We start from the raw sequence: 72,089 nt of genomic DNA on the forward strand, positions 1-72,089 counted from the left end.
TAATGTCTTTCTGATTCTTAGATTTCCCTTCTCTCCTTGAGTTTGATCTGCCATGTTCATGATTTTGTCCTCTTTGGCTGCTTCTCCCCCTACTTTCAGTATTCAAAGCAAATTATAAGGAATCACTTGATTCTTTTTGGCGAATATCTTCGCTTAGAATCATGTCTCTGATATCGTCCAATTTGACTTTGGTATCTCCTTAGGAACTACTAATTGCAGTTACTGTTGCAGACCAAGTCTCCAGTAGAGATGATAGTTGAATCAGCGCCTTGAATTTGTCATCAAATGATATGTTTACAAAACTAACTGAGTTAATATTGCATTAAACTCATTGATATGTTCCATAACAGATCCACCTTCTATCATCTTAGGTTGAACAATCAGCGCATTAAATAGACTATATTTGAAGCGGATGACTTCTCTTACATATTTGATAACGTTTTCGTCAGACATGCAATGCTCTTCTCGTTAATAATGTTGAACGCCACATTTTGTGTCAGCGTCAAACGAATCACATCAAGATCTTGGCGATCTAATAGATCCCAATCCGCTTTGGCCGTATTCTCCGGTTTTACCCTGTCAGAGGTAACTGTAGTTGTTTCTGGTACAGATAATTTTCTATTTACATTTTTCAAAATCCAGAATCTTTACCATTGAACTTGTCAATCTTAATCTTCTCTTCTTTCGGGTTATTTCTTTACAATTTTTTTATGTGAATAGTGCCTGTGAATAGTAACTGTGAAAACTACTCTGAGTAGGAAAAATATCTCAACCGTACAAGGTAGACAACGCTCACTATTGGTGAATAATACTATCACTATTAATGAATAGTACTTCACTATTGTGAATAGTATTAGTATTGATGAGCAATAGTGTTGCGCTATTCTTATAAACAGTAATACTACACTAATATTGTACCTTTTTACCATAATTACACTATTTATGCTCTAATACCAGTTGTTGAGAAGCATATCAGTCTATTAGAAGAGAAAAAATAATTAATAGAGAAAAATAATAAATTGCACAAAACAAGACAACACAAGATTTACGTGGTTGGACAATTTTTGCCGACTTAATGGCTACAACAAGAACAACTTTTTATTAAAGAAAATAAGAGAAGAAGTTGTGATGGGTGATCTGCAAATGAAAAGGCGGAGACCCTTTAATAGACATTTGAATGCCATGCTGAGGTAATCACTTATGTCATAGGAAAGGAATTCGAAGATAAATTCTTCCGCCTGACAGCTAATCTACTTCTTACTATCTTTTCTCCTATGCAGACAAACAGATAACTTTGTTTTTTCTTGTCGTCTGTTTTTTTACTTCTTTTGTCTTCCTTTTTTGACTTTGTCTTTCTTTCTTTTACATGCAGGGTTTTCTTTGTTGGGATCGAAATAAAATGGTATCATGAGAAAGCTAACAAAGAGAACTTTAATGATAGTAAATATGGCACAAGACAAACATATCAAAAGAGACTATCATTTAAAGTGGTTTGATCAAGTGACCTATATCAATCTATTAATATATTTAAAAAAAATTATTGAGAGAATAAATTCTCCCACTAAATATAGTTTTCTGAAAAACTACATTGTGGATATGTAAGTGAGCAGATACATAACTCTAGAACCAAAGATCCCAATGGCTATTTCTTCCCAGTTCACTGAGGAACACGTGCCACCGCATGGAGGCCCCTGACGGAGGCCAAGCGGCGCGTCTGGCCTACCTCTGTTTTTGTGGGTGCTGTAGATGAGAACATGCCTCTTAATGGCTATGTTCAAAAAATTGAGTGGGAGAATGTCCCCAAATACTTTAAGCACTGCAGAAAGATAGGATACTCTCTGGTTGACTGCTGGATTGTCGAGAAAATGAGACGAGATGAGAATGAAAAAAAGAAGGAAGAAGTAGGGGAGGCAGGTAAGGAGAAACAAAGGGATGTAGGCAATGTTAGACAAGAACAAAATACTGGTGCTGGCATTATAGAGGGGAATTGGCAGGTTCCTAATACAAAAAGAAACAGTCCAAAGCTATTAAGGAGAGACAAATTGGGAATGGAAACGACAACGACCAAATGAAGGTAATAGCAATTAATGGTGAGCAAGTCAGCAATGTACCCAAATCCGATATTGAAGCTCCAATGGAACAACCTAACAATGCCTATGATCATAAAAGGAAAGAAGACAAAAAAAAGAAGAAGAAGGTGATGCCCAAAAAGAAAAGCTCGGTTACATTCAAACCTGTGGTGAAAAAGAAGAAGAAAGACACGATTAAAAATGCTTTGGGAGGTAATCTGATTGACACAAATTCTGCCATAGAAGAAAGCCTAAAGGAGTTGGGGGTTGCGGAAAAGAACAGCCTAAAAACATAACAAATAATCAAAGAGAGACCCACAATGCCGGCCCGGACAGTACAGAGAATGTTGATGAAAGCTGCCCGATACAGGATAAGGATGCCAATAACAACAGGGAGGATGATGGACAAAAACTCGATCCTGATAAGAGTGCAAACAACCCAATGACACAATGCCAGGACTCGGGGAGTGTAAACATGAGGGAAACAAGCAGAAATCAAGAAAAATCTACTACAAAATCAGAGTCCTTACCCTCAGAAATCAAGAAACATCCTGGAATACAAGTAGTGGTAGACTTTGGTGGATACAACATCGAATAAAAGAGACTACAAGACCAGTGCAACATGATCGAGGAAGAAACTGAGAATGCCAATATGTCTAGCTCAGACAACAGTTACGAAACTCTCAATAAACAACCTGAAGACCCGGCTGAAACTCACCTCAAAGAACTGACCAACAGGCAGGGTATCTCCCATGTTAAAAGAGGCAGAAGCAGGAACAGAAAATCTGGAAAGAACAAAGACAAGATACATCGTTCCTCCAGGGGAAGGAGTCAAAGCTGATTCACCCCCACTTATTTCCATGATCAGTGCAATAATATGGAATATAAGGGGGGTGAGGACTAAAAAGGCCTTACCAAGATTGAAAAAGCTCTGTCACATCAATAACATTGACTTCGTCGCCATCATGGAACCTTTCATTGACAAGAAGAAGATTGAAGGTTACATGAGACATTTGGGATTTCAACATTGCCAAGCTAACATAAATGGACAGATTTGGTGTTTCTGGAAACAGGACTATAATACTGTTATCATTGCTAATGAAGAACAACAACTCACTATGAAGCTCTCTCATAGTGGTCAAGACAAGGAACTCAACATCACAAGTGTATGCCAAATGTACTGCTAGGGAAAGAAAGGATCTTTGGACCATTCTTGAAGACACTCACTCAAGCATCAATGGCCCATGGTGCGTGGGGGGCGATTTCAATGTTATCATGGATCCGGAGGAGAAATTGGGGGGTACCCCCTATAGAATGTCTAAAAGCTTTGATTTCACTAATTGTATGGATCACTGTGAGGTTGTAGACATTGGTTTCATTGGGCCTAAATACACTTGGTGCAATAACTGGAGACCAAGTAAAAGAGTTTGGAAGAGGCTTGATAGGATCTTCATCAACGACACCTAGGCTCACCTATTCCAGAACTACACAGTCAAACATCTCAACAGGCCGGGTTCAGACCATAGACCCCTTTTATTCAAAAGCAAACTCAACCAATCAACGGCAATAAGCTATTTCAGATTCCTTAACTTGTGGACTAAGCAGCCAGATTTCCAAGACTTGGTTAAAAAAGTTTGGGACACTCCTATCCAAGGTAATCCTATGTGGACTCTACACCAGAAGATGAAAATTCATAGCAACAAACTTTCAAAATGGTCCAGAGAAAGCATTGGTAATGTCTATGATATGGTGAACAAATGGGAAAAAGAAGTGAAAACCTTAGAAGAGCTGGATCAATTGCGTAACACAGAGTCGAGCAGAGAAAACCTCAATAAAGGCCAAGCAGAGTACATCAAATGGCAAGCTATGCAAGAGTCCTTACTCAAACAGAAAGCCCAGATTCAATGGTTTGAAGAAGGCGATTGCAATACTAGATACTTTCACAGTGTTATTAGAGAAAGAAGATGAAAGACTCAGATCCACAGAATCAAGAATCAAAGAGGGAAGTGGGTTAGAAGTGAACAAAGAATTACGAAAGCTGCTATTAACCACTATGAAAAGCTCTTCAATCTCCCTAAAAAGGACCGCAACATGGATATCATAGATTGTATTCCCAAAATTGTTACTGAAGAAGACAATGACTACTTGACCATGATGCCCACAGAAGAGGAAATAAAGGAGGCTATATTAAACATATCCAGTGATAGTGCTGCTGGTCCGGATGGTTTCAACGGAGCCTTCTATCAGAGTTGTTGGCATATTATTAAAGAGGACATTACTCGATTTGTTCAGGATTTCTTCAAAGGAGCCCAGCTCACGAAGTATTTCTCTCATACCTGTCTGGTCCTTATCCCCAATATCGATGCTCCGGAGACATTCTCAAACCTAAGACCTATTAGTCTTAGCAACGTCTCTAGCAAAATCATATCCAAAATCCTTTCCAGAAGATTGAACCCGCTCCTGCCTAAGTTGATCTCTAACAATCAAAGCGGTTTTGTCAAGGATAGATTGATCATGAAAAATGTCCTCCTGGCTCAGGAAATCATCCAGGGCATCAACAACTCCAATAAAGGTGGGAATATTGTTATGAAACTGGACATGGAAAAAGCTTACGATAGGATGTCCTGGGAGTTCATTAATGCAGTGATGAGGAAGTTTGGTTTCTCAGAGAAATGGATCAACATGACTCAAAGGATACTATCCAACGTTTGGTATTCCATCCTTTTAAATGGCACCAGGAATGGTTTCTTTACTTCTTCCCAAGGGTTGAAATAGGGGGACCCTCTATCTCCGTCATTATTCATATTGGGATCGGAAGTGCTGACTAGAATGCTCAACAAGCTCCATGAGAATGAAAATTTCACTCCATTCACTATGCCAACTAAAGGGCCTAAAATTAATCACCTTGCTTATGCAGACGACATTATCATCTTCTCAACTAGAAACAACAAGACAATCAGAGTGATTATGAAACAGATTCACAAATATGAAAGGGCATCGGGCCAGAAGCTCAATGCAAACAAAAGCTTCTTCATAGCTGTTCCAAATATCAAAGCCAGGAGAATCAACAGAATCAGAGAAGTCACTACGTTCATGGATAAACCGTTTCCTATCAACTATCTAGGGTGCCCTATCTACATTGGAAGGAAGAAGATTTGTTACGTTGAAGAGATGGTCTCTAAAATTGTTAAAAGAATCAGTGGTTGGCAAGGAAGATTGCTATCATACGGAGGTAAAGTGGTCATTATCAAGAATGTGTTACAATCCCTCCCCTTATACAACCTCTCAGCCATGAACCCTCCAAAAGCTACGCTCAAGCTGATTGAAAAGCACTTTGCAAGATTCCTTTGGGGTTCCATTGGTGACAAAAATAAATTTCATTGGAGCTCTTGGAAAAACCTTTGTGTACCTAAGGAGGAGGATGGAATCGGAATTAGAAGAATGGAAGACATCAATGAAATGTGCAATATTAAGAGATGGTGGAGGTTCAAAACCTGCCCCTCATTATGGGCAGACTACTTAAGAGCTAAATATTGTAGTAGGTCCCATCCTGTTAAAAAGGCTATCAGTCCTGGCAACTCCCACTCCTGGAAAGCTCTTCTTCATGGGAGAGACATTGCTAAAAAGAATATCATTTGAAAGATTAACACAGGCAACTGCAGTTTCTGGTGGGACAATTGAACAGGTAAAGGACCACTTGCTAAAGTGGTCAATGATACTAACATTTCTGGTAAGCTTTCTGTTTCTCATTTTTCAGGAACGAGAAGTGGAACACGAACAAATTGGAGCAACTCATGCCCATCCATATAGTTCAACATATCAACACCATCCCTAGAGGGAAGCTGAACAATAATGACCAGGACATTTGGAACCTCACTGAGAATGGGCACTACTCTAATGCACCAACCTGGCACATTGTTAGAATTATCAACCAGAGAAATCTTCTTCTGAGCAAAGTATGGCATGATTGTATACCCTTCAAAATGTCCTTCCTAGTTTGGAGAATGATACAAAAAAAAGCTCACCTTTGATGACACCATTAGGAAATTTGGCAATCAACAGGCGTCGAGATGCAATTGTTGTAGAGACCCACAATCAGAAAGTTTGTTTCATGTTTTCATTGATAGTGAGGCTGCGAGAAATTTATGGGCATTCTTTGGAAATCCTCTGGGAGTTCGGCATCAAAATACTTCCATTAGTAGTGTCCTTACTCAATGGTGGCAGAGGAAACCAAAGAATATGGTCCATAAAATGATCCTTCGCATTATCCCTATCACTATCTCCTGGGAGCTATGGAGAAACTATACATCTTGCAAGTTTGGAGAAAGTAAGGAATTTGTGCTGTACAAAATGAAGTCTCAAATCATTTGGAATATTAATGCTGCAATCAACAAGAAATACCCCACTATCAAGACCCATTATCAATGGCACAAAAATTGTGAGATGATTGAACATCTTAAACCTGTCCCTATTTGGAAGAGGTTGATATGGGAGATGCCTCCCCGGGGGTACCTAAAGCTGAATACTGATGGAAGTCTTAACAAACAAAATGGGAAAGCAGGGATTGGAGGGATTCTCAGAGATGAAGAGGGAGGCTTTGTCATGGCCTTTTCGATGCCTATCATCTGTAATAGCATCAGTGAAGCAGAATTGAAAGCCATCAAGTATGGGTGTGAATGGTGCAAAAACAAAGGAATATTGAACTTCATTGTGGAAACTGACTCGAGGATGATCTATGACATACTACAGGCCAAAAATCTAAGCAACAACAAGCTGAAACAAGAGGCCGAGAAATTAATGGAGATTCTGGACACCTGCAGGGCACCTGTTACCCATTGCCTTCGCAAAGCAAATCAAGTGGCAGATTGGTTCGCTAAAGAGGCCACCAGAGCTAACGAAGGTATCACTCATACGGATTTTAGACAGGTACCAAAAGCGGCCAAGGGCCCTTTCTTCATGGATATGTGGCAGGTTCCTTCTTTTGGAATTAGATATGAAAAATCCAATTTTTTTGTAAGTTAACTCTGTGTATAGTGAGAGAAAATGGTCTAATATGTATTTTTTCCCATAGACTCTTCCTCTCCTTAGGTAGAAAGGTAGCTCCGAGGTAAGGTTTATGTCCCCCTCAGTGTAACCTTTTTTGTCTATATAATAGACATGGTAGGGGTCCAGCCAAACCCCCCCCCCCCCCAACACCACGGGGGATGAAAACCTGGGTGATTGGTTTATTTAAAAAAAAAACATTGTGGATATGTTGTTGTAGTGAGAAGCATAGATCCTCAATTTATAGATGTCAAAGACTTCTCCAAGAAAAGGATAGCGCATATGAAGGAGATTTATTCCTTTTAGGATTCTTTTTTCCTTTCTTCAAGACATCTTCAAGAAAGAGAGTACTAATAGAATAAAATTCAGGGCAAAACTCTGACATTCTTTCCCGTCAAGAAAATCGGTTCTTTCTTTACTGCAGCTTTACTCCGATCAGCAAACTTAAATTACATTTTCCTTCTCGTTATCCGTTAGATCAGTCTGAAATTTGACCTGAGTGTTTCTAAGGTTATGATATTTGATTTGAAACGGTTGTAGCTTCAAATTCCAAGCAGTAAATAGTAGCTGCATTTTGGGTGATTTCTCTATTTTTTTAGTTGATTTATTGTTGTTCTTGTTCGTATTGTTTCTTCTTGTTTGACATTGATATTGTTGTTATTTTGGATAATTATTGTATCTCTTTTGTTGGTTTAGTGAATCTTTCGTCCTATAGCTTTAATCTTCACATTTAAAAAGTATTATCGCATAAATTTTGGCTTGACTTGCCATACTTTTATTGCTGGTTGTTATAGTTGCTGTCCGAACATATTTTGTGCTTGTGTTTAGGTCTCCTCTTGGTTCGAATAGATTGATAAAGATTTAGACGGAATATCGTTCTGTGCGCTGCTACCTTTATCGTGCATTAATGTTTAATGCTTATTTTCACGAACACATGTGTCATTATTCATTAAGATATCAATATATTCGTGTAATTTACTTGTAATATGATTGATTCAGGACAAAAGTAAAATAATAGAAGATGAAATGGAGGAGCAAAATAAAGCAGCCAGAATTAAGCAACCAAGAGTTACTATTGTTCAGGAGAAACACATATAACTGTTTTTACATGCAAAACATTTAGTTATTGATAGGACTGCATGCAATGCAGCACGTATATGAAGAAATTGACATAATGAAACTAACATAAAGAATACAATAGCTCCAAAATTTTCTATTGGAGAAGAAATTGTTTGAACCAAAGAGCAGAACGTTTGGGGTATCTCTTTAAATTATTCTCAAAATCGATATAGTTGAGCCCAAATCTTTGAGTATATCCTGAAGCCCACTCAAAATTATCCAAAAGCGACCAAGCTAAATAACCCTTCACCTTCACTCCATCCCTAACATTAGGAAGAAAAAATAAGTATGAGGAGAAAAACCGAAACAGCAAAGTATGTATACTGTACCGTTGAAAATAAGAAGAACAAACAACAACCACAAACAAAGAATTATTTGCAAGCTTTGTCGTAAGTACGAGTATTTGGAGGTCCTATGTTCAATTATCTTTTATACTATATATGACATTTTTTTATATTTTTTCTTATTTTTCAAGTTATGCAGTAACTCCGTACAAATATCTCCTAATTAATTAATTTCTCAGTTACAATGTTTGTTGATAAGTTACTTTTGACATTCCCCTTGTATGTTATTTAGATACGTTGTTCTAATTAATTCCAAATGTCTATACTTTTCTTAATAGAGGAAATTTAATAAGAAGTGAAGATACTCACTTGAGGGCATCGTTGAGCATCAAGAGATGACGACGGTGGAAATTAACCCTTTGGATGTCATTGACTCCTGGTTCAACTGCTCTGGTATTGATATCACTCATACCTAATTACCATATAAGAGGCCAAAACATTAGAAGCTGAATAAACAAGGTAAAATTATTTGTATTATAATAAAAGACTGCTGATTAGGTACCATTTTCCGTAATATAAATTATTGGATTATCGTATTTTTCCTTCGCATAGACGAGAAGATTGCGTAAACCTCTCGGGACAACCAAAATATTACTTGAGCCCGTCTAGGAAAAAATGAAAAAAAACAAATAAATGCATTAGTAGAAATCAGGTGCCCTAACAAAACAAAAAAGGAAAAAGATTATTTCCTAAATAAACTTATCGAAAAAAACAAAAGACATACCGGTTCACCAATAAATTTGCCATTTCTTAATGCTGCAAAAGAGAAATAAAAATAAATACTTAATAAATATGCATGGGACACTAAGAGCAGAAAATTATGATTTGCTCTTGAAAAGCTTATATTAAATTACACTTACGTGTTTGAGTGACTTGAGAATCAGTTGAATAACGAGGATTCAAATTATTATCAACGGGAGTAATTTTATTGCGTGCATAAGTCGAAGTATAGTAGTTTAGACCCAAGAAATCAAAGGAACCTTTCACCATTTCAGCTTCCTCCGCAGTGAAATTTGGTAAACGACTTCCCACAAGTTTACGCATATTTTCTGGATAGTCACCATAAGTTAACGGACTCATAAACCTGCAACAAAAATGGATGGATTATTATTCGCTAACTAATAATGTGGGGGTTGTTACGCGAAAATTAATTATTTTAACATTTTTTTTGTTTTTAGTTACTCTTATTATTGAGATGTGTATATACATTTCATATGTTTCTATACATTGTACGCTTACCCGTTAGTATTATACAGTTAGTTAAGGCTAGCATAACTGTCAGTTAGAATTAGTTATTTTTTTGTTTTATACTCGTGTGTATATATGTACTGATATGCAGCAATACAAAGATGAGAAGTTCATTTCTTTTATCTCTGAAATCAATCCTCTTCTCCTTTCTCAATCGAAGCTTCTCGAGCTCTCTAATGGAGTTTATCCAAGTAACAACTTGTCCGCTTATGGCGTAAATTAACATGGTATCAGAGCACGGAGACCTTCGATCCACTCGTAGCATTCGTCCCTCAGTCCAAAGGACTTCTCGATTCTGTTCTAAATTCCTTTCAATTCATACTGTGTAAGTACCTAATTTTTCCCTCGATCTAGTTTTCTTCGATTTTCGACTGTGTATTTCTTCAAAAATAAACATGGTTGTTACTGATTAAAGCAATGGAACTGGTACTACTCCAAATGTCGAAGTTGTCCCTAATTTTGTAATTGATCCTAGTAATCCATCCTGGAGCTATGTTAGTCACCGTAGCCTTTAGTGGAATTGGATATAGGTCATGGCGCCGTGCTGTTTTGTGTGGTTTATCTATCAAAAATAAGACTGGATTTATCAGTGGAGAGTGCAAACGACCTGATTCTCAGTCACCTAAATTTCGACAATGGGAACGTTGTGATGATATGGTGACCTCTTGGATTCTTAACACTAGCAAACGAGATAGCATATAGTGTAGAATATGCTAATGATGCAGTTGAACAGTGGATCCAAATTCAGAAGGAGATCAGTGATTTATCCCAGGGTACTTTGGATATCACTACCTACTATACTAAGCTGAAGAAGCTTTAGGAAGAACTGAGCACCTTGAGTGCAAAGATACAATGTTGCTGTCAATGCACTTGTGGTGCCAAGGAGAATATGCACAAAGCAGAACAGGACATGAGAATTATTCAATTCCTTATTGGATTGAATGAGGTTTATACAACAGTAAGGGGTAGTATTCTCATGATGAATTCACTGCCCTCAATGGCACAAGCCTTTTCATTGCTCATTCAAGATGAAAAGCAACGAGAGATGAAACCTACAAATCATTTGTCTCCAGAATTTATTTCCCTTCATGTCAATACTTCAGGAAATGCCAACAATTTTGGGAACAATAACTTCAGAACCAATTATGCCCCCAATGCTAACTTTCCAAACACCAGCAGAACTAGACCATTATGTGATTACTGCAAATGCCTAGGTCATACTAAGGAAAATGCTTCAAGCTTCATGGTTATCCTCAGGGCCACAATCAGAACTTCAAGTATAACAAAAATAAGAGGGTAATAGCCAATGCACATGTCACTTCTCTAGATGAAACATGTGCTAAAACAGATGAGTTTAGACCCAAAGATGAAAGTCAGAATCTAAACTTGTCTAAGGAACAATACGGTCAATTACTCAGTATCTTGCAACACTTTCATGGGAATAGTGGAGGAGAAAGCTCAAAGAGTACAAATCATGGGACTGGTGCTGTGAACCTTGTTGCAGGAGCCATACCTTTTGCAGGTATGATCACTTTCACTTCCTCAATTGATTTTGAGAAACTATCTTGTAAATGTTTCAGAACTTGGATTGACATATGGATTCTAGATTCTGGGGCATCCCATCATATGACTTTCAATAGATCTTCTTTGCCAGACATTAGAATACGACCCTATCCTTTGTTGGTTACTCTCCCAAATGATTACAAAGTTAGAGTGACAAAAATTGGTAATGTGTCACTTGCTCCTCAAATCACCTTGCATAGAGTCATGTTTGTCCCATCATTAAAATTTATTCTAATATCTATCTCTTCTTTGACTGCTCAACTCAAGTCTTTAGTGGCCTTCATTGATGCTTGTTGTCTTCTGTAGGCCCCTTCAATAAAGAGGCCTCTGGAGATTGGTACGATCAGGGATGGGTTGTATCTCCTTTTCTCTCTCTATCTGAAGAATGCCAGTAATATTTTAGCATCTATTTTTTCTGTTTCTTGTATTCCATCTCACACTTGTGATGTAAATAAATCCATCTGCAAGAAATCATCTACTGCTTGTGATAAGGACTCCTCACAATGTGATCGCCTGTCAAGTGTACATAAGTCCATTCTTAATTAAATTTCTGTTTGTGCTCCTTTCTCTTGTTTGTCTCATGGCAATGATGTGAATGTATTGTGGCATAATAGGTTAGGACATGTTCCTTTTGTTAAAACGAAGAGCATTTCCACCATTCCTATTGCTTTTTCTAACAAACAGCCTTTCATGTGCTCCATCTGTGCAATGGTCGTACAAACCAGGTTGCCATTTCCCCAAAGAACCAGCAATACCAAATAGATATTTGACTTGTTACACATTTATCTATGGGGACCATATCATATACCTACCTATAACAATTACAATTATTTCCTTACCATGGTAGATGACAATAGCATGACCACTTGGACTCACCTCTTGTCCAGTAAGAGTAATACCCTGCAGGTTGTCAAAGCATGTGTTTCCCTAGTTAAGAACCAATTTCACACAACCATAAAGTCGGTCAGATCATACAATGGTTTAGAAATCACTAGTGTGGAACCTACTTCTTTCTTCTAAGATCAAGGCATTGTCCACCAGAGAACTTGTCCATATACACCACAACAGAAAGGTGTAGTTGAAAGGAAGCACAAGTATCTTTTAGAGATAGCTAGGACACTCCTATTTCAGCCAAAGTTGCTTGTGAGGTATTGGGGAGAGTGTATTCTAACAGCTACATATCTGATAAATAGACTACCCACTTCTTATCTCAAAAACAAATGTCCGTTTGAACTTCTGTACAAGACATAGCCAAACTACTCTCACCTTAGGAGTTTTGGTTGTCTGTGTTTTCCTACCATACCAAAAACACATAGAGACAAGTTTGAGCCCAGAAGTGTGCCACATATTTTTATTGGGTATCCTTTTGACACCAAAGGCTGTAAAGTGTTGGATCTGGAATCCAAAAGGATCCATATATCTAGAGATGTAACCTTTCATGAAAATATTTTTCCTTTTTCCATTTCTCCTACTACTGGTTCCTTCCCTTCAGCCATTCATTCAATTCCTTTCATCATTGAACTACACACTGATGCTCTTCAACCCACAATAGGCATTCCATCTAATTCAGACGATGTTGAGACTACATCTGATGAGTCTACCCTCAATCACTCTGTAGATTCTTTTCTTGAACCACAACTTTCTAGCATTCCTATTGTCACCTCACAAGACTTACCTGATAACACCTTACAGGATCCTCCACCAACTCTAGAACCTAGGAGATCTGGGAGATAACACAAGGTCCCTACTCACTTACAAGATTATGTTTGCAATGTACCTCAATTGAAATCCACTCCTCCTTCTGTAACTAATGACCAATCAACATCCTCCACTTCTCTTAGTGCCCTATTTTCCTTAAACAGTGATATCTCGCCTGCATCTTTAATCCATGATAGCCAATTACTTGTGATGAATGTTTGCAATGACTGTGAACCATCTTCATATGAGGAAGCTGCACTCAATCTAGCATGGCAAGCAGCTACGACTTAGGAGTATGAGGCATTGCATGCTAATCATACATGGAATGTTGTACCCTTGCCAAGTGGGAAGCAAGCCATCGAGATGGGTTTATAAGATAAAGCACAAAGTTGACGGGACAGTGGAGAGAGTCAAAGCTAGATTGGTAGTGAAGGGTTATAGTCAACAAGCAGGCATAGACTACGCTGAGACCTTCACCCATGTTGTAAAGATGACAACAATAAAAGCCCTCATAGCCACATCAGTAAAGAAACAATGGCAAATTTTTCAGTTAGATGTGAATAATGCTTTCCTACATGGGGATCTCCATGAGGAGGTGCATATGCAAATGCCACCGGGACTAGCAACTGGTTCTCCAGGCTTGGTCTGCAAGTTGAACAAGTCATTGTATGTCCTTAAACATGCAAGTAGACAGTGGTACTCTAAGCTAACTGAAGCTTTATGTTCAAGGGGATACGTATACTCCTAGAATGATTATTCCCTTTTCTACAAAAAGACAGAACACTCCAAAATTTATATAACTGTCTATGTAGATGATATCATTGTTACTGGAACAGATCTTTTAGAGATTATTCAACTCAAACTTTTCCTACATGATCAATTTAAGATCAAAGATCTAGGAAGACTACATTATTTCCTTGGTCTAGAGGTTCTATATACAACTAATGGTGTGATCATTTCACAAAGGAAGTTTGTTATGGACATGCTTAAGGAAAATTACTGTTTCTCCTATAGTAGTCTTTCTACTCCTCTTGATCCTAATGAAAAGCTGAGTGCCAAAGAGGGAAAACCATTACCAGATCCTACATATTACAGAAAATTTGTGGAAAACTCACAAACACCATATTAGACATAGCCTTCAGTGTTCAAAAGCAGAATATAGGTCCTTGAGGAAAGTTGTAGGAGAATTGACTTGGTTGTGCAGACTATTTGATGAACTTACTATCTCTTATCCAAGCCAGTCTTAGGCTTCCGTGACAACCAATCTGCTCTACACATAGCTAGAAATCTTGTCTTCCATGAAAGAACTAAACATATTGAAGTCGACCGTCACTTTGTGAGAGACAAACTTCATGAAGGCCTCATCTCTTTACATCACATTGCAACTAGTGCTCAACTAGCAGGTCTTCTTACAAAAGCTCTCACTGGTATCAAGCATTCTGCTCTCTTAAACAAGTTGGGTGTGAAGATTTCACTTCCAAGTTGAGAGGAGGGGGGGTATTGAGATGTGCATATACATTTCATATGCTTCTATACGTTGTACTCTTAGTTGTTAGTATTGTACAGTTAGTGGTAGTTAGTGTTAGTTAAGGCCAACTTAGCTATCAGTTAGAGTTGCTTAGCTGTCAGTTAGAATTAGTTATTATTTTTCTTATACTCGTGTGTATATATGTACTAATATGCAGCAATATAAAGATGAGAAGTTCATTTCTTTTATCTCTAAAATCAATCCTCTTCTCCTTTCTCAATCGAAGCTTCTAGAGCTCTCTAATGGAGTTTAGCCAAGCAACAACTCATCTGCTTATGGCGTAAATTGACACTTATCTATGTGTTACTAATAGAAGTATTCTCATTCGACGTCTTTCCCTACACTATGTAACTTGGGATAATATTACAAAATACAAAATTTCTAAAGCCAACCATTCATTGTATTGAGTTACGCAACAATTGCTTTTTTTGTAAAATCATTAAAGACTTTCTCTCTTTCTAAAATATGTGTCATGTCAATATTGTGATAAGTTATATGCCTTTTTGTTTTGATGATTTAACAAATATCATATGAGAACCAGATAGGGAACCTGATACAAAGCCTCTCCGTGCTCAAAACAACAAGTCAAATATCTGGCACAAGTTCCAAGGAAATCAGTTAAGGGAACGGCAGAGGGAACTGATAGGTATCAATTCTTCGGTCACACTACAAGTCAACTTAATACAACTGTTAAAGATATTGCATTTCAAATGCAATAGTGCAGCAGTCACTATTGAAGCATGTTGTGTATCAGACACTTGCTTGCATCATCATTGGTAACCTCACTTACATATAATCAACATCAGGCAAGGAATTACACACACTTGCAAACCTTAAAACATATTTTACTCTCAAGTGTGCAGCCGCCTTCATTTATCCAAGGCATTGAAGAACAAAGCAGCAACATAATGAAGGACCATATCCCAACATTGAATACATCATGTGTCCTTAGTATTGTTGTGTATTTGTTTATGTTATTCATTTGTAACTCCCACTCAGCTTATTTAGAAGCATCTCGTAGGATAACTTTGTAAACCATCGTGTTTATGTTTGAGTAGAGTTAGTCAAAGTGGTTATCTTTGTAATAGAGTTATTACAAAGAGGCTTGCAATATAGTTAATGTAAGTACATGAGGGATTGAGAGTTTAATTCCTAGGTTATAATAGGTAGTAATAAAAAGTTGCTCGGTTAAGTTGAAATACTATGAGTGTAGGTCGTGATTTTTAATCTCGCACTACTAAGAAAACTAGTTTTAGCGACGGACAAATTCTGTAGCTAAATAGAGAAATCCGTCGCTAATCTCATATAGCAACGGATTAGCGACATATTTTCAAGAAATTCTGCTAGCTACGGGCGATTTAGCGACAGATTAGCGACGAGGTTCGTAGCTAATTCCAATTTTTTTAGTAGTGTCGGGAGCTGGGAGTTTTCCACGTAAACATTGTTTTGTGTTATTTACTTACTGTTGTGTGTGCGTTATGTGGGAACTGATAGAGAACCAGGTTCTATATATAGTTTGGTGGTCTCTTAGTTTACATCAATTGGTATTAGAGCAGGTTCGTTCTATAATGCTAACACCTAAAAAGGAACTACATGGTTGCTCCATCAAATTTTGAAGAAGGTCAATCAACCTACAGACCACCGAGATTGAATGGATAATACTATAACAAGTGGAAGACAAGAATGCATGATTTTATCATGGCTGAAGATTCGGTGCTTTAGGATGTCATTTATGATTGACCCTTCATCCCTATGAAGACCATTGAAGAGACAACAGTCACAGTTCCATAGACAAGGAAAGAATATAACGATGCTGATCGTAAAACCATCGAGAAAAACTTTCGAGCAAAGAAGATCATCATTTGTTGTATTGGACCAAACGAGTACAACCAAATCTCAGTTTGTCAATCTGCCAAGGAGATCTGGGAGGCTCTCCAAACTACACATGGAGGTACCACTCAAGTCAAGCAGTCAAAAATCGACATGCTCACTACTGAGTATGAACTATTCAAGATGAAGGAGGATGAGTCCATTCAGGACATGCATACTCATTTCACTTGTATCATCAATGAGCTTCATTTTCTAGGAGAGTTTATCCCAAGTGACAAACTGGTCATAAAAATACTCAGTGTGTTACCTGGTTCCTAGGAGAGCAAAGTCAATGCTATCATTGAGGCAAAAGATCTGTAAAAGCTGACAATTGACGAACTCATTGGAAATCTGAAGACCTATGAAATGAAGAAGAAGAAGGATCACGAAAGAAGAGAATCCAAAAAAGGAGAAGAACCTGATTCTCAAATATGACAACAATGACTCAAGTGGTGATGATGCTGACATGGCCAATCTCACACGGAGGTTTCAGAAAATGGTTCGTAGAAATGGACGTATCCCTAAAAAGGGTAGCTCTAGAAAAACAAAAGGCTATGATTGATGTCATAAATGTGGGAAGCCAGGACATTTCATCAAAGATTGCCCTCTCCACAAGCAGGACCATTACAAGCACAACACAGACAAGATGTCTAAGAGCAACTTGGTCCCCAACAAGAAATTCAAGAGAAGAGATGCCGCTGATAATATTGTGAAACAAACTCTTGCTGCATGGGGAGATTCCTCTAGTGAATCTGAGGGTGATGATGAATAAGGTGACACCTCCTTGATGTCTGTTGAAAGCGAAGCACTCCATATTTTTCCTAATGGCAAAATCTCATGAGGATGAAGATGATGATGATGACGAGGTAAATTTTCTAGACATTCACAGAAATTTGAAGTCTTATTCTCAAAGGAAGTTGGTATCTTTAGCTAATGTCTTAATTGATGCTTATCACAATCTTATTAATGATAAAAATGCTTTACTTGAGGAAATAGGAGAGGTAGAGCATGAGAGAGATTATTTACTGGTCGTAGTTGTTGATTTGAAGGAAACAATAGAGGATTTAAAGAAAGAAAAAGATATTTCTAACTGAGAAAATTGAAGAGATAGAACATGAGAGACATGACTTGCTGGTAGTAGTTGTGGATCTAAAGAAAACAGTAGAGGAGTTAAAAAGGGACAATATTTCTATAAAAACTTCAATAGAAAATTGCATGAACTCTTCAAAAGGAAAGGAAGTAGTTAGTGAGGCATATCTTAAGCTTGAAAATGAACTTAAAAAGGCAAAATTGAGTCTTTGTGCTGAACTTGAAAGAAATAGACAACTTCAGGAAGATCTAAGCAAGGTTAAAAATGACCTAAATAAATCTCTGAAGTGGACCTGGTCCTCCGACACAATTGCTTCCATGTATAAAAATAATGGGGGGGGGGGGGGGGAGGGGGGAATAGGCAGGGAATCGATTGAAAAGGCTCCCCACCACCTACATAGCAAGTATATTACTGGGCCTGATAACTGGTTTTGCACTCACTGTGGTAACACTGGCCGTTTCAATGATTTATGTAAAGAAAGATTTCAGTCCCAACAGAAAAATAAAGTTTTTGCTGAAAAGGTATCTACTGCTAAGGAACCTAATTCTCTATAAAAAAATGTGTGATGAATGCTTTTGGATAAAAAGAAGTTTAATTCGCCCCTTTAAAAGAGACCCAAAATTAGTTTGGGTTCCTGAGTCTAATCTTTGATTTTCTTGTGCAGGCAGCAGTGAAAGGAACTGGCCAAAAATGGTACATGGATAGTGGTTGCTCTAAACACATGACTGGAAGTACTGATGATTTCCTTTCACTTAAATCCCTGTAAGGTGGTAGTGTGTCCTTTGGTAATGGAGAAAAGGGATACATTCTGGAAGTTGAAAATTTTTGGGAAGACACTCACTCATTCAATTGAAAATATGTATTATGTGAATGGCTTAAAACACAGCCTGTTGAGTGTCTCTCAAATCTGCGTCAAAGAAAACGAAGTGGAGTTCTTATCAAAGTCTTGCACAGTCACCAATATTGTATCTCGTGAAGTGCTTCTTGTGGCAAAATGATTCATAAACATCTATGTTGTAGACTTTGAGTCTCTGAACAGTGGCGGTATTACATGTTTGAGTGTTGTTGATGATGATGCTCAACTGTGGCACAGAAGATTAGGACATGCAAGCTTCTCTCTTTGGAACAAGCTAATCAAGAAGGACCTGATTCGTGGGATGCCGAAGTCAGAGTTCAAAGATCACAAGGTGTGTGATGCACGTGTGAAAGGGAAGCAAGTCAGGTCCACATTCAAGCCAAAGAAGGAAGTAAGCATCTTAAGGCCACTGGATCTTCTCCATATAGATCTGTGTGGACCTATGAAGATGCCCAACAAAGGAGGAAAAAAGTACATCTTTATTACTGTTGATGATTATTCCAGATTCGTATGGACCTTGTTCCTCAGAATCAAAGATGAAACCTTGCTAGTTTTTGCCACCTTTGTGAAGCAAATTCAAGTGAAGATGAGCCATAATATTTTGAGCATAAGATCATCATGGTATCGAGTTTGACAATGAAAAATTTGATGAATATGTGCTGAAAATGGTATAAGTCATAATTTTTCGGCTCCCAGAACACCCCCCAACAAAAAGGTGTTGTGGAGAGGAAAAATAGGACCCTTAAAGATATGGCAAGGACGATGCTAATTGACAGCGACGTACCAAAGAGCTTTTGAGCTGAGGCATTGAACACTACCTGCTATCTGATTAATAGGTGCATGATCAGGTCCCTCCTAAACAAGACCCCGTATAAATTGCTAAATGGAAGAAAACCAAAGTTGACTTACCTGAGAGCATTTGATTGAAAATATTTTGTTCTCAATAATGGTAAGTAAGCGTTGGGAAAATTTGATTTTAAAAGTGATGAAGGAATTTTTCTTGGCTATTCTTCACAAAGCAAAGCATAGAAGGACTATAACAAAAGCACTCAATGTGTAGAGGAAAGCGTACTTATAGTCTTTGATGAACTATACCACTCAAGTGGGAAGGATTCACATGATAAGAATGATCAAGATGGAGAGTATTCAAAGGTCTCTAGAGAGGGCATTAATATTGCAAACGGGAAAGCAAATCTGATGAGTCAAGTCGAGGAGTCCAGTGAAGAAGATGCAACAGAACCTCCAGCAGATTCGGAGGAACCTGGTCCTTCCATCACAACAACTGAAGCCGAAAATAGAGTTGTTGATGTTGTGCTAGGCACCCCTGGTGGTGATTCGAGAAGTGGTTCTCACACTTTCATGGATGCTAATAATGGGTCTCACATGACGGAACCTGGTCCCTAATACCCTAAGACTTAGGTGACTAACTGGAAGTACAAAATCTCACATCCTCTCTAAAATGTAATCACCGCTCTGGATTCAGGAATTCATACCAGATCAAAGACAAGAAAGATGTTTTCTTTCTCGGCTTTCCTGTCTTATATTGAGCCAAAAAATATGAAGGAAGCATTGAAAGATGCTGACTGGATTGCTGCCATGCAAGAAGAGCTCCATCAATTTGAGAGGAACAATGTGTGGCACCTAGTTTCCCGACCTTTAGATAGAACAGTTATTGGAACCAGGTGGGTGTTCAGAAACAAGCTTGATGAGTTTGGAAATACAATAAGGAATAAGGCCAGGCTGGTGGTTCAAGGCTATAATCAAGAGGAAGGAAATGATTATGATGAAACTTTTGCTCCAATTGCAAGAATGGGAGCCATCAGAATTTTCATTGCTTTTGCATCTCATATAGAATTTAAATTGTTCCAAATGGATGTTAAGAGTGCATTTTTGAATGGATATTTGAAGGAAGAAGTCTTTGTGGAACAACCACATGGCTTTGAATTCCATGAGCATTCTAAACATGTATTCAAGCTTGACAAGGCCTTATATGGTTTAAACCAGGCCTCTCGTGCATGGTATAAAAGGTTGTCTAGGTTCCTTCTGGAAAAAAGATTTATTAGAGGGAAAATTAACAACACTCTTTTTCTAAAGAAAAGAGGGATGAACCTGCTAATTGTGCATGTCTATGTTGACGGCATCATCTTTGGTGAAACAAATTATTCCTTGTGTGAGGAGTTTGCCAAGCTTATGGGAAACGAGTTTGAGATGAGTATGACGAGAGAACTAAACTTCTTCCTAGGATATCATGTTAATCAAACCTCTAAGGGAATGATGATAAGTTAGCAGAAATACATTAACGAGCTTCTGAAGAAGTTTGAGATGGAATGTTCAAAGACCACTGATACTCCCATTGCTACTCCCACTCATCTAGACATGGACGAACCAGGTTCCCCTGTAAATGAAACCATGTATCGGTGTATCATTGGTTTCTCTCTTGTACCTAACAGCCAGCAGACCTGACACCATGTCTAGTGTGGGTTTGTCTGGTATATTCCAATCAAGCCCTAAAGAATCTCATTTGAAAGCTGCTAAGAGAATTTTGAGATATCTCAAAGGAACGCAAGACCTGGTCCTCTATTTTTTTTTTTTTTTGATAAAGACCTGGTCCTCTATTATCCCTCAGGAGATAATTTTGACATAATTGGGTATGTTGATGCTGATTATGTTGGTTATCTGGTGGATAGGAAAAGAACATCTGGTATGGCACTTCTTCTGGGATCATGCTTAATTTTATGGGGTACACATAAATAAAATTCTGCAGCCCTCTCCACTACAAAAGTTGAATACGTGCCAGTTGCCTCATGTTGTGCTCAACTCTTGTGGATCAGGCAATAATTAGAAGATTTTGGTGTACTATCTAACTGTGTGACAACACAAGTACCCTCAATATGGCAAATGATAGTGTTCAGCATAAGAGGACAAAGCACATTGATGTGTGACACCATTTCCTGAGGGACATTGTTGAAAAGGGTCTCATCTGTATGATGTTTTGCAAAACAGAGGACCAGGTAGCTGATATCTTCACCAAAGTACTAAGTAGAGAGCATTTTGAGAAGAATCTACTGGAGCTAGGATTGATCAAATTGAGCTGAGAACATTGTCCCTCAATGACTGGCTATGAAAGAATAGTAAGGTGAATTGCTAAAAAGTGTTTTCTGGCAACTTCTAACTCTATTTTATACCATTGCAGGTAAACACGCATGGCAATTACAGGACAAACAAGCAGCTAATGACATTGCAATCTGTTAGAAGAATGATGCTCATATTTGCAAAATTAGTGAGGGAGCCTGGTTCCCGTGACTCGGGTTAGTAGTTCCTCTTACACTCATATGCATTTTGAACTGCCACTGTGCCACGTCATTAAGTGTGTCCGCCCTTTTTCCCATATCTTTTAAACCCAAATGTCAAACCTATTACAAACTGACCCGACTACCCATTCAATCGCGTCCATTTGTAACTGGTCCCTCATTTCCCTCTAAATAATCCCAAAAGACATGTCTCTCTCATAATTGTCTACATCAAAGCCATCAAACTCTCTCTTTCTCCCTGAAAACCCTCTCTTTCATGTCTTCACTCTAAAAATCAACCATGTCTTCACCGCAATCAGAGTCCCCTAATGCCACCATTGAAATCCCTATAGTGTCTTCGTCTCTTGAAGCACAGACATCAGGACCGGAGCCTCTTCCTCACCTACTGAAACCCTTATCTCCAACCAACCACCACCTACTGTTTCCTCCCCTACTCCGTTCTGGTTCAAATCATAGCCGAAAAACCCAAATTCCTAAGAAGTTTGTCGCTTCGACATCTCCCTCTGCTACAACAGAAAACATGAAAGTAGAAGGACTGGTGGAAGGGGAAGAAGGTACAGAGGTCTCGAGTCAGCGGGTTGAGGAAGAAAGTGACGACCATATGGTTATCATTAGTCTTGGTGAAGAATATGGTGCATCTGACACCTCCTTTTTTCCAACTTTTGATCTAAACGTCCTATCTCCATCAGGTAATGCTCATCTAGCTATTACTGGTTCTGCATTCTCAGAAGATATGCGTGAGAATGAAGCTATAGAAAATATGTTATTTATTGCTGCTAAAGGGAGTTTGTGTCTGATGTTGTGAGTGCTAGGGTTCAGGGGGAAGAAAGAGGGAATGGGGATGGAAATAGGGACCTGGTCCTCAAGGTGACTTGGTACCAATTACTACTACAGGGGAGCCAACAGCGGGACCTACTCCCTCTGTCCAAGAGGCGCACTCTGCTCCGATTTGAGATGAAACTCCATGCTCCACCAAATAGCCCCTGGACCGTACTGACCCTCCTCCTTCCCCTCACCTCGATGCAACCCCTTTAGACTTTGTGTTTCTTAAGATGAAGTCTGTGTCAGAAAAAGAAAAAGAAGAAGAAGAAGAAGAAGAAGAAGAAGATGATGATGGAAGTGAGGAGGATTATGACAATGTGCATGTATCCAAGTTCATCACCGCTAGGAGTGGTGAGATAGCTTTTAAGGAGTATGTTCTTAAAAGACCCACCACTAGGCAGCAGAAGAAAGTTTCCCTTGAAAATGTTTTAAAGGAGAATAAGGAGAAAATGAAGAGAAAAAGATTGGTGAAGGCGAGTAGATTAGTTGATGAGGAAGATCTGCCTCCGGCCAATGTTGCGAAAGTTGAGGATGAAGAGGTGAATAAGGAACCTGTTTCCCTTCTTCGCAAATCCTTTAAGAAGACTGTGCTTGTGAACCTCAAGAAGGTATTATCTGTGAAGGGTGTTGAAATGGTGGTGAAGAGAGTGCTGAGAGGAAGGAGTCTGGTGAGAAGGAAAGGCCTACTAGGAAGGAAAAAGGTGTTGGGAAAAAGAAGTCTCACAAGAGAAAGCCAAGTAACAGTGAGGAACATGGTTTCTCAAAAAGGGCGAGAGTGGAAGTGTCTGAGAGGGAAAGCAAAACAAAGCTGAAGAAGCAAAAAGTGATGTGGGGCAGTGTTTGATACTAACATTCTTGACACGTTGGCATGAGGCAGTTAGTTGAATCAGTGAATCTCATACGTGGACTCATCTTTTTACTGTTCAAAGTCCAAAAGTCTATGAGGAGGTATTCCACAGTTTCTATGCTGATCTGTTCACTGTGAAGGATGACAACATTTGCCCGAGTCAATGGTGTGGATTTTGTGATTGATGAGGCCGTACTGAGAAGTATTCTTGATGTGTCTGCTGAGGGGCTCTCAACTGTTGAGGGGACCTATTCCCCAAGTTTTAGGAAGATCATTCTAAAGTCGCAGGCTATTCAACAAGGGGAACGAGTACAAGAAGGCACTGCTTCCATAATATCAACTTATGTTTGAGATGGTGAACAAGGCCTTGCTACCTCAAGCTGAAAGACGATCCATTACATCGATAGCGGACCTGTTTTTTTTGGAGGCATTGGACGGATACACTACTATCAATTTGCCCGGAATCCTGATTGAACACATGAAGAAGGTGCCAAACTTCAAGGATGGGAACCATGGGTTTCCATATGGGTTCCTGCTCACTAGAGTTTTTGAACATTTCAAAGTCCCCTTAGGGAGAGCAGCTGTGGGAACTCGTAAGCAAATGTTCTCAATAAATACCTTGGAGGAATGTGCGTGTATTGATAAGAAGGGGGAGTTGGCATTAGTTCTACAATTTTGCAGTAGATTGATGCTCAGAGTGCTGCTAAGGAGGAGATAAGGAGGCTGAAGGCTCAGAATACCATTCTTGAGGGAAAGCTCAGTTCAGCCAGAGAGGAACCTGGATCTAGCAGTACTCAGGGTGCAAAAGTTGCCCGCTTGACAACTGAGAATGCAAAGATGGGGAAAGAGGTTGAGAACCTGAAAGAGCAGCTAATCAATGAGTAGAGGTCTGCAAATGCTCGAGTGGATGTTCTCCTCAAAGCTCTTGCCCCTTCGTCCTTCTCTTCCTCTTCCAGTGCCCCCTAAATTGTCTCCTTGTTAGTGTCCAGTTTATCAGTCCCTGTTCTACTCTCTAGTGTCCTGTTTTGATATTTTATCCCTATGACTGTGGTAATTTGGCAATGTTTATTTTGTGGATTTTATAGATGGTACTACTACTTGTTTTTCTTATCCTTAAATTTAATAAGCATCTTAGTTTTTTTTCTATGCATGTTATACTCTTGTGTTCTATCTTTAGCTATGCTGTGTGCACACAAGTGGCATGAGTTAACTTTGCTGGACATCTTTTTGTGTTTACTTATAAAATTCTTGTTATGATGCCAAAAGGGGGGAAAATATGAAGGGGTGAAATAGGTTCTCAGGGGGGATATGACTAATCTGCAGGGGGAACAATATGATGATCTGGTTCTCAGGGGGAATATCAATTCAAGTTTGTCATCATCAAAAAGGGGAGAATTGATAAGGTGTGTGGCTTTTTGTTTTGATGATTTAACAAACTTCATATGAGAACCAGATAGGGAACCTGATATAAAGCCTCTCCGTGCTCAGAACAACAAGTCAAATATCTGGCACAAGTTCCAAGAAAATTAGTTAAGGGCACGGCAGAGGGAACAAATAGATATCAGTTCCTCTTGTGTCAACTCTTTACAGATGTTAACGTTGCTGCACTACAGACGCAACAGTGCATCAGTCAAAATTGAAGCATGTTGTGTACCGGCCACTTGCTGGAATCATCCTTGGTGACCTCACTTATATATTACCAATATGAGTCAAGGGATTACACACACTTGCAAACCCTAAAACATATTTTACTCTCAACTATGCGGTCGTCTTCATTTACTCCAAGGCATTGGAGAACAAAGCAGCAACATAACGAAGGACCATATCCCAACATTGAGTAAATTGTGTGTCCTTAGTATTGTTGTGTATTTGTTCATATTATTCACTTGTAACTCCTACTCAGCGTTATTTAGAAGCATCTCGTGGGATACCTTTGTAAACCATAAACCTTGGTTTGTGTTTGACTAGAGTTAGTCAAAGTGATTAGCTTTGTAATAGAATTATTACAAAGAGACTTGCAATATAGTTATTATAAGTAGGTGAATGATTAAGAGTCTACGTAAACGTTGTTGGATTGTTTATTTACTGTTGTGTTTGTGTTCTGTGGGAACCGATAGAGAACCAAGTTCTCTATACACTTTGATGGACTCTTAATTTACATCATATTGTCACATAAAATCGAACAAAGAAGTATAATTTATACAGAATCTTATGCTCAGATTATATTTGTTTTTACGTTAAATAAACGACCCCTAAGAGTATTTTAATTAATGTTTTGTAACGGGAAACTAATTAAAATCAATAAGTTTGGCGGGATTGATAGTAATCAATTTGACATGTGATTGCCCTTTACATAAGACAAATAAGCATAGATATTTGAATTTTAGCTTATATGTATTAACAGTTATAGAATTTACATGTTATGTTTCACATGTTGTATACCAGGTTATCATCTCTATTTTTCATGTTACGAATTTTACTTATTACTTAGTTATCTTCTTATGTAAACTTTGATTTATACTTATAATGTATAATAAAAGTTAAATTCCACTGTAAACGTTTTAGTTACCATCCAAACATGAAGTCGAGGGCTCTTTGAGCTGCTTCGGCATCTTCTTCACTCTTCGAGTAGGGTTCAAACCAATTAGACACCAGTACTATTCCTATCTCGCCCTTCTGTGATTTCTGTATAATTTCATGCATAAAGAACAAAAATGAAGAATTAGAAGCGGAACCAGAATATGAAATTTATGGGTTCAAGATTCTAGTGCTTTTAAGTTATTAAGTTTTAAATTAATTAGTGGTGCATGTTTAATGAATTTCTTAAGACAAATACAGTATCTGGATGAAAGCTGCTAAGTTCGGTGTAACCTGTAAAGTACGACACGACACGACACGATAGCAAAATAACATGTTTTACACATAGAAAAAGAAAAGAAATAGCAATTAGGAATTTAAAGGAAGAACTCTTATTTATGTGTACTTTGTATTGATGTATGTATAGTTTAGTGGCTGCTGCATGGGCAAGGAGCAAGTTGTGGGCAACAACGTAAGGCTCAGTTGCGGAGTTCCCAGAAACACAGGTATTAGTCAAAACTGAACATCGCCCAGGTGCAAATAAACCTAAGTCATATCCAGCAAATGCAAAACTCCATGGCTCGTTGATAGTGCTCCAAAGTTTAACCCTATCACCAAATTCTTTGAAGCAAACTTCTGCATAATCTCGAAAATCCTCTCTGCCAATATATAGAGATGAAATTATTAATATAAAAGAATTGTTACTTTGTGGTAAACTGAAAGTTTCACACTTACACAATTTTGTAATTTAGAAAGCCAAGATACTCATCCTCAAGGGCTTGAGGAGTATCCCAATGGAAGAGTGTGACAACAGGCTCTATACCTATCGCACGTACGGGACAAGATTAGTGCCAAAGAAAAATAAATTTGGGCCTAATTAATTCAACGAGTCAATTACTCAAATGGTCACTCAACTATCCCAAATTATCTCCTAAAGTCACTTTTCTTTCGTTTGTGACAACAAAGTCACTGAACTATGCTTATTGCACTCAGAAGGTCACTCAACTAGATTTATCAAATTTTGAATTGTCAAATACCTATTTTACCCTCTAAATTATAAATATTTATCTTTTTTTATTTTTTTAAAAACCTTTTAATATTATGAATTTTCCTTTTTTAATTTATATTATGGACTTACCTATAGAATAAATAAATATTATTTATAAATAAAAAATAGAAAGTATTTAAGCATATATAATGCTGGAATAACAAAATAATGAGCATGGTAAAAAAAATTAATTAGAATAATTTCTTAGTAATAATAGTTTTAGTATTAACAACAAAAATTTAAAAATTATTTACACAATNGGTGGGGGTAGAGGAGGGGGAATAGCGGGGGCTAGGTTAAGAGAGGATGAGGGATCTATGTGGGTTAGAAAGAAAGAAGTGAGAGGCGGTGAGAGAGAAGGGAATGAAGAAAGAAGAAAATAATAAAAACCCTAAAAGTATGTCTTTAATAGTGGGCTAAAGGCTGAAAAGTTTCTTTCAAGTTATGTACAACATAGGCTAAATAGGGCAAGAGCTTCAAATGTGGGCCATTTTCGGTTGGGTTGTTAGGCCAAGTGACATGTGCTGTAATTCTTTCTTATTTAAACAATTATTTTATATTACGTGCATGGAATATATATTTTACAGCCTTTATTTTTATTATTCTGAATTGTATAAATAATTTTTTGAATTTTTGTTGTTAATACTAAAATTATTATTACTAACAAATTATTCTAATTAATATTTTTTTTACTATGCTCGTTATTTTTTTTTCCAGCGTTATACATGCTTATATACTTTTATTTTTTTAATTTATAAATAATATTTATTTATTCTATAGGTATGTCCATAATATAAATTAAAAAGTTTAAAAAAAAAGTAGATAAATATTTATAATTTAGAGGCAAAATAGGTATTTGGCAATTCAAAATTTGAAAAATCTAGTTGGGTGACCTTCTGAGTGCAATAGGCATAGTTCAGTGACTTTGTTGTTACAAATGAAAGTAAAGTGACTTTAGGAGATAATTTGAGATAGTTGAGTGACCATTTGAGTAATTGACTCTTATCTCAATCCTAAAAATTAGACAGAGAAATTTTCAAAATCATATGAGGAGACAAACTAAATTGCCATCCCACCTACTAATTCTTACAATAACCCTAAAAACTTACCGTTTGCTAAGAGCTCATTGATGAGATCATTATAGAAGGCGATACCCTCTTTGTTTACTCCCATGCTTAGCTTCCCATCTATTTTTGATTAAATCGGAAACACCTCAATTAATTCAATCGAAATCAAAGCTAATACTACATGATAATTTACGAGTAAATCTAATACGATGATGGAACCCTATAAAAGGCAAAAACGACTGCAGGTTTTATAATGAGGTGGAATTGAGATAGTGTTGAATTTTCGGTAGGGTGAAATTAAAAAAAAAAATAGCTCGTTAATTAATTGAAACTTATAATGAACACTTAGGAGCTGTGCACCAATGAGCTTGTGCGAAATGGCCTTAATTTCCAATTAATGCAATTTTGGCCTCAAAAAAAAAAAAAATTAAGTCAATTAAAAATATGCGAGTGAAATTCTTATAATAAAGATCCAAGGAACCTTACATGGTAAAACTCTCGACCACGAGATAGAAAATCTAAAAGCATCAAACCCTTCATATTTCATTAGTTTTATATCTTCCTGCAAAATAGAAGGAATGGGATGAACAGCTATAGTAATTCAAAACATTTTTCATTAAGAGAAGATATCATTTTTAGAATTTTTCTCATTTGCAACTATTTAAATATATTTATTGATTATTCTCATACCTTGTAGCGATGGTAGAAATCAACTGCTACGTCACCATTGCTGAGATCTCTTATCCTTTCTGCATAACATTTTATTTTGTTTTTACTACACACATTAATTACATTCTTCAAATATGTCACTTTTCGTTTGCTTCTATAAATCTTGTAAAAAATGATGAAAAGATAGAGGTTCTTAGGATTCAGGAGTTTTTGGTTTAGCACACAACAAATATTGTTCAGTCATCTAAGCAATGTGTGATTTCCGATTTCCAACACTTTCAACTTGCAATGGAGTTCACTTTCTCAATTACCTCTGATTACTTGACTTAATATTAATGATTTCGTTCCACAAAATATCTTACATAGTAAACTCCAATTAATTGTAAGAATAATATATTTGTGTGCGCGTACACACACAGAGTACCAGGATGTTGATGAGTATATGTATCCCATATACTAGGTCCTCTTCCTCCTTCATTTGCTGCTCCTTCATACTGCACAATATATAATTACAGGCCTCACAATGAGCACAACAATATAGAATGGGAAAGTTTTTATACCAAGCCTAATAGAGATGTATCTTTCCAACCTTCTCTGGACCCAAAAACAATATTAAAGTTTCTTGGCGTCCCAATTTGTGTGATGCAGTACGAATTTCGAGAGTCAAACTTCTCAACTTTGATCGCGAATTGAGACATAAACTCTTTAAGTTTTTTAATAAAATTAATAATTTTGGAAACTACATAAAAGAACTATTTATTACAATAATTGACAATCCAAAGTATTTAAACGACATATGAAAAATTCATGGTCAAAGAAAAACTCATTTGACTCTCAAAATTCAACTGCATCAAACAAATTGAGATGGAGAGAGTACTAGTATTATTTTTCTCCAAAAGAAATTAAGGAAAGAATAATTTGAAAAATACCTGATAAGCAGATGAGGCAGTCCCAAAAATGAAATCTGGGGGGAAACAGCTCCGATTAAATTGAAATGTTATATCTTGTCTTGGCACATTTGGCTTTGCATATACCTCTTTCCAAGCTAAGAAACAATTGAATAATACGAAGCTAATTAGCAAAAAATATGTGTAAGTCGCCATGATTATTAACAAATGATTTCAGGCCTTCGACTGCTACCTCTTATGTAGGCCGCATAAAATGTTATATTTATGTTTGTGGATAAGTATTTTATTTTTTTATTCGATCTAAAAACAGGAAAAAAGAAAAAGTCATGATATGATTGTACTGGCTTCAGCTGGGTGGACAAATGTTTTTAATAACATTTAACACACAGTTATCTAATCCTTGTGTTTGATTATAATTTTCTTCTCTGTTTGGCTGTGGCCAGGGACCAAATCTGAGCATTATTATATGTTAGTTCTACCTTATCATCAAAACAATCCACAAAAGGAATTAAGAAAACGGTACGTGGGTTTGAACTTTCCTTTGTTTTTCGTTTTTGAAATTTTGTTTAACAGTACGTGGGTTCCTCTTTCTCAATGAAAAAATTAGTCGTTGAAAATGTGTTAATGGCATGGTTGTAATCTGGATATGGAAAAGATTAATGGAGTGCATTTCAAACTCAGAATCTATGAAGGAGAGATATTATTGATGACTTAGCTTGCTTTATATGTTGTCTACTGTCGAGTACTTTATAGTTTGGAACTAAAGATTGAGTTTAAGTTATATGTATTGAAGATGTGACGATTATTTATATAATTAGATTATTTATTATAAGTAACTACAAGTAATTTTTTATATATACATTAATAATCTGCCAATAAAGGTATTATATTTGAAATTCCACTTGGTGTAATTCTTAGTTTACACTAGCTATCACTATATATGTTGATTTTAGAGAGAGAATTTATGTAGTAGCAAAAATGAATTTTGTATTCTAATGATTCTATCTCTACTGTTACAAGCAAAATGAATATACTACTAACCGCCTCAGTTGTATATCTAACTAACCCACGTGTGTAAAGAAAAGGAAATTACATAATTAACCTATTCTAGAAGCTACTTAAACTACTGTAATACAGCTGTAAGTTATGGATGGCTGAGATTAAACTAAAATATACATGTGAGGAATGAACGTGTCTGATGAAGGCCCAATAGAGGTCTTTACACGCATAACCCAATACAGTCCAGTTCATTTGCCTCATTTGGTCTTAGACATTTGATAGAAAGTCCAAACACCTCTCCAATCCTTTTCAGTCTGCGATTCAACCTGGATCTGAAGTTTCACTGGCAATACCCCCCCCTCCCCCCCAATTGGAGGGGGCGGAGAGAACCCCCAACTTGCCGAGCTGGTGGTGAGAAGGAAGAAAAGAAAGAGAAAGGAGACCACCTTGGAACTGTTGCCTGACGAAGTGGCAATCAAGTTCCACATGTTTAGTACGCTCGTGAAAGACGGGGTTTTTAGCGATTGATTTTTGGCTAAAGTTCTATATTTTTGCATGTAATTTGCCTTGCATTTGCCTTAATCTCGTTAACTTTAGTGTGCATATTTGTGACTCAAGCTTAATAACTGTCGCAGACCCCACTAGTGGGATTTTACTGGGTTGTTGTTGTTGTTGCTTGATAATGGTATTTATAAGTGTAGGAGTCAATTGGAAGTGATTTGGGGAGTTTGCATGCAAAATGACGTCAAAAAGGAAAAAATTTGGAGGAAGTTTAAGTTTGGTGCCCAGGTTGGCGCTAGGCACCAACGAAAATGCCAATGGCAGAAGACCAAAAAGTTTGCTGTCCTGGTTGGCGACAGGAGCCAAGCGAGACGCGAAAGGGCGGATTTTATCCTAATTCAGCTGGGACTAGGGGATTTCAACCCTAAACGTCCCCAACATGTATAAAAGGGGTTCTAAACCTATTTTTGAGGGGTTCGATATTATTTGGAGGCAAGAACATTACGTGGAAGAACTTTTGGCGAAGAAAATCATCGAGTTCTTCATTCTTTCATCTTTTCTTTGTAATTTGTTTATGCAAAATACTTGGAAAATTATTACTACAAACATGAGTGGCTAAGCACTCTAGTTTCTAGGGTTGTGGTTGACATGATTATTAACGTTTATTAATTACATCTTCGTTAATTCGGATTATCATCTTGTGGTTGTTTCTTTAGTTCTAGTTCTAACTTGTGACTTGTTGTAGCTACCATTTAACCCTATTATCTATGTTATGCTTGGGAAAGCTGTGTTTAGCGATGTAGATAGCGTCCTGACTGTCCGAGTGGAGAGGTACTGGCAAAAAAGGAGCGATGGAAAGATCATCGAGAAGACGAACGAGCCAAGTAAGCTCAGGAACAACACGCCTCATTGACCGGTACTCGGCCTCAGTGGAAGACAAAAAGAGGGAAGGTTGTTTCTTTGATTTCCAAGAAACAAGGCAACCCCCAAACTGATGAAAAACCCACTAACTGAACGACGAGTATCAGGGCAGGAACCCCAATCGGTGTCGCAGAAAGTGAGCAACTCAAGAGAAGGAGCAGCGGAATGAAAAGGCCCAAACCAGGGTCACGAAGAAGGTAACGTAGGAAATGTTGAGCTGCAGGGAAATGTGTCTCGCAAGGATCCTGCATGAATTGGCTAAGATGCTGAGCGGCGAAGGAGATGTCAGGACGGGTATGGGTTAGAAAATTGAGTGTCCCCAATAGACGACGAAAGAGTAGAGGGTCAGAAAGAGGGGCACGAACCCCTGCATGCAGCTTGGAAGAGGGATCCAAAGGAGAAGAAGCAGGAGACAAACCAAGGCAGTCAAACTCAGTAATAAGTTCAAGGGTGAACTTGCGTTGATAGAGAATCAGACATGACGGCTCACGAAGCACTTGCATACCCAAAAAATAAGATAAGTTCCCCAAGTCTTTTATCTTAAACTTCTGATATAGAAATTGTTTTAAATCATTGAGCTGATGAACATTGTTACCAGTGAGTAAAATATCATCCACACAAACAGCCACCAAAGAACAGAGTCACAATTCTTTTTGTAGAAGATAGAGTAGTCGTTTAAGGAGTGAGTAAAACCCTCGAAATTGAGGGCAGCAGTCAAGCGGGCATACCATTTCCTAGAGGCTTGGTGAAACCCATATAGAGACTTCTTTAGGCGACAAACTAAATTAGGAGCAGGGCAACTAAACCAACAGGAAATATCATATAAACCTCTTCTTGTAGATCCCCATGTAGAAAAGTATTATGCACATCCAATTGGTAAAGACCCCAATTTTCTTACTGCAATAGCAAGTATACACCTAGTAGTGGTCATTTTGACCACAAGGGAGAAGGTTTCTGTAAAATCAATCCCTTCTTGTTGAGTGTCTCCTCTAATAACCAAACGAGCCTTAAGTATTTCCACACTCCCATTAGATCTTAGCTTAATTTTGTAGACCCACTTACAAGGTAGTGCTTTTCTCCCAACTAGTAGTGGAACAACCTCCCAAGTGTCATTGCCGTTCGAGGCATCAAGCTCTCTGGACATTGCTTATTGTCAACCAGGGTCTAATGCTGCCTGAGAGTAGCTATAAGGCTCATGTACATGAGGTAGGGATTCAAAGGGCTTTGGTTAGGAGTAGAAATGGCAGTAGGAGAAATAGTAGAAGGGGAGACAGGTGAGAGGAAACAGGATGTAGAGACATCAGTTAGGTGTACAACCCTACAAATGTAACAAGACAAATAGACAGGTGCATTATGCTCCCTTAAAAATCTGCACAAAATATCAGTAGGAGCACTAGGTGAATGAGTAAGATGAAAAGTAGGAGAAGAATCAGATGTAGTAGATGAAGCAGGAGGAGCAGTAGATGATGTAAGAGGAGCAGAAGATGATGTAGATACTAGGAACAGGGCTAGAAGAAGGTGGAGGAAGGGAAACAGAAGGTGAAACAGAGTCAGAAGGCTCAGCAGAAAGAGCAATAGGGAATGTTGGAGGAGTAGGAATAGAAGGAAAAGAGGCAGTAGGAGAAGGGAAGGAATCAGTAGGTTGAGGTACATGAGATGCATATGAATCAACGGTAGAAGAGATAGGAAATAAAGGAGAGAAATCAGTGTGAAGACTTGTAGGAAAATAGACTCATGAAAAATCATATTCCTGGAAACAAAAATTTCTCTAATCTGTAAGTTTAACAATCTGTAGCCTTTCTTGCCAGTAGGGTATCCAAGAAATACACAAGTAACTGCCCTAGGATCAAGTTTTCTTCTAAGATGAGGCAAAGTGGAGGCAAAACATAAACAACCAAAACTCTTAAGGAAGGTGTAATTAGGTGCTTTGTGAAATAGGACTTCATACGGGGATTTACAGTGAAGAAGCTTAGTTGGAAATCTATTAATAAGGAAAGCGGCAGTAAGGAGACATTCCCCTCAATAACAAATAGGTACTTTAGAGTGAAAAAGAAATGCCCTGCAAGTATTCATCAAATGCTTGTGTTTTCTTTCAACAATACCATTTTGTTCAGGAGTACCAACACAGGTAGTTTGATGAAGAATTACTTTTGAAAAGAAGTAGGCTATGGCAGCAATACTGCTGCTTAGTTCAAAAGCATTATTAGACCTAATTCTCTTGATTTTGACTTCAAATTATCTTTCTACCATAGATATGAAAGACTTGAGGACAATGAAGGCATTACTCGTGGTGCTCAATAAATAGGTCCAAGTACCCCGACTAAAATTATCAACAATTGTAAGGAAATACTTAAAACCATTGTGAGTAGGTACCTTATAAGGACCCTAGATATCAATATAAATTAGTTCAAAAATGTGATTAGTAGAACTGTTGCTATTAGGGAAAGGCAATCTATATTGTCTAGCCATAGGGCAAATGGAACATGGAATCTTCTTTACAAACAACAGTTTGTGGTAAAATAGAAATTTATCTCATGGTTGAAATGGGTAGATGTCCCAACCTTACATGCCACAAATTGTTACCAAAACTAGACATAGAATGTGAAGTGCAACAAATTTTAGAAAAGCCTTGTGTAAGTGTAACATTTTTATTTGGATGCAGAGAATCAGCAAAATGGTGGATTGAATTGAAAAGATAGAGTCCAGCTTTGACATCACCAAGGACCAGAGGCCTCCTCAAAGAAAGCCCTGCATCAAATAACAAAATTCAGGAAAGGTAAAAAGCACTTTGAATTTGCTGCATAATCTGTTGACTGAAATTGGATTTAATTTAATATCTAGAATATAGAGTACTCTGTGTAGGGTCAAATCTGGGTGTATAGTTACTTGACATGCTAGAGTAACTCTTACCCTTTGTGAATTAGGAATGTTAACATTTACGGGATTGAGCAATGGTTTGATATTAACTATGATAGTGGGGTCAAATCTCATGTGTTCACCAGAGTCAAGGTTCCAGATATCACTCTTAGAACTAATATGTGAATAGGGAAGAATAGGTAGGCATGTACCACCACAGTTACCATTGACATTGACCTCAGAACTTTCTATAGCTTACTGAGCAATTTTAACTTGTTGAAGTAATTCCATTAACTATAATAATTGTTCATGTTTTATGCCAATTGTGGCCTCTGTATCATTAGCTTGAAGTTGCCCATAACTTTCATCTGTTGTGACTGCATTCCCTTGAATAGGATTCTGAAATCTTCTTTGTTTGATATTTAGTTTAAAGTTTTGTGGATAGCCACTAACACTAGTATATTATTCGTTTAATCACATTAAAAACTGAACTAGTTTGTGCCTCTCTTCAAGTCCAGCATTTTTGTCATTAGCTCCACTTTTGCAGTCAACACAAATACACATAGTCCTTGAATCAAGTAGTTCTATCTCATCCCATATAGCTTTCATATTTTAAAATAAGTTGCAATGTTAGAGGATCGTTGCACTGTTTCTAACAGCTGTTTTTGTAACTCTAATGATTATGCTAGGTTTGATTGTCCATACCTATCCTCGAGTTGTTTCCATAAAAAATTCTTTCAAATTTAGGGTGAATCACACTTGGTCTAATGTCTGGAGTGAAAGAATTCAGAAGCCACACAAACACCATGTCATTATACCTTATCCAATATTTCAGATCTGGTGAATCATCCTTAGGCCTGAGCAAGCTATTGTTAATAAATCCCAGCTTGTTTGTATTCGATAATGCTATCAGAATTGATTTTCTCTAACCTTCATATCTAGTTCCATCAAAATGAGGAGAAATCAAGCACATTCCAAGAGAATCGAAAGCATGTAGAAAATAAGGATGATCAGAATCAAATATCATTGCCATTGCAGCAATCAAATCAGTTTCAATGGTGAAAATTCTGAGAACTTCGAAGAAGAAAACAAAATTTTAGAAGATCTAGAAGAAATATGTAGTAGATTGAAAATGGAAAACAATTGGGTTGAGCAAAAGCTCTGATACCATGTTGATTTTAGAGAGAGAATTTCTGTAGTAGCCAAAATGAATTTTGTATTAATCGCTTCACTTGTATATCTAACTAACGCACGTGTGTAAAGAAAAGGAAATTACGTAATTAACCTATTCTAGCAGCTACTTAAACTACTATGATACTACTGTAAGTCATGGATGGTTGAAACTAAACTAAAATAGCCATGTGAGGAATGGACGTGTCTAATGAAGGCCCAACAGTTCATTTGCCTCATTTGGTCTTAGACATTTGAGAGAAAACCCTAACACCTCTCCAATCCTTTTCAGTCTGCAATTCAACCTGGATCCGGTGAAGTTTCACCTGCAACAATATATAACTTCAAACCCTAAAGTTAAAGGATATCACCGCATGTTACTTTCATTTTGACTAATCAAAATTTCCAATAACAAGGAAATCAAAAAACCAAAAATGGAAACTGTCATAATTAAGGCAGAGTTTTAGGCAGAGTTCTGCCATCTGATCTAATCTAAGTTATTATAGACATATGTAGACAAGGGCACTTTTCTTCCATAGTATTAATTATGTGAAGAATTGCATAAAATTCTTCTTTGACAAAACATAAAAATGAATTAATAGAATTATATGAATGTTGTCCTTACCCTTAACATGGTAAGAGATTGAGTAAATACCCTAAAAATTCCTAAACTATCAATTTATTGTCAGTTTCCTACTTAAACTATCAGGTGTCGCCAAAATCCCACAATCTATATTACTCTAGTTATAAACCTATCTCCCTCCCCCTGCTCCGTTGTTCGAGGTGCATTTGATACACACTCCTAATTATCTAAAAAACTGTCACGACCCAAAATCAGTCATCGTGATGGCGCCTATCGTGGAACTAGGCCAACCTCTACTTAACAACTCATCACAATAAGGTAACTTTGAAATTAACAACGGAAACATTTAACATTAAAGAAACCATTTGAAAATGGAATAAATGTAACGATCCGACCGGTCGTTTTGAGAGTAATAGCCCCATTCCCCTATTTCCTGCTTCTTTTGTGTTCTATAGCTGCATTATAATTTACCGGGTTAGTTGGTTCAGGTCCGGAGTGATTTCAGAGTGAATTGAGACACTTAGTCTCTCAGTTGGAATTTAAGTCGGAAAAGTTGACCGGATGTCGACTTATGGTTAAAGGACCTCGAAATTGGATTTTGATGGTTTTATTAGCTCCGTTAGGTGATTTTTGACTTAGGAGTGCGTCCGGAATGAGATTTGAAGGTCCATAGTAGAATTAGGTTTGAATTGGCGAAAGTTGGAATTTTTGCAATTTTGACCGGGAGTGAGAATTTTGATATCAGGGTCGGATTTTATTTTCGAAAGTTGGAGTAGGTTTGCGGTGTCTTTTATGAATTGTGCACAAAATTCGAGGTCAATCGGAAGTGATTTGATGGGTTTCGGCGTCGTTTGTAGAATTTGGAAATTTCAAAGTTCATTAGGCTTGAATCAGGGTGCAATCCGTGTTTTGGATGTTGTTTGAGGTGATTTGAGGATTTGACTAAGTTTGTATGATGTTATGGGACATGTTGGCATGTTTGGTTGAGGTCCCGAGGGCCTCATGTGAGTTTTGGGTGGTTAATGGACCCTTATTGGCCTTTGGAAGATGGCTGATAGCTGCTGGTATTTTCCTTCTGGTTTCCTTATATGCGATCGCATAAGTTCATCCGCGATCGCGTAGGCTTATTTAGGGCAGAGGTAATTTTTTCTATGCGGTCATAGAGGAAAGAACGCGATCGCGAAATTATATTAAGATGTACTTCGTGAACGCGTGGATGAGGTCGCGTTCGCGTAGAAGGATTTGAGCAGTAGATGAGGGGAGGGAATTGCTTTACGTGATAGCGTGGGGCTGGACACGTTCGCCTAGGTTTGTGAGGCATTGATCCGTGATCACGTGGGTGATTCCGCGTTTTCGTAGGGTAAAATGTACGGGCAGTCTGCTTTGTGCTTCCCGATCAGGAGGCCATTTCCGCGATCGCGATGAAGAAAATCTGGGTAGGCAATGTTAAATTCAAAATCGAGGGTTTGAGCCTATTTTTCATATTTTGAGCTAGAGATCACAGATTGGGGCGATTCTTGAAGGGATTTTTGCGGAGTTGATCGGGGTAAGTGTTTCTCACTTGGTTTTGGTTAAATCCCATGATTATATCTTTGGATTTATCATCTAATTTGTGATTTGGGTGGAAAATTGGGGAAGAAGATGAAGTGTTCTTGAGTTAGATTTTTGGGGTTTTGAATGCGATTTGTTATCGTATTGGAGTATATTTGGTATGGTTAGACTCGTGAGTGAATGGGCTTTCAGGTTTTGTAAATTTTGTTGGATTTTGAGACGTGGGCCCGGGGGCCGGGTTAAGGCGATTTCAGATTTTTGGCTCTAATTTAGTAGTTTTCTTGTGGAATTGATCCCTTTAACCTATATGAATTGTATTGCTACTTGTGGCTAGATTCGGGACATTCAGAGCTCGACTCGCGAGGCAAAGTCATTTTGGAGTAGAGTTTTGCTCTGACTGAGGTAAGTAACGGTTATAAATTTGGTCTTGAGGGTATGAAACCCCAGATTTTGTGTCGTGTGATTATTTTGGAGGTGATGCACATGCTAAGTGACGGGCGTGTGGGCGTGCACCGAAGGGATTGTGACTTGGTCTATCCCGTGAGACTGTAAAGTCGAATAGCTTACTGTTAACTACATGTTCCCTCTGTTTTATGGTAATTTGACTGTAATTCATGTTAGAAATCATGCTTAGGCCATATGATATCACTGTTGGGACCCGTTGAGGTCGTGTACTTGTTGAATTAGCTGCTATTTGCTGTCTTGTACTCAGTCATGATTTTACTTGCATATCACACCTCCGTCTCTTCTTGTTTCTTGTTGATACATGTTATTATCTCTGTTTGGGCTGATTTATATGATTTCTGAGAGCCCGAGGGACTGGAGAGGTTGGTGACTGAGATAGGGCCTGAGTGCCGAGCTGTGAGCTATGTGAATGTATATGGATCGGGTTGCACGCCGCAACGAGCCTAAGGGCTGAATGTATATAGATCGGGTTGCACGCCGCAATGAGCCTTATGGCTATTTATATATTGGATCGGGCTGCACGACGCACCGATATAGCGCTTGGGCTGTAGGAGCCCCTCCGGAGTCTGTACACCCCCAGTGAGCGCAGGTACGTATTGAGTGTGAGTACTGAGGGTTGAGGGCCGAGTGATTGAGCTGTTGAGATAAGTTGCGTGTGTCATCTTGAGAGGTTGTACTTTCTTTCAATTATTTGTTGCACTTACTTGTTATCTGTCCTTGTTGTGCAAATTTCTGGAAGACTTGACATCTGGTTTACTTGAGCACGAACTGATTTGACTTAAACTGCTAGATTTGAAAGATGTCTATCCTTTATTGAAAGTTACTGAAATAAACTGTATTTGCATAGCTCATCACTGCTTCTCAATTCCTTATTTGTTTCTATTGCTTACTGAGTTGGAAGTACTCACGTTACTCCCTGCACCTTCTGTGCAGATTCAGCTGAGACCGGTCGCGGAGGTCATTGAGTTCGTGTGCAGTCGACTATTAGAGACATACGAGGCAGCTGCCGGCGTTCGCAGTTCTTGTCTCTCGTTCCTTGTTATATTTTCTTTCTATTTTTAGTATTTGGCAGACTATTGTAAACTCTGGTTCTGGACTTGTTGTAGATGCTCATGACTTTGTGACACCCTGATGTCGGGCTATCTTTCTGCACTTTTATTTTGAGTTTAACTCCTGTCTTTATAAAATTTTTGTTAAGAAAAAGCTCTGATTTATCTTTTTATGAAATATCGAAGTGTGTTGGAAATGTCGGCTTGCCTAGTACCACGATAGGTGCCATCACGACAGGTTAGATATTTGGGTCGTGAAAAGTTGGTATCAGAGCCTAGGTTACATAGGTCTCACTAGTCATGAGCAAGTTTAGTAGAGTCTTGAGGATCGGTACAAAGACGTCTGTACTTATCTGCGAAAGACTGTAGAACCCTTAGGAAACTTCACATTCTTGAATTCTTATCGTGTGAACATGTTGATTCTGGTAACTAAACTTCTGTTATTCTATTCTCTCACAGATGGTGAAGACGCACGCTACTGGTCAGGACAGACAGCCACCAGTACCACCAGTCAAGGTCGCAAGAGGCCGAGGTCATGGTAGAGGCCATGGTAGGGGCAAGGGTTCAGCTCGACATCAGCTAGGTCAGCACATGCAGATCCACCAATTGCACCTGTTCAGGTTCAGGTCCCAGTTGTAGATGCACCAGCCGGACCAGCTCAGGCACCAGTTGTGCCCATTTTTATTCCAGGCCTTTAGGAGGCCTTGGCTCAGATCTTAATCGTGTTCACCGGTCTCGCTCAGGAGGTCTCTATTCCGGCCGCAGCAGCCACTTCTTAGGTCGGGGGAGGTGCTCAGACTCCTGCCGCCTGCACACTAGAGCAGGCGATGCAGGGACTTCAGACAACAGGGGTACCACCAGCCCAGCCGGTTGCAGCTGCTCAGGACTATGTGGTCCCAATCATGCCTAATGATGATCAGCGTAGATTGGAGAGGTTTGGGAGGCTCCAACCTCTGACTTTCAGCGGTGCAGAGGGCGAGGATGCCTAGGGTTTCTTGGACAGATGTTAGAGGATCCTCCATACAGCGGGTATTCTGGAGACCAGTGGGGTCTCGTTCTCTATTTTTCAGTTCAGTGGATCTGCCTTCACTTGGTGGGAGGCTTATGAGAGGCATAGGCCGGTTGGTGCAGCGCTACTTGCATAGCAGTAGTTCTCCGTTCTCTTCTTGGAGAAGTATGTGTCGCAGTCCTATAAAGAGGAGCTGTGTAGACAGTTCGAGCACTTGCGTTAGGATGATATGATTGTGACGCAGTACGAGATGAGATTTTCTGAGTTGCCCGTCATGCTGTTTGGTTGATTCCCAGAGATAGGGAGAGGATCAGGAGGTTCATTGATGGCCTCACATTTCAGTTGCTGGTGCTTATGACTAGAGAGAGGGTGTTCAGTGCTACTTTTAAGGAGGTTGTTGACATTGGTCGGTAGATAGATTTGGTCCACAGCTAGGACCGGGTTGAGAGAGAGGCCAAGAGGTCTCGTAGATCAGGTAGTTTTGGTGGTGTTCCTTCTGGAGGCCAGTTCCACCATGGCAGAGGTCGTCCGTATATGCATGTTCAGACAGCTCGCTCAGTTTACCGTGGTGCATCATCTGGCCATGGTTCTTACAGTTCTCATCAGGGTCATTCATCTCTCAGTGCCCTTCCAGCTCAGAGTTCGTCCCGTGCTCTATCAGGTCAGGGTTCATTTATGCCAGGTCCTTCAACCAGTTATCCCGGTGCTCGGGGCTCCCTTTAGTCCCCACCACCAGCACTGGAGAGTTGGTACGAGTGTGGAGAATTTGGTCATAAATCAGGAGGCAGTGTCCCCGCCTAGTGGGAGGTCCAGCTCAGTAGAGGAGCCAACTTACGACTTCAGCACCAATTACTTCACCACCCACCCACCCAGCTTAGGGTAGAGATCAATCATCTAGGGGTCGCCCTAGAGGGGGAGGCGGATCAGGTGGCGATCAGACCTGTTTCTATGCACTCCCTGCCAGACCAGATGCCATTGCTTCAGACACAGTGATGACATGTATTATCTCAGTATGTCATCGAGATGCTTCTATATTATTTGACCCTGGTTCCACCTCTTCGTATGTTTCGTCATATTTTTCTCATTATCTAGACATGCCACATGAGTCTCTAGTTTCATCTATTCGTGTATCTACGCCGGTGGGCAATACTGTTGTTGTAGATCGCGTATATCGGGTATGTGTAATGACTATTGGGGATTAGAGACCAGAGTTGATTTGTTGCTGCTTATTATGGTTGACTTTGATGTGATATTGGGCATGGATTGGTTGTCTCTGTGTCATGCTATTCTGGCTGCCACGCGAAGACTGTAATGTTGGCTATGCCGGGGTTTCCACGAATTGAGTGGCGTGGTTCTTTAGACTATGTCCCCAGCAGAATGATTTTATACTTGAAGGCTCATTGGATGGTTGGGAAGGGTTTTATTTCTTATTTGGCCTTTATGAAGGATGTCAGTGTAGAGACCTCTACTATTGATCAGTTCCGGCAGTGCGAGATTTTCCGGATATATTTTCAGCAGACGTGCTAGGCATGCTACCGGATAGGGATATTGTCTTTGGTATGTATTTGGTGCCGGGCACTCAGCCCATTTCTATTCCACCATATCGTATGGCACCAACGGAGTTGAAGGAATTGAATGAGCAGCTTCAGGAACTCCTTGATAAGGGGTTCATTCGGCCTAGTGTGTCACCATGGGGTGCACCAGTTCTATTTGTGAAGAAGAAGGATGGCATAATGAGAATGTGCATTGACTACAGGCAGTTGAACAAAGTCACAATCAAGAACAAGTATCCTCTACCTCATATTGATTATCTATTTGACCAGCTTCAGGGAGCGAGGGTGTTCTCCAAGATTGATTTGAGGCCAAGTTATCACCAGTTGAAGACTAGGGATTCAAACATTCTTAAGACAGCTTTCAGGACCCGATATGGTAATTATGAGTTCCTTGTAATGTCTTTTGGGCTGACCAATGCCCCTGCAGTGTTCATGCATTTGATGAACAGCGTGTTCCGTCCTTATCTCAACTCGTTTGTTATTATGTTCATTCATTATATCCTAGTGTACTCTCGTAGCCAGAAGGAGCACGCCCAGTATTTGAGGGTTGTATTGCAGCGACTGAGGGAGGAGAAACTTTATGCCAAGTTCTCCAAGTGCAATTTTGGCTAAGTTCAGTGGCGTTCTTGCAGCACGTGGTGTCTAGTGAGGGTATTCAGGTAGATGCAAAGAAGATAGAGGCGGTTCAGAGTTGGCCCAGGCCGTCTGGGATTTGGAGTTTTCTAGGTTTGGCTGTCTATTACCGTCGGTTCGTGCGGGGTTTCTCATCTATTGCATCACCCTTGACCAAATTGATCGAAAAGGGTGCTCCTTTCAGGTGGTCGGACGAGTGTGATGAGAGCTTTCAGAAGCTCAAGACTGCCTTGACCACAGCTCCAGTTCTAGTTCTATCATCAGCTTCCGGTTCTTATACAGTATATTGTGATGCTTCTCGGATCAGTATTGGGTGTGTTTTGACACAGGAGGGTAGAGTTATTGCTTATGCTTCGCGTCAGTTGAAGACCTATGAGAAGAACTACCCTATTAATAGTTTGGAGTTGGCTGCCATTTTTCATGTGTTGAAGAGTTGAAGGCACTATCTATATGGTGTGTCTTATGAGGTATTTACTGATCATCGTAGCCTCCAACACTTTTTCAAGTAGAAGGATCTCAATCTAAGGCAGTGGAGATGGTTGGAGCTGCTAAAGGACTATGATATTACCATTTTGTACCATCCGGGAAAGGCCAATGTGGTGGCCGATGTCTTGAGTATAAAGGCAGTGAGTATGGGTAGTCTTGTATTCCTTCCTGTTGGTGAGAGACCCCTTTCATTTGATGTTCAGGCCTTGGCCTTCCGGTTCGATAAATTGGATATTTCGGAGCCAGTCGGGTCCTAGCCTGTGTAGTTTCTCGGTCTTCCTTGTTTGATCGCATTAGAGAATGCCAATATGATGATCCTCATTTGCTTGTCCTCAAGGACAAGGTTCAGCACGGTGATGCCAGAGATGTGACTATTGGTGATGATGGGGTATTGAGGATGCATGGCCGGATATATGTGCCCAATGTGGATGGTGTACGGGAGATGATTCTTGAGGATGCCCACAGCTCGCGGTATTCCATCCATTCGGGTGCCGCAAAGATGTATCAGGATTTGAGACAGCACTACTGGTGGAGAAGGATGAAGAAGGATATACTTGGCTTTGTAGCTCGGTATCTCAACTGTCAGCAGGTAAAATATGAGCATCAGAGACTGGGTGGCTTGCTTCAGAGGTTAGAGATCCCGGAGTGGAAGTGGGAGCGGATCACTATAGATTTTGTAGTTGAGCTCCTACGGACTTCGAGGAAGTTCGATGCTATTTGGGGGATTGTGGATCAGCTAACCAAGCCCGCACACTTCATTCCTGTGAGTACTACCTATTCTTCAGAGCGGTTGGCTGAGATTTACATCAAAGAGATTGTTCGACTTCACGGGGTGCCAGTTTCGATTATTTCAGATAGAGGCACGCAGTTTACATTGCAGTTTTGGAGAGCCGTGCAGCGAGAGTTGGGCACTTAGGTTGAGTTGAGCACTGCATTTCACCCTCAGACGGACGGACAGTCCGAGCGCACTATCCAGATATTGGAGGACATGCTACGCGCCTGTGCCATTAATTTTGGTGGTTCATGGGACAAGTTTATGCCGCTCGCGGAGTTTGCTTACAACAACAGTTATTAGTCGAGTATTCAGATGGCTCCGTACGAGACTTTATATGAGGGGGTGTAGATCTCATGTGGGTTGGTTTGAGCCGGGTGAAGCTAGGCTTTTGGGTATAGACTTGGTTCTGGATACATTAGACAAGGTGAAACTGATTCAGGAGTGACTTCGCACAGCGCAGTTGAGACAGAAGAGCTATGCTAATAGAAAAGTCCGTAATGTCTCTTACATGGTTGGGGGAAGGTTTTGCTGAAGGTTTCACCCATGAAGGGAGTTATGAGATTTCGGAAGAAGCGCAAGTTGAGCTCACGATTTATTGGGCCCTTTGAGGTGCTTCGATTGGGGAGGTGGTCAATGAGCTTGCTTTTCCACCTAGCTTATCGAGTGTGCATCCAGAATTCCATGTTTCTATGCTTTGGAAGTATGTCGTTGATCTGTCTCATGTTTTGGATTTCATCAAGGCCTAGTTGGATGGGATTTGAGTTATGATGTGGAGCTGGTGGCCATTTTGGGGCGGCAGGTTCGAAAGTTGAGCTCAAAGGATATAGCATCAGTGAAAGTGCAGTGGAGAGGTCAGCCCATGGAGGAGGCTACTTGGGAGACCGAGCGGGAAATGCGGAGCAGGTATCCACACCTATTTTGAAGCCCCGTATATGTTGCTAGACCCGTTCGAGGATGAATGTTTTGTTTAAGAAGGGGAGGATGTAACGACCCGTCCAGTCATTTCAAGAGTTATAGCCCCGTTCCCCCATTTCCCTCTTCTTTTGTGTTCTACAACTGTATTATGATTTACCGGGTTAGTTGGTTCGGGTCCGGAGTGATTTCAGAGTGTATTGAGACACTTAGTCTCTCAGTTAGAATTTAAGTTGGAAAAGTTGACCAAATTTTGAATTATGGTTAAAGGACCTCGGATTTGAATTTCGATGGTTCTGTTAGCTTCGTTAGGTGATTTTGGACTTAGGAGTGCGTCCGGAATGAGATTTGGAGGTCCATAGTAGAATTAGGCTTGAATTGGCGAAAGTTGAAATTCTGGCAATTTTGACCAGAAGTGAAAATTTTGATATCGTGGTCGGATTTTATTTGTGGACTAGATGAGGAAAGGCCCGTATACGGGCCCAACATTGTAGTCTTAAAATTATTGTTTGTTAGGGCTGAGTTAATATTTTGATAAATAAATCCATCCTTGTTATATTCATTTAATCATGGATAGAGAATGATATTGAGCATCTCATTTTACAATTAATTTATTTTAATAATTTACATAAAATTAAACTATAAATTATAACATGTTTAAGTTGCTCCGATTAACATAAAAGACTACGTGCTATAATACTCATTTGTAACGTCCATGCCAAACATAAACATCAAATTGAAAATTTAATTTCAATAGTATTATTTTTCCACTATATTTGAATATTTTACAAGAGAATACATTAAAGCTACAAGTGTGATCTATATTAACAAATTTTCTAGAATAAGAAACTTACCAATCTATGGGTAAACTATTCTTGCATACATACAAATTAGTTTCGCAAGAGTTTCAACAATGGGAACAATCAGCTACTTGACGAAAGTTAAAATGAACAACATCATTCTTTACAATACGATAAAAGATGGAAAAAAACTTATTATGATTTTCCTTCATGTCTTGTATACAACAAAATTAAGAGAAGTTTTTAGTACAGTAAATAAAGAGAACTTCCAAGGAGACTTGCATCCCTAAAGAAGCAAGTTACTACTTCAAACAAAGAGAACCAAAGGTACTAAATAAATATTAACAAGATATAAATTGTAGTAATTCGATATAGTAGTTCAAATTATATTTATTACAACTCGTTTAAAATGATGTTAACTGGTGATAAAATAATAAACATTTGATAGAAGTCTATATAAATTATAGGGATTTTAATTTTTTTTCTTAATTAAGTAGATAAGAGAAATGGTTTTATTTTTCTATAGATTTATCATATGTTAATTTTTATAATGAAATACTATAAAAATTATAACAAATAATGTTTTAAGACAACTTATTGATAGTTGAAAACTTGAAAGATGAGTTCAAATGATGTAGATTAAATTTTCACATCAATTAAGCATATAAGAGATAGCCTCTTAGTACAGTTTGAACAAATCTCATCACTTAAATTTACTTTTGAGGTTTAATAAATTATACTTTTTAAAATTACTTTTGAATATGAAATTTTTTAGTTTGAAATTATCTTCAAATAGTGTGGATAGATGAAAACCTTTTAATTTTAACTTTTAAATTGCTTTAAAACAGTATGGAGAAATACAAAAATACTGTAAATATTTACCGATATTTATTATTTAAAAATTAATTTTATTTTCTCTGTGGAAACTTCTAGTTGACTAAACCAAATTTAATTAGTTTACCAAATGAGAAAAAGAACGTTCCAAATAAGTATTTGCATGTAGTACTCTCTGGAAAAGTAGTCTAATTAACATTACATTCAAAGGAGAGTTGTGGTTAGGGAAATGTGGGGTCCATGTGTATCAATGACACTTTGCATTTAAAAACTGCAAACAATGTAGGAGTTTTTCTGAAATGACTTATATGCCCTTGGTCGACCATCTTTCCTTTTCTATATAATAGAAAAGTTGGAGTAGGTTCGTGGTGTCATTTGTGACTTGTGTGCAAAATTTGAGGTCAATCGGACGTGATTTGATAGGTTTCGGCATCGTTTGTAAAATTTGGAATTTCAAAGTTCATTAGGCTTGAATGCGGATGCAGTCCGTGTTTTTGATGTTGTTTGAGGTGGTTTGAGGATTCGACTAAGTTCGTATGATATTATGGGACGTGTTGGTATGTTTGGTTGAGGTCCCGAGGGCCTCGGGTGAGTTTTAGGCGGTTAATATACCATTTTTGGCCTTTGAAAGATGGCTGATAGCTGCTGGTATTGTTCTTCTAGTTTCCTTATACACGATCGCATAAGTTCATCCACGATCGCGTAGGCTAAATTGGGGCAGAGGTGATTTTTGTTCTATGCCATCGCAGAGGAAAGAATGTGATCACGTAACTTTATTAAATTGTACTTCGCGAACGCGTGGATGAGGTCGCGTTCGCATAGAAAGATTTGAGTAGTAGATGAGGGGAGGCAATTTCTCTACGCAATCGCGTGGGGCTGGATGTGTTCGGGTAGGCTTGAGAGGCAGTGATCCACGATCACGTGAGTGATTCCGCATTTGCCTAGGGTAAAATGTGTGGGTAGTCTGCTTTGTGCTTCGCGATCGCGAGGCCATTTGCGCGATCGCGATGTAGAAAGACTGGGCAGGCAGTGTTAAATTCAAAATCGAGGGTTTGAGCCCATTTTTTATATTTTGAGCTAGAAGTCACATATTTGGGAGATTCTTGAAGGGATTTTCGTGGAGTTGATTGGGGTAAGCATTTCTCACTTGGATTTGGTTAAATCCAATGATTATATCTTTGATTTTATCAACTAATTTGTGATATGCGGTGGAAATTGGGGAAGAAGATGAAGTGTTTTTGAGTTAGATTTTTGGGGTTTTGAATGGGATTTTGTTATCGGATTGGAGTAAATTTGGTATAGTTAGACTCATGAGTGAATGGGCTTTTGGGTTTTGTGACTTGTTGGATTTCGAGACGTGGGCTCGGTGGCCGGGTTAAGCCGATCTCGGATTTTTGGCTCTAATTTAGTAGTTTTCTTGTGGAATTGATCTCTTTAGCCTATATTGATTGTATTGTACTACTTGTGACTAGATTTGGGACATTCGGAGGCCGACTCACGAGGCAAAGGCATTTTGGAGTAGAGTTTTGCTCTGACTGAGATAAGTAACAGTTATAAATCATATCTTGAGGGTTTGAAACCCCTGATTTTGTGTCGTGTGATTATTTTGGAGGTGACACACATGCTAGGTGACGGGTCCCTGCATCATCTGCTCTGGTGTGCGGGCGGCAGGAGTCTGAGTATCTTCCCCGGCCTGGGAAGTGGCTGCTTCGAACGAAACAAAGACCGCCTGAGCAAGGCTGGTGCACACGGTCAGAATTTGAGCTAAGGCCTGTTGAAGGCCTGGGATCACAATGGGCAGAGCTGGTGCCTGAGCTGGTCCTGCTGGTGCATCCACAACTAGGACCTGATCCTGAACTGGGGCAACTGGTGGATCTGCAGGTGCTGCCCCGACTGTTATACGGGCTGCACCTCCGCCCCTACGACAACCTCTACCGCGACCTCGGTTTCTCGCGACCCTAGCTGGTGGTACTGGTGGTACTGGTGGCTGTCCATCATGCCCAGTAATACGAGTCCGCACCATCTGTAAGAGAATAGAATAACGGAAGTTTAGTTAACGTAATCAACAGATTCGCACGAAAACAATTCAAATATGCAAAGTTTCCTAAGAGTTGTGCAGCCTCTCGAAGATAAGTACAAACGTCTCCGTACCGATCCGCAAGACTCTACTAAACCCGCTCATGACTCGTGAGACCTATGTAACATAGGCTCTGATACCAACTTATCACGACCCAAAATCAGCCATCGTGATGGTGCCTATTGTGGAACTAGGCCATCCCCTACTTAACAACTCATCAAAATAAGGATAACTTTGAAGTTATAAACAGAAACATTTAACATTAAAGAAACCTTTTGAAAACGGAATAAATCCAAAAATGCATTACAATCCAACCCATAACAGGGGTGTCAATGAGCACATGAGCGTCTAAATTAGAATACAGTCCACTACAGAGTCTAGAGAGATAAACATAAATTCAACTAGTGAATAAGAAGGAGAGTCAAGGCCTACGAACTCTGTGCAACTACCTTGGTAGACTCCAAGCTCTGAAGCCTCAATCAGCAATCGCTACTGACCAGAAGCGCCAGGATCTGCACATGAGGTGCAGGGAGTAACGTGAGTGCATCCAACTCAGTAAGTAACGAGTCCAAACTTTGGACTGAATGGTAGTGATGAACGCAACTGGTATAGATATAATAGAAATAACTGTGCATAAACGTAGGCATGCTTTTTCAAATTAAATAGGCAGCTCAAAATAGTAAAGTAAAGCAGTTTCGAACAGTATAAAGAATATAATTCTGCTACCTCTACATGCCAATGCACATACTGTACGTAATGCACCATGCTGTCAGCCTCATGTTCTCACACTCTCAACTGCTGAACCACTCGGTACTGTATATGGGCCATACGGCCTAAGAAAGATCCATCCTGGAATATATACACATCACTGACTATAAGTCACCAGTACCGAGGAAGGCCAATCTAGCCCAATGGAGAAGATCCATCTCCAGGTATCAAGTACTTCGAACAAGATCCATGTCCAGGGAAGATCCGTCCCTCAATAATATCATCAGCGCTCACTGGGGTGTGTTATAGACTCCGAAAGGACTCATACAGCCTAAGCGCTATCAAATATCAATATAACTGCTGCGGCGTGCAACCCTATCCCATAACTGTCACTCATAATCAGGCTCTCGGCCTCGCTCAGTCATCAATCTCTCTAGTCTCACTCACAGGCTCACAGTGCCATGAAAACTAGCCCAAAACAATAACATGATGTATCAGTAAATAACAACTGAGACTGAGATATGATATGAAATGCATGAACATGACTGAGTACATAATATCAATGAAATTAGTGAGATGACAGCAAGAAACGACAACTAAGGGTCCCACAGTATCGGCATAAAGCCTAAACATGATATATAGCATAATTTACAGCTCAATTACTTTACCACATGATGAAAATACGGATATCAACAAGATAGAGTCACTATACAGTGCCATGGAATCAACCAGATCACAATTCTCACGGTGCACGCCCGCACGCCCGTCACATGGCATGTATGTCACCTCAATACGAATCACATAACACAAAATTCGGGGTTTCGAACCCGTTGACAGCGTTACTTACCTCAACTCGGGAAAAATCCTATTCTGCAATGCCTTTGCCCCTCAAATCGGTCTCCAAACGTCCCGAATCTAGCCACAAGTAGTACAATACAATCAATAATGGCTAAATGAATCAATTCCACAAGAAAAATACTAAATCATAGCCAATAATCCGAAATCGGCTTAAAGCCGACCCCCCGGCCCACCTCAAAATCTGACAAAAGTCACAAAACCCAAAAGCACATTCACTCACGAGTCTAGCCATACCATATTTACCAAACTCCGACATAATTGGTCACCCAAATCCCCAAAATTCATTCTCCAAATCCCTAGCCTCAAACCCCCAAAATTCACCTCAACACCACGCAATCTAGGTGGGAAAAACAATGGGGAAACAAGATTTATATAAAAAACGAGTACAAGAAGCTTACCTCAATAATCCCCTCAAAAATCCTCTCCAAAATCGCCTAAGTTTGAGTCTAAAATGTTGAAGTAAGACTACGCGAACCCTTGTTTTAAAAACTCTGCCCAGGCTTTTCGCACCTGCAGCTCTATATCCGCATATGTGGTCACAACTTCGCTTTTGTGAAAAATCACTTAAGCCACTGCCTCGACTTCTGCGATCAGAGAACTACATCTGCGTTTATCACAGGTGCGGGAACCACATCGCACATGTGGATAAATCTGGCATCCGCGCCCTTCTGCCCGCTTCTGCAACCATTGCAGGTGTGGGAAAGTCTTAGCACCTGCGACCTCTGCACATCTCGTCCTTGGTTGCATCTACGATCCTTGCCACGCTTCTATGGGCTCGCACCTGCGGTGCCCACTCCGCAGGTGTGATTACACCAGTAGCAGCAGCGTTTCAGCTGCTTCTTCAACTCAAAAGCCAAGCCGTTAACCACTCAAAATCAACCCGAGGCCCTCGGGACCTCAAGGAAACATACCAACAAGTCCCAAAACATCATACGAACTTAGTCGAATAAAAAAATCACCACAAACAACATCAAAAACACGAATTACACTCGGATTCAAGCCTAATGAACATATAAACTTCCAAATTCTACAAACGATGCCGAAACCTATCAAACTACGTTCAATTGACCTCAAATTTTGCACACAAGTCATAAAAGACACCACGAACCTACTCCAAAAATCCAATCTGACCTCGATATCAAAATTTCCACTGCCGGTCAAATTCGCCAAAATTTGAACTTTCGCCAATTCAAGTCTAATTCTATTGCAGACCTCCAAATCACACTTCTGACACGCTTCTATGTCCAAAATCACCTAACGGAGCTAATGGAACTATCAAAATTCAAATCCGAGGTCATTTACACATAGGTCGACATCCGGTCGACTTTTCCAACTTTAACCTCCAATTAAGAGACTAAGTGTCTCAATTCATTCTGAATTCACTCCTGACCCAAACTAACTAACCCGGTAAGCCATAATACAACTGTAGAACACAAAAGAAACAGGAAATGGGAGAACGGGGCTACAAGTGTCAAAATTACCAGCCGGGTCGTTACATCCTCCCCTCTTAAAAAACGTTCGTCCTCAAATGGGTCTAGAAAGATACCAGAAGTCTCAAACAGTTGTGGATATCTGCTTCGCATCTCCCGCTCGGTCTCCCAATTAGCCTCCTCCACAGGCTGACCTCTCCAGTGCACCTTCACTTAAGCTATATCCTTTGAGCTCAGCTTTCGAACCTGACGTTCCAAAATAGCCACCGGCTCCACATCATAAGTCAAATCACCATCCAATTGAACCGTGTTGAAATCCAAAACATGAGACGGATCATCGATATACTTCTGAAGCATAGAAACATGAAATAATAGATGCACACTCGACAAGCCAGGTGGCAAATCAAGCTCGTAGTCCACCTTCCCAATCCTCCGAAGCACCTCAAATGGCCCAATAAACCGAGGGCTCAACTTGCCCTTCTTCCCAAATTTCATAACACCCTTCGTGGGTGAAACCTTCAGCAGAACCTTCTCCCCAACCATGTAAGACACATCACAGACCTTCCTGTTAGCATAACTCTTCTGTCTCGATTGTGCCGTGTGAAGCCGCTCTCGAATCAATTTTACGCTGTGAAATGCATCCAGAACCAAGTCTATACCCAAAAGCCTAGCCTCACTCGGCTCAAACTAACCCACCGGAGATCTACATCGCCTCCCATATAAAGCCTCGTATAGAGCCATCTAAATGCTTGACTGATAACTATTGTTGTAAGCAAACTCCGCGAGCGGCAGAAACCGATCCCATGAACCCCCGAAATCGATGACACAAGCGTGTATCATGTCCCCCAATATTTGAATAGTGCGCTAAGACTGTCCATCCGTCTAAGGGTGAAATGCTGTACTCAACTCAACCTGAGTGCCCAACTCTCGCTACACGGCCCTCCAAAACTACGATGTAAACTGCGTGCTCTATCTGATATGATGGAATCTGGCACACCATGAAGGCGAACAATCTCTTGGATGTAAATCTCAGCCAGTTGCTCTGAAGAATAAGTAGTACCAACTGGAATGAAGTGCGCGGACTTGGTCAGCCGATCCAGAATCACCCAAATAGCATCGAACTTCCTCAAAGTCTGTGGGAGCCCAACTACAAAATTCATGGTGATCCGCTCCTACTTCCATTCTGGAATCTCTATCCTCTAAGGCAATCCTCCCGGTCTCTGATGCTCATATTTTACCTGCTGATAGTTGAGACACCGAGCTACGAACCAACTATATCCTTCTTCATTCTCATCCACCAATAGTGCTGCCTCAAATCCTTATACATCTTCGCGGCACCCGGATGGATGGAATATCGCGAGCTGTGGGCCTCTTCAAGAATTAACTCCCATAGACCATCTACATTGGGCACACATATCCGGCCCTGCATCCTCAGCACCCTATCATCTCTGATAGTCACATCCCTAGCAATATCATGCTGAACCTTGTCCGTGAGGACAAGTAAATGAGGGTCATCATCTGGCGCTCTTTGATGCGATCGAATAAGGAAGACCGAGAACCCATAGAAGATAGAACCCGGCTGGGCTCCGAAATATCCAATCTCACGAAAGAGTTGGCCAAAGCCTAGACATCAACTACAAAATGTCTCTCACCAACAGGAAAAAGCAAGACTATCCATACTCACCGCCTTCCTACTCAAGGCATCGGCCACCACATTGGCCTTTCCCGGATGGTACAAAATGGTAATAGCATAGTCCTTTAGCAGCTCCAACCACCTTGACTGCCTCAAATTAAGATCCTTCTAATTGAACAAGTGCTGGAGGCAATGATGATCAGTAAATACCTCACAAGACACACCATAGAGATAGTGCCTCCAAATCTTCAACACATGAACAATGGCAGCTAACTCCAAATCATGAGCAGGGTAGTTCTTCTCATGGGGCTTCAACTGACGTGAAGCATAAGCAATCACTCTACGTCCTACATCAAAACACACCCAATACCGGTCCGAGAAGCATCACAATATATGGTATAAGAACCAAAAGCTGATGGTAGAACTAGAACTGGAGTTGTGGTCAAGGCAGTCTTGAGCTTCTAAAAGCTCGCCCCACACTCATCCGACCACCTAAAAGGAGCACCCTTTTGTGCCAATTTGTTCAAGGGAGATGCATAGATGAGAAACCCTGCGTGAACCGACGGTAATAACCAGCAAAACCAAGAAAGCTCCAAATCTTTATAGCTGAGGAAGGTCTGGGCAAACTCTTACTACTTCTATCTTCTTCGGATCCACTTGAATACCCCCACTGGACCCCACGTGTCCCAAGAACGCCACTGAACTTAGCCAAAACTCAAACTTGGAGAACTTGGCATAAACTTTCTTCTCCCTCAACCGCTAATATATTGTCATGGCTCGAGCCTGGGGGGCGAGACCGGCACTCGGTGCCTCCTCTATGCTTGCATACCAACTTGCGACTCAGGAATTTTGGACATATAATATCAAACATTGGCCAGGGGCCACATTGCAGGATAATTTGTGAAGCAAAATATAAAACTGAATAGAGACTAACGCTAACTAAATATCAACATAAAGTTGGGCCGGCAAGGCTGTCATAACTACTATAACTGACAAGCCAACAAAATATATATACGGGGCCTACAAGCCCAACATACTGCACTAACTGACTGGATGTGGCTACAAGCCTCTACTAATGGATGTACTGTGATCGGAACAGGGCCCCGACCTACCATAACCTATCTACATATATACACAAGATGTACAGAAAACTTCTAGACCCGGCAACTCCGAAGGACGGGGAGCTTACCGATAAAGTTGAACTCGGGCAAACATCTACTAAGGAGGTCTACCCGTCTGTCTATCTGAACCTGTACGCATGAAATGCAGCACCCACAAAAAGAGACGTTAGTACAAAATAATGTACCGAGTATGTAAGGCAATATATTGAAAGCTGAAATTGAACTGATAATATAATAACTGAAAGCAAATGGGTGTCAAAGAAAATCTGAAGATATTGTTTACCGTGAAAATGGTAATAACAATTAAATTTGTTGATGGGACTCTAAAAATACGTGATCTATTTTTATGCTAGTTGTTTAAGGAGATGATGCTATATGTATGAAGTTTCAAGATGAAATGCGAGCTAAAATAGAGTTATAATCAAACCGATGAGCTAGCCAATCGGGGCTTCGGACTGACTGATACGGGGCCTCGAGGTTAATGCTATTAAGGGCGATCAGGGAAGGGTTAACAGTTATAAACAATCAATGAAGGCTCTTTATGGTCAATGATAAGCAATAAATGAAGAACAAGTATGAAGATAATAAACAAGGACAACAATATCGAGATAGTATGTTAGAGAGAAAAGAGTATGTTCTTCTATATTTAATGTGTAGTAATTGGAGCAACAGATGGTGTATAAAATGACAGGGATCCCCTTTATATAGTAGGAGAAATCCCAATGTAGTACAAATGTATTAATTACAAAGATATGGAGATAGGACAGCTAGATACATATGAGATGAGATTAGAACGTCGTTATTAAGATTAACAGTAATGAGGAAGCATTAAAGGACTTAGATTTATACATATAGGACAAGCAGTGAAAGAGTAACCCGGAGCTGGGTGGTAGACCTCGGTAATAATAAACCGAAGTAAGAGTTAAGATATAGTATGACCTACCTAGATATAGTAAAACCATAAGCATAAAAAACTGAGGCTATGAAGCAAGGTATAACAATAGTCGTAAGTTCGACAAAGTACCAAGCGAAGAACTTTAGTACAGCTATAGATGCCTAGAGTGACATCTTGTCATAGTTCTGTATATGTTCACAAAGTGAGGTATAGACATTGGCTAAAACCAGGAGGAAAAAGGAGAGAAGAGTCGCATAGACACACATACAAATACACGGTTGTACATGATGCATGACAGAAGGTAACAACAGTTACGAGATTAAAAGAATTCCGACCACAGGTCGTGGTGTGAGAAAGAGGCCTAAAGGAAGGAATACAGGGGCCTTCGGATTTATTTACAAAATAATTTCCTAGATGGAAAGTACATTATTAAAGTATTCATAAAAGCAATAGGTTATGATACTGATAAGCGTAACAGCCAACATTCAAGGACGAATGTTCCAAAGAGGGGAATGATGTTACACCCCACGTTTTCGTGCACTAAAGTACGTCGGAAGTTAATTCATGTAAGCTCAGAAATAAGATTGTCTTTGAAAGTACATAAAGTAAGTTAATCATGTTACCTTGGAGATTACAAATATTTAAGATCATGAATTACAAGTACCAAAAGGGTTGGAAAGCTTAGTCGCTAAACGAATTGAAGAAAATAAGTTTCGTCAAAAATCGACAAGTTTGGAATGTTATAACATATTCTTTTGGGGTGAGACTAGGGTGATTAACATGATGAGGAGGTTAAGTTATGAGTTAGTGTAGCCGTATGATAGTCGTGTGTTATGTTTTTAAGTCAAACGAGTTATGGAACAAAAGTTAGCAAAGGTCATCACAAGTTGCATTCATAATGTGCTGAAATTTACGTCAAATGTAGATGCACTTTTCTCCCAATATACTTTGAATCAATTGATGATCTACATATAAAATTGAAGATCTACAAGTCTAGTTTCCGAAACATTAAACCGTTCATCAATACGACATCGGAGTAGAGAGATATTCGTGTTTTCGCGAGACCGCGCAAGCAGCTCTCAATGGGACCCACTTAGGCGGTGGTTGACCTACTTCAATTTATAAACGATTTTGACGCCTATTTTTGCTCATTTTTCAACTGAACTTTGTATCCAAACTTCTCTTAACCCTTCTAAACATATAACACAAGGGTTTGAAGTGATTTCAATGTGATTCCACCATATTTCAACATCAAAACTTAGTTCTATTGAAGAACAACACCTCTTTGAGGTTGTGTTGTCATTGAGGATTGTTGTGGGCTGTATTTGGATGAAATTCCAAGTTTTTGCTGCTTTCTAAGGTGAGTATAACAACCTACTAACTGTGCTTAAGCTTGCTTGTATGTTGGTTAAGTTGTTAGGATGATAAACTACAAGATAGTACTTGGATTAGCTTAAGTCACTTCTATGGTGTTGTATTGCTATTGAGGGTTGTTGTGAGCTGAATATAACTTGGATTTCGACTTGAAGTTACTATAGGAGGTGTGTGTATTGTGTTCTTGCATGTGCTTAAGGTTATCTTGATATTGATTAAGTTAAATGGATGGAGTAGACATGAACTAGTGAATAAAGCTACTAATTGAAGATAGTTGGAGTTGAGGATTGTTTCCTTTGTTATAAATATATGGTATAAGGATGGAATCATTGATGAATGACTTCATTATCATGTTAATGATACTGTTAAATTAATGTAAGAAGTCTATAAGGGGTGATATGGGTTATACGGATTCTAATCGGAGTTTGCCGCTCGTCGTGAAGTAGTTGTGACTTGTTGTTGTTATATGGTGTCTTTTTATTGATATTTATAGGTTGCTGGACTTCCCTGGCTGTTGTTGTTGGTATATGGTATTGGAGGAGGCCCTTGTTACAAGGGAGATGCTGCCCGAATTTACGTAGACGAGCTACTAGCTTAAGTTACAGACTTAGACTTTGTTCAACACTGATTTTGAATCTCCTTATGCTATGATAGATCGAGTTGACTTGTTTGAAGAGTTGCTTGGAAGGTATTAAGGACTCAACATGTTTAAGGTATGTTAAGGCACTTCCTTCTTTCTTTTAGCATGATCTAATGAGAAATGAATACGCTATTTCATAATGAATCTACTCCTAGAAACTAAGGTTGTCCATGTTGTTCTTTCCGTACAAAGTTATTCTTAGAAAGTATGTATGATCCTTGAGTCCCACTGAATTTCATATTGATGGTATGATGTCCGCAATGTTAATCAAAGGTGCAACGACCTTACGTCACTCCGAAAGGTTTAGAACGTGATTCCATGAGTCGAGCATACATTATATATATGTATCTATTTTACTCTACCGAGCCGCGCTATAGTCGGCCGGGTACGACACCTATTGTGCAACCACTGATCAGTTGGGTTTACCGAGCTCCACGTGGCCGGGTACGTTTTTACCGAGTCCTCTTTGAGGCCGGGTATGATATGATGATGATGATGCCCACAGAGGCGTATGTTTTTAAAAGCTTATGTATATATATGTATTATGCATTTCATTTCAGTGGTCCCCAGAGGCACTCAGATGTTACAGGTTGTATCTCCTCTATCTCTCTTTACGTTACTGATCTTGTTTATGCTTTCCTGCCTTACATACTCGGTACTTTATTCGTACTGACGTCCCTTTTGCCTGGGGACGCTGCGTTTCATGCCTGCAGGTCCCGATTGATAGGTTGACAGTCCTCCTAGTAGGTTATCAGCTCAGCGGAAGGTGCTGGTACACTCCATTTGCTCTGGAGTTGCCTATTTAGTCAGTATGCTTTGGATATGTATTGATCGGTATGGCGGGGCCCTGTCCCGACCATTATGTTTTTATGTACTCTTAGAGGCTTGTAGACAGATGTCAGGTGTATGGATACTTGTATGGCCTTGTCGCCTATGTTTTGAGTTTACAAACGGTCATGTCGGCCTTATAGGCCCGTATGTCACATGTATAAGTTTGTATATCATGTTGGGTCATCATATGTTGAGTATTCCCTTATGCTTTATTCTTGTTATCTCATGACATATTTTCTAGCTCATTTACCCTTGATAGTATGATAAGAAAGATATGTTACGTTGGTACTCGGTTGAGTAAGGCACCGGGTGCCCGTCGCGGCCCTTCGGTTTGGGTCGTGACAAAAGTTCAGACTAGCTTTACGGAGTCTGTTGGCTCTAGCTGCATTCCTTGGGAACTCCCCATCTCTACCATAGCCAAGGTCATCATTGTCCCAAGGTCGAGCATCGACGAACCTCGAGGGTGGAAAACTCGATCGTAGCCTTGTAGCCTCGAGCCTTCGAGATGATCCTCTGAGGTGCCTCGATGACGAGGAATTGTACCTTCCGGTTTCGCCATATACAGATAGTCCCCGCGTTTCTTGGGCAGGACCGATAAGAAACGATTTTGACATCCATTTCTTCGGGCATCCTGTGACGATATCATACTAATGGTATCATACCTATGACTCGGGCCATATGGAAACTTGTTTTGAACTTGATGTAGATAGCCTTAAAGGCGTTGTAGATAGATTTTGAATGAGGGTTTACCCTGATTTAGATGGTACCTCAGGCCCATACGAGTCTTGCAATGATATCAATGGCCCTTTGGAGAGGTCCCCAAGATCGTGTACCATCTCGGGACTAACGATGATACCAGTGGCTTCTTGGAGCCCGACTTCTTTTTGATGGAGATTCTCGAGGTCGGGTACTACCCCGGGATTCGTAATGATGTCAGTGGCTTTTTAGAGCCTGATTTTTTTTCCTGATGGAGGTTCTCAAGGTCGGGTACCACCTCGGGACTTGCACTGATACTAATGGCTTCCTGGAGCCTATCTTCTTTTCTGATAGATAGTGTTTATGATGAGGAAGACGAAGGTCGGGAGTGGATGGGCCGATCCATCCAAGTACGGATTGTCGATATTATTCCTGTGGAGCTTATACCATTCCCTGAGGAGCGGAATTTTGCGCGTAAGTGGTATATTTGTACCTTTGTAGTTTTGCTTATGGCAAAATAGGCTCTGTAGATGCGCCTTTCTTTCCTTTTCTGCAGCAATTTCATGGATGGCGTGTGAGGTCCCCGACCTGATGGACTGGGCTCGGAAGCTGGCGACTTGCTCGACTTACAATGAGCGTAAGTGGCGAAATTTTTTCAAAGGACAAATGGGAGGCCAAACATCGCGGTATGTGGAACGCAACTTGTTCCTTTCCCTTCTTTCAGTTGGAAAAGCACTTCCTCTTTCTGCGTGCTAACCCTGCTATTGTGGGCATCGGGGAGCCTTCTTAGGCGAGGCCATGCTCCTTTGGAGAGGGAGAAGGGTTGCTAGCTTCTGGGCTAAAGAATGATAACAATAAGCAAGAGATACCTTTGCTGGGCGACGGTGCTCAAAGCGAGGTAAACCTGGACCGGGGGCCCGAAGTGGGAGTATTGGCTGAGGCCGTCATGGCCGTGATTTCTGGCTTTGGAAGGGTGGTTTCTCCTCCGCTGTCGTCCTCTTTTTCCATTGGAGGTACTTCGAGGGATACTCGAAACCCGGGATCATATGCACCGAGCGATCGTGCCCCGACCGGGGTCGGCCCTTTCGGAGCTGAGGGAGCCAGGCTAGCAGATGTGCGCTTGATCTTCAAAAGAAGCTCATCGGCTTTATTTCAAGGCGAGTTTTTGCCATCTGTGTTGATTTTGCAATTTTTACTCTCTTGTCAAGCTTTTTCTTTCGTAGGCTTTTGACAAGCCCCAGTCCGAGCTGCTTCGCCGTGAAGCCAGGCTACGGAAAGCTTCGGATAGAGAGAAATCCCTTAGGCTCCTCTATGCAAAAAAGGAGGGTGAGCTGGTATACTTGCAGAGCGAGGCAGATCGAAGTCGGAACTTCGAAAGGCGTCTCGAAACACAGGTATTCCTGTATTTCGTGTCGATGTGTGCACCCCCCTTCCATTTTTAGAGATTAATACTTTGATATTGTAGTCAGAGAGCAAAACGCAGGAGCTGGAATGACCTTTGGGGCGAAGTTGGCCGGGTCAAACGTGAGTTTAACGAGTTGAAGGCTCAGGTAGATGCCCAAGTTGCGACCAAGGATGGTGCTTTGGCTAAGGCTTCTCCCCTCAAGGTGCAAATCCGGAACGCTCGTGCAAACGATTCTGTCCGAGCGAATATGATCACAAGGCTTGAGTCCGAGCTTTGGAGGCGAAGGCCGAGGTGGTGAATGCCTAGGCAGAGGTTGTAACGTGTCGCGCTAAGGCTGACCAAAAAGTGGCGGCCTATTTGAAGGGCGCTGTTGATGCTCGAGCTGAGCTGAGGAAGGCTCTCGACCGGGAGAGCAGTAATAAAGAGTACGTGAGGTGCAGATCTCGGAGGGAAACCCTCGAGGAAATTCATGCCAGGGGCTTCGATCTCTCGGAAGAGATCAAGTAGGCTAAGGCGAAAGAGTACGATGCTAAATTCTGTCTATCTGATGCTGAGGATGGCAAGGATGGGGCCATCGGGCCATAGTCCCAAAGGGGGCATAGATTTCCTTTTCTGATTTTGTACGTGGTGCTTTCAGAGTATGTTGTAAATGGAGCTTGTATTTTTTCGCATGTATGTATAAAGGGGAGACCTCGCAGCTTTGTTTCTCCTGCATTTCTTTTTGCCTTGATTTTAGCCAGATGAACTGGTCTTCGTGGTTGTTGATACCCAATTTTTCCCTAGGTATTGTTTTTATACTCAAAATACTTTCAAAATGACATATATATGCATATATGAGCATACCCAAGTGTTTTGGTATTTTTCCAAGTTTTTTTTTTTTTAAAAAAAAGATTTTTTAAAACCAATTTATTGTCTATTTTAATACTACAAAATTCAATAATTATTCCCAAAATTATTATTTTGGTAAATAATTCATTTTTATTTCTCATGTTTATACTAAAATATAGATTAAGTAAATTTTGCATATCTTTTACACATTTGTTTGGAATTTTTAAAGCTAAATTGTATATAATTGCAATTATAGCCTATTTTACAATTAATCGCATTTTATAATTATAAAATCATTTCCAGTATTTTTAGATCAATATTTATACATTATTAATTAGTTCAGTGTTTTTAATTTGTTTTTAAAATTATTTTAACTATTTTTATAAAATAAAAATGGAGAACTAGGCTATTTAACATGTAGCCTCATCTCATTACAATCATGGCCCATTCAGATTTCAATTCTAACCCCCAAATTTTCCAGCCCAATTTCAACTTAGACCTGACCCACACCCAATTCAATTACCCGGTCCAGCTCTGATCTAATCTGAGCCGTTGAATAAATGAGATCAACGGCCCAAATTTTATTTCCTAAATTAAATCCCAACTACCCTCCCTCGACCCCTCATTTTTCACGAGACTCTCTCTCTCTCTCTCTTGGTCTCTTGCTCTCCCTTCTCTCTAGAACCTTCTGGTTCTCTCTTCTTCTCCGATGAATCCACCGCCTCTCTAGCCACCTCCAGCCTCACCTCTCTCGACCACCAGCCGCCGTGAAACCTTGTTTTGTTGATTCCCTCTATCTTTGAGACCCCAGAAGCCCCACCATACAAGATGGTCACCGGAAGCTTTGTCTGGTTTGTCCCCGGCCATTCTCCGATGGGTTTTGGTCCGATGGTTCTACGAACACCATTATTAACGAGTTTCACAGCCAGGTTTCTTACCTCTCACTGGTTTCTTACGAAACCCTAATTTTTACCTAGACCTCTTAAATCTCTGTCTTTTTAACGATTTTTAACTTACTCTTTTGTGTTTTACACTACTCTCTACTCGATCTTTACGATTGCTCAAGTTTTCAACGTTTTGTTCTTCTTTTTAAAACTAGGGTTTCTGAACCTCTTTCGAAATCACTATATCTTCTGTTTTTTTCTAGTACTATATGTTTGTGTTTGTATTTCTGCTTGTTTGTGTGATCTTCTGGGTTATTCCCCAATTTCTATGCTTTAATTTTGTTCTAACGTTCCACTGATTCTATGATCTCTTACTTAGGGTTCTTTGGTTTTGTGCCTATTGTGTTTAAATAGGTCTAATTGTTTTCTATTTACTAAATGTTCTGCTGATTCTGTGCATCTCTTCGAATCCCTGATTTTTGTATATGATTTCTTTGGAGGTTTTCCACTGATTTGAGTCACTTCCTTGTTTGTGAGATGTTTTCCTTACTTGGTGCTGATTCCCTGTGATTTTCAATCTCGTCCGTGACTTCCTGAACCAATTTTTTGAAAAATCAGTCTGTAATCCGTCTGTTTATGTGCACAATATACTTTTATTTTACTTTCCTTACTTGTAATTATTTTGTACTTAGTCCCTATTACATGCATCATGCTAAACCTGTAAGAAAATATCAGTCTTGCAAAAAATCTCCCTTATTTGATGCAATTTGTACCGTTTGAGCTATGACTCCCTAATTAAGGAAAATCCGAGTCTTTAATTGATTCTAATAGGTACTCTTTCCATAATTGTAACCAGTCTATACGTATTACCTTATTTTCCACTTATTTTCAAAACTATAAATGCCCTACCCTCTCTTTAGCAGAGACACGAACAAAAAATTCATTGTTCTGAACTCTCTCTTACACACATAAGAATACTCAGTGTTCTCTCTTGTTTTCTACACATCCTCTCTCACTTTTCCTTTTGACTACTGATTAATCAGTCGGCTGAAAGCCAAAACTGAGTGATTTTGGGGTTGCTCTACTATTCTACTGCTCTATACATTGCTACTTTCTTGGTCTGCATACTACTGCTCACTTCCCTGCACACTACTACTCTATATTATCTCATCCTCGACTGGTATGCCCTCTATTTGATCTACAGCTTCCAAAACAATAAGTTTTTATACATACTGCACTTTATTTTGTTTCTTCTATGGTTTTACTTATGGTTCTACTGTTCTTATTGCAACTAACATGCCCCTGTGTTAGTTCATTAATGTGACTATCCTTCTCTTAATTCAGCATGCCTACTGATTTTCTTAATGCATGTTCTCCCCTACCCCCTAGCGCCAGTACATTGTCAGCATGTAATCCTGAGCCCTTTTGGTTGAAACCTGGTGCGACTGTCTAAGTGTCCTGAAATGCTGTTTGTGTTCCTACATGTGAACTATTTGTCCCCATTCCCCTTTTTCCCTGTTTGTGTTTACTTCCCTAAACTATATGTGGTATTTTGGTTCTGAGGTTGTCAGAATTGTCACATTGTTTTCTTTCAAAACTAGTTCTATATGGATCATTTTTAAACTGTTTTTCAATTCAATTTCTTTAAAAACTCTATCACACACTCTCACTATTCCTAGAGTTTAGGTTCTACCCGCTTCGTGTAAGCATTGCCTTGGGTACCTTTGAGTACCCATTGAACTTTGATGCACAAGGCTGGTAATTCCACACTGCACTTGTTCAACATTTTGGTAGTGTTTGGGTGCTGGTATTGGCCGAGGACCCCAATGGGCCCTTAGGGAGCTTTGCCGCACCCAAACCATGGCCAAGGCTGTGAAACTCGAAAGAAGTGAGGTTGGAAGATTGGGCCTGGTTGAAGGCACCCTATAGAGTAACTTCTTATTTTATTTTTCATTATGTAATTCAGCTATCACGGTTTGTAATAACTTGTAAACAACTGATTGGGGCTATAGTGATATTGGGTGGGATTATGCATGTTTAGTTTAATTAATGGGTAGAGAACATGTCTATAGGGCTTTACTTACCTATTTGTGCATTAGAAACCATGTGTAGGACATGCATCTTACATCTAGATATCCTATTTTAGGCTCTTTACTTTCAGATTGTCATACTCACTTTGTAATCAGTTAGTAATCGGCAAACAACTGTCATAAAATTACTACTGCATTTAGAGACCCTTCTTTAGGAGCTTTATGTGCATTAGATATCTTGTTACTTAGGATTTTATTTCATCTGAGTTGCAATTGTTGAACACCTCGTTAGTTTGTTTAATTTAATAACACAAGTCTAGGCTAAAACGCGTCTTCTCTTTAAAACTAGAACTAATATGCATGTTCACCTTTTCAAATAGGCAATACATACGATGCCTAGGCAAGCCTTAGGCTAATAATAAAAAAAAACTGATTGATCTTGTTTTACCAGTTTCAGACTACTCAGCCTTTTTAAACTTTCCCAACTCTGTTTTTTTTATCTGTCTCTCTGAAGTTCCTTTTTTACTGAAAATCTCTCTACCTGGAAACCAGTTCCGTATTTATATACTCTCACTAATTTTCCGATTCTTGCTCTATTAAGCTTTCAAACTACTGGGTTATCTCTCTGCCCAGGAACGCGTTATTTTGATACTGGTCTAATCAAACTACTGTATTTTCCAATCTCTGCTTTCTTCAAAACGATGTTTTAACAGTTCCCTTACCATTACTTATTCAACCATTTTTTAGATGTATTCCTGAAAAATCAGACCCTTCGGGTCATTCAGTTTTGATTAAACCTTCTGCTTTTACTAAAACTTATCTTTTTCCGGCACCCCTGCTTTTAAACTCTCATCTTTTTTTTTAAGACCTTAAATGTGTTTGAGACGTGCTAATTACATGTTTACTTGTGGAGGGATTTGTGAGCCTCTTATTTGCTTTTGTATGTTCCCTTTATGTGTAGTCCTACTTGTTATGAATGTCGCCTAGCATTTTGTCCTTTAAACCTAGGTGTTCATCCTAGTCCTTACCTTGTAGGAATAGTGGTCCTAAATACCCTCTAGGACTTATAGGATGGGACGGAATAGCACGCAATAAGCATGACCAATCATGCGTTTAAATAACCTTTACAGGGTGGGAAGGGTAGAATATGGAGATGATGACCGATGCGCTAATATCACGTGCGACTCCTCTTCTGAGGAGTGATTGCTGGATATTGCATTGACGTGATCCATATCAATCATAAACCTAGGACCCCTCTTCCTTTATTTGCTTTTCATCATTTCTTATAAAACTCTTTAAATCTTTCTTTTCATAAAATTCTGCCCTCTCTACTTATCTTCACAACTTTTCAACTTATTGCAATATGATATGCAAATCCTTATTTGAGCCTTACTTGTAAAGTCACAATTGTAACATGGCCGGGACCACACTAGTGGATCTTGAGGGGTGCCTAACACCTTCCCCTCGAGATAATTTCTAGCCCTTACCCTAATCTCTGGTTTCTTCAATTCAAACACTTCTTAAAGTGTCCTAATGCACTATAATCATTAGGTGGCGACTCTTCAATTCCAAAACCCAATTCTCGCAAGGAAATAGAGTTGTCCTCCCAAATGTCGTAAACCCGATTTCGCCTTAGAAAAAGGGGGCGTCGACAGTGGTATGGCCCTGGAGCTCATTAGGCTGGCCCGGGGGCTCTTACGGGCTCGGTCGATGCGACCTTTTGTATAAGTTGGCATTTGAGTTCTTATTCTTTTGCTCAACTATTTTGGGTTTAGTCCCTGAGTCGGATTACGACTCGAGCCCATTTGACCCTCAAGCTTTTATATTTGCGTGGGCTGGAGACAATGGCTCTTACGCCTTTGATCGAAACGATCTTTTATGCGTGTGGCCCTGAGGCTCATTAGGTTGGCGATAATGGCTCTTACGCTTTTCCCTTAGGCATATGCATTTTAACTATTTTGGGTTCTGTCTCCGAATCGGGTTTTGACTCGAGCTCATTTGACCCTCAGGCTTTGTATTTGTGTGGGCTAGCAACAGTGGCTCTTACGCCTTGGGTCGAAGCGACCTTTTATTGGCTTTTTTTCCCCTCGTTAAGGACTTTTTGAAGTAATTTTCAACTGACCCATCGTGGGTTCAAGAAGAACCTCGATTTCAAGTTATTTCATGGTGATGATCGAGCACCTCGTGAGATTTGGCTCAGAGGCTGAGTATCTCGAAGCCAATGATGTGGACCTGACGTGGTCGAAGCTCTTTTGCCTATGTCGAGGGTAGCTTGTTTAACCGGTTCTTCTCGAAGTAGATTCGAAGTAATGGCCTGTGATTTTGTAGCGACGGTCGGGCATCCCCGAGTCGCGTTAGTTCGGCTGGTACAGCCGTATGACCGTAGTCATTTGTGCTTGGCCGGAGCCATTTTAGTCCCGAGTGAAGTAGTTTAGGTGTCTATATCGAGGGTATGCCTTTTTAGGGGTCTTACAAGTTTGATATATAGCATAAACTTCGGGATCGAGTTTATGCCTATAGTAAGGTCTTACAAATTTTTCATGCCTTTGAGGTCTTACAGTTTTGGATACTTGGTACAAGTATTATCCATGCCTTGCTTGAGGTCTTACAGTTTTGTTGTTGCCATATGTAGGCTTTACGAGACCGAGTCTGCCTGCTTGGGGTCTTATGGCCTCGGGTTTTTTGATAAGTGGCGATTGGCGATGGCGATTGACGGCAGTCCCTGAGTTATCGAGGATTCCTCCACTCGGGAGCCATTATGATGGAGATGGCAATTGACGGCAGTCCCCGAGCTATCGAGGATTTCTCGGCTCGGTAGCCATTACGATGGAGATGGCGATTGACGGCAGTTCCCGAGCTATCAAGGATTTCTCGGCTCGGGAGCCATTACGATGGAGATGGCGATTGACGGCAATCCCCGAGCTATCGAGTATTTCTCGGCTCGGGAGCCGTTACGATGGAGATGGCGATTGACGGCAGTTCCCGAGCTATCAAGGATTTCTCGACTCGGAAGCCGTTATGATGGAGATAGCGATTGACGGCAGTCCCCGAGCTATCGAGGATTTCTCAGCTCGGGAGCCGTTACGATAGAGATGGCGATTGACGGCAGTCCCCGAGCTACCAAGGATTCCTTAGCTCAGGAGCCATCACTTGCAAACTTGGTGTTGCCTGATTGAGGATTTAAGATTTCAGAGTTTTCGACCCGGAGGTCGCGTAGCTTTGAGTTTTTGACGCCAGTCTCTGAGTGTTCAAGACATTTTGGCTCTGGAGCTCTTTTTATGATCTAGATGCCGCCTCATTGAGGCCATACGAGTTAGGAGTTCTGACCCGGAGGTCATGCGATTTTTGCGATTTTGACGCCAGTCCCCGAGTGCTCGGGGCACTTTTGGCTTTGGAGCCATTTCGTGATTTTGATGTCGCCTCGTTGAGGGCTTATGAGTTTGGAGCTCCGACCCGGGGGTTGCATTATTTTGAGTTGTCGATGCCAGTCCCCAAGTGTTTGGGGTATTTTTGACAGAGGAGCTGTTTTTGCAAAAATACCGAGTCTCTTTTGAAGCATGAAATGCTTTTTGAAATTATTCTTCGATTGTTTGAGCATACATGTCTTTGCAGTTGGGGGCTCGGTGATTCTATGCTTGCATGGTCCGTTCGACCGTTTGGCCCGGTACATTGTTTTTTCCATCGAGACCCCATTCGGCGTATCTTGGTTTCTCCGAGAAGGTGACCTTCCGGGGGGATGCCCCCCAGTATTCGAGGTTGTTTGCAAAAGAAGCCTTGAATACTTGTTGAGTCCTCCTTAGGTAGCATGTAGATGTAACCTTGACGGTAAAACCCTTTTTGGGATAAAAACTCGGTCGAAGGAAAAGAGTGCAACGCATGCTTTAGAAACCTAAGGCTTTTGAGTTGGAGAGTTCTTTGGCCGTTTCGACCGGATACCTGCACTCAGGTCAGTGTAGAATCTAATTGAGAGAGAAAGGAGGCGGTCATACCTTGGTGTGGAATGTGCCGGCAATGTTTCGAGCCCTGATGTGTTTTAGTCACTCGTGATGAGGACGTGGTAAGGTTCCCTGCTTTGTTAGTCGGGAGAAGCCGATAGTATAGCTTGCTATCGCTATTTTAACGTTTGATAATCCTCTGGCCCCTTCGAGGGTGGAGATACTGGTGTTTCGGGCCGCGCCGGCCATATTGACTTGTATGGCGGTTTCCACTTACACGTACCTCAAGTCTGCCTTGGTGATGGAATTTGGCATTTCGGGTTGCTCCTGCCATGTTGACTGGGGTGGGTGACGTCCCCTTTCATCATTTTGTTTGCCATTTTGAATCCGTTGAGGACTCGAGAGGCGGGTGCGATTTGGTTAAGCAGTCCGAGCTGCTCGATTACTCTCGACCTGATAATGTTAGCCGCGAGTACACGTTTAATTTGAAATGTATTTACAAGGAAAGAGATTACCAGTGCGTCATTGTGAGGCTGAGAGAAGGTCCCGATGTCCTTATCGCTGGCACATAGCCCCGAGTTCGCTTTTCTCTGGTGATGGATATTTTTGTCCTTCTCATCACAGGTTCCTGTAAAGCATCGATGCCTCCCAAGATCACGTGGATGACATGTTGTGGCTCATTCGTTTCGTTCTTCTTGTCCACCTTTCTTTCCCGGAACTGATTTTTGGCCTGGTCGCTTAGGGACGATTCGAGCTTCGTGATCATATCCGCTAGAACCAAAGCATCATCACGAGCTAAGCAGAGTTGGACCTCAAAGGTCAGGGTTGAGATCGTCGATACCCGAACTGGAGCAGCACTGAGCCGAACTAAGACTGATCAGGAGATGGCGATTTATTTGAAGGACGCTACCGCTGCTCAAGACGAGTTGAGGAGGATCCTCGATTGCGAGGAGAGGATCAAAAAATATTCTTATTGCAAGTCTCGAAGAAAGATTCTTGAGGAGATCCGCGCTAGGGGTTTTGTCCTCTCGGAAGAGTTGGCGCGAGCGAGGGCGGATGAGCGCGATGCTCGGTTGCTTCTATCTGGCACCGAGGAGAGTGAAGATGAGGCGGTAGGCCGTAGCTCTCAGGGGTAGGGCGTAGATTTTGCCATTTTGTATGTAGCATTTTCAGAGCATGTTTGTGAATGGAGAATGTGTCGTAGGAATTCTCGAAGGTGACCTATATTGAGCAGTCTGGCTACTTCTTCTCGGAGCTGGTGGCAATCCTCGGTCCTGTGGCCGTGCGTGTTGTGAAATTCACACACTAAGTTACGATTCCTTTGCGAAGGATCTGATTGTACAGGCCTGGGCCACCTGGCGTCTCTGATTTTATTGATGGAGAACACGTTGTCTGATACGTCGATGTTGAAGTTGTATTCTGATAAGCGAGGTGCCTCCGTCGGTCCTGTGTGACTATCAAACCAGGCTCTGTTGACAAGTCCCCGAGGATTCTGTCCTCGGTCCATCCTTCAGTCTTTGCGGGGTATGTCGCGCATCGGGGCGTTCCTTCTGTCACCGGTGTATGGCTGATATCTTTCTTTGTTTTGCTTTGGCTCCTTCGTCAGAAGCCTGCTCGGATATGCCGAGCCCGAGGGGGCTCCTAATTTTCGCCCTCGACCCTAATTTTTGATTGATGTTGGTTATGAACGTCCGACCAAGTCACGGTGGGATATTTAACCAGATTCTATTTCAGCTGCTTCGAAGCCATCGAGCTTCGTTCATTCAGACCTTGAGTGAAAGCCTGCATTACCCAGTCGTCGGAGACCGGTGGTAGTTCCATTCGTTCCATTTGAAAGCGAGATACAAATTCTCGTAGCATCTCGTTATCTCTCTATTTAATTTTGAAGACGTCGGATTTCCTTGTTGTTATTTTGATGGCGCCAGCATGTGCCTTGATACCACATCATCACTCCTTTAGAAAGTGTTTCTCTAAATATTTTCAGCAGGACGGACTCGATCTCGTCGTCCTTTATGTCGTTGCCCTTTACTGCACAGGTGTAAGCGGTAATGTGTTCGTTGGGGTCCGAGGTACTGTTGTATTTCAGAAGCCCCGGCGTTCTCAACTTCTTCGAAAAATGGTTTCGGAGCCGCTTCCTCAGGGAATGGCCTTTGCACGAACTTCTTCGAATCCACACCTTTCAGGATTGGGGGTGCGCCCGGGATTTGGTCGACCCTGGAGTTGTAGGTCTCGACTTTCTTGTCGTTGGCTGTTATCATTTTCTCGCCCGATTCGATCCTTTTGGTGAGATCTTTGAGCATTTTTATGATGGCGGGATCGGCTATAGACCCATTATTGCTTGACCTCTCCGGTACCCGTTCGGCTGGGGGAGCTGTCTCCGGTGCTACCGTGCTAGGAGTCTTCTGGTGACTTTGCAGCTGAGCAATAGCCAACTGTTGTGCCTGCAACATTTCAAAAATAACATGAAGGCTAACTTCCCGTTCTTCCCGAGCCGGGGTTTTTTGAGCTTCCTGTTGCTCGCCTTGGTGTATGCTCCTGTTAGTGTGGGAGCTTATCTCGACGTGTCGAGGGCATGAGATTCCGTCCGCCGGAATCGGTCCTGGCGCGTTCTCAAGATTTTGTGGCGGCTCACCAACACCTGGAACAACCACACCATTTTCTCTGTGGACAAGAAAATGTGCGAAAGATAACTTGCGTTATGTGATGAAACTAGCAAGAAAATAATCACTATTATTTTTAGCCCCACGGTGGGCGCCAAACTGTTTACCGTGAAAATGGTAATAACAATTAAATTTGTTGATGGGACTCTAAAAATACATGATCTATTTTTATGCTAGTTGTTTAAGAAAATGATGTTATATGTATGAAGTTTCGAGACGAAATGCGAGCTAAAATAGAGTTATAATCAAACCGATGAGCTAGCCAATCGGGGCTTCGGACTGACCGATACGGGGCCTCGAGGTTAATTCCTGGGCTCGGGCTCGAGCTATTAAGGGCGATCGGGGAAGGGTTAACAGTTATAAACAATCAATGAAGGCTCTTTATGGCCAATGATAAGCAATAAATGAAGAACAAGTATGAAGATAATAAACAAGGACAACAATATCGAGATAGTATGTTAGAGAGAAAAGAGTATGTTCTTCTATATTTCATGTGGAGTAATTGGAGCAACAGATGGTGTATAAAATAACAAGGATCCCCTTTATATAGTAGGAGAAATCCCAATGTAGTACAAATGTATTAATTATAAAGATATGGAGATGGGACAGCTAGATACTGCCATGATGCGGGCTCAGACTAGCCTGACGGACTCTCTCGGCTCTAGCTGCACGCCTTGGGAACTCCCCATCTCTACCATAGCCGGGGTCATCATTGTCCCAAGGTCGAGCGTCGACGAACCTCGAGGGAGGAAAACTCGATCGTAGCCTTGTAGCCTCGAGCCTTTGAGATGATCCTCTGAGGTGCCTCGATGACAAGGAATTGGACCTTCCGGTTTCACCATATACAGATATGCTCACCTGCTGATACTGACTCAACTCTCTCGATATAGTAAGTAAAATAGTTGTCCGGCCTTATAAGGCTCGGTACACACACACACACACACACACACACACACACACACATATATATATATATATATATATATATATATATATATATATATATATATATATATATATATATCTGCTATGTCGTAGTAGGCTCTCTCATAGGTGCTCGGCCATACTAGGCTATGTATCTCAACCAATTGGGCTAGCTCATAGGCGCTCTGCCAAAGTAGGCTTGGTATATAACTTACCATCTGATCAGAGGTTGCCCAATAGGGGCCTGCCCATCCATTATAGCTCGATGGTAATGAAAATACTGTAATATTGTAATACTGTATATATAGACTCTCTCCTCTTTTGACTAGAAAAAGGAAATACTCAATTGCATGGCACATACTGGCAAGATTTTTGTTCTTTTATTCT

At 40.2% G+C, this 72,089-nt stretch overlaps 2 protein-coding genes across 2 annotated transcripts; one reads left to right on the plus strand and one right to left on the minus strand.

Moving 5' to 3' along the window:
- The first annotated feature begins 4,160 nt into the window (after positions 1 to 4,160).
- LOC109243299 lies at positions 4,161 to 4,844 on the plus strand. The gene has a single exon (XM_019410209.1). It carries the CDS (start codon positions 4,161 to 4,163, stop codon positions 4,842 to 4,844), a length of 684 nt encoding a protein of 227 aa, XP_019265754.1.
- A 3,322-nt stretch (positions 4,845 to 8,166) lies between these two features.
- Positions 8,167 to 29,889, minus strand: LOC109243305 (furcatin hydrolase-like). The gene is made up of 13 exons (XM_019410213.1): positions 29,698 to 29,889; positions 29,193 to 29,262; positions 28,790 to 28,848; positions 28,586 to 28,661; positions 28,142 to 28,219; positions 26,720 to 26,807; positions 26,391 to 26,643; positions 25,977 to 26,092; positions 9,436 to 9,659; positions 9,300 to 9,331; positions 9,078 to 9,180; positions 8,885 to 8,987; positions 8,167 to 8,494 (listed from the first exon to the last, which is right to left on the minus strand). The coding sequence occupies exons 1-13, from the start codon at positions 29,869 to 29,871 to the stop codon at positions 8,326 to 8,328; spliced, it is 1,545 nt and encodes a 514-aa protein (XP_019265758.1). The 5' UTR covers positions 29,872 to 29,889; the 3' UTR covers positions 8,167 to 8,325.
- Between the last annotated feature and the right edge of the window lie 42,200 nt (positions 29,890 to 72,089).

This window comes from Nicotiana attenuata, unplaced genomic scaffold, assembly GCF_001879085.1.
Source record: "Nicotiana attenuata strain UT unplaced genomic scaffold, NIATTr2, whole genome shotgun sequence".
In the NCBI taxonomy this organism is placed as follows: domain Eukaryota; kingdom Viridiplantae; phylum Streptophyta; class Magnoliopsida; order Solanales; family Solanaceae; genus Nicotiana; species Nicotiana attenuata.

What these genes read in the sequence shown, in the direction of transcription:
- LOC109243299 (XM_019410209.1), top strand. Translation starts at nt 4,161, where the DNA reads ATGGATATCATAGATTGTATTCCCAAAATTGTTACTGAAGAAGACAAT.
- LOC109243305 (XM_019410213.1), bottom strand. Translation starts at nt 29,871, where the DNA reads ATGGCGACTTACACATATTTTTTGCTAATTAGCTTCGTATTATTCAAT. An exon ending in ATTTCTACCATCGCTACAAG is followed by an intron (nt 28,662 to 28,789) that starts GTATGAGAATAA and finishes TCTATTTTGCAG; the next exon opens with GAAGATATAAAACTAATGAA. An exon ending in GTGGTCGAGAGTTTTACCAT is followed by an intron (nt 28,220 to 28,585) that starts GTAAGGTTCCTT and finishes AATCAAAAATAG; the next exon opens with ATGGGAAGCTAAGCATGGGA.